This window comes from Pinus tabuliformis, chromosome 2_2, assembly GCF_031772625.1.
Source record: "Pinus tabuliformis cultivar Carrire ecotype Pingquan chromosome 2_2, CPIR1, whole genome shotgun sequence".
Lineage (NCBI taxonomy): Eukaryota > Viridiplantae > Streptophyta > Pinopsida > Pinales > Pinaceae > Pinus > Pinus tabuliformis.
In genome coordinates this window covers 1206719135-1206791223 of record NC_142300.1, presented here as the reverse complement: position 1 = coordinate 1206791223, position 72089 = coordinate 1206719135, and positions in this window count along the sequence as shown.

Genomic DNA, 72089 nt, shown 5'->3' with positions numbered 1-72089 from the left:
AGTTCTAACTCGCGAGATTTAGTTCTTTTAATTGTTGTTTCATTTACTGCTGTTCTATTTCCTTTTGCTACTTCATTTTACTTGCTGCCATTCCATTTACTTGCAATTGCTGCTTTGGTGTGAGAGAAGGTCTAAAGCCGTAGTGAGTCAGCAAGTCGCTGCTTAGCTCCCAGATCTTTGGTCCATACTCTATTTTCCTTTCCGTCAATTTCTAGAGGAATGAGTTATTGCTACTGTATCCTCGATTGATGGTTGTTTGAATGAATGATTTAGTTTAGAACATTTCAGTTTCTTGTTGTTCCAATTAGATTTCTTTTTGAAGCATTCATTTACTTTTGGGTTTTAAGCACTATACTGCAAAACATTACTCTTGAGTAAATAGCCGCCTCAGACTGAGTACACTCTTGGAATAAAAAGTCATCCCTGGGTTGATAATTAATGTGAAGGTAATTAGAGGTGAAAACCAATGCTGTTCCTTATAGTATTTGCCCTACCAATTCTTCTTGTCTTCAAAACCTGTTTCTATTGGAGATAAATAAATGAATCTATTTTCATTTCCAATTTGAATCATTCGAATCCGACATCAAACGAAAAAGCTACGCTTGAAATATCAACTGTTGGTCTAAGCCGGGTAATCGACAATGACTCTATTATGCAGGTTGTTCTAACTAAAATTGACATATCATATCATTGAATATTTAAAACCTGTTTCTAATGGAAATAAAGCTTCGAATTAGCTCTCATTTGGCTTTGGAATCACTCAATTTCGACGAAAAACAAAGAAGTTGTGATTAAAACACTGCAGGTTAGTATGATTGGCCACTGCTCTCCCGCAGGTAACAAATAAACTTTACTTTGTTATTTTATCCAAGGATTTGTTCTACAGAGTAACTACTTGTTAGTTTTTTACATAATTCTTAGATTAGGGGAGCCTGCGCACCTCCCTTTCTCCATGATTTAATGTTTTATTGCAGGTAGATACTCGTTTTTTGCAGGTCTTGGGAAAATAAAAAAGGTCAATTTATGGACGAGTGATTTTTGAAAGAAATTTTAAATGAAACAAAGGAATTTCATCCAACTCATTACCCAACGGATTCATAATAGAAGAAATGAAGAATTGATTTCCATTTGAAAATTCATGTCTTGTCACTGTTGCCAAAACATTTTTCAAATAGATCATTTTTTTGACATAACATCATAGCTGTTGTAACTCAATTTATTTATTTACATACTGCTTTTTGTTGTTTTTTTTCTAATTTCTCTTATATTTTGTGTTTCAGGTGTTGCTTCATTCAAAGTGCAACTCATCCTCAGCATCAATGCACTGAACAGCTAATTTATTTTTTGCGTGTTTGCATTTTATGGTTGTGTATTTTGCTGTTCCTTTTCTGAAGGGACAGCATTTGTGTGCATTTTTGTCGTTCCGGCTGTTCCTTTTTCAAAAGGACATCATTTTCGTTTTGCTATTTATTTTCTAAAGGAATAGCACTTTTTGGTTCAGCCATTCATTTTGCTGTTCCTTTTTCACAGTTCATTTTGTTGTTCCTTTTCGAAATGGAACAGCTGCTGTTCCTTTTCGAAATGGATTAGCACTTTTTCACTTTCACATTTTGCTGTTCCTTTTCGAAATGGAACAGCTGATGTTCCATTTCAAAATGGACAGCACTTTTGCACTTTCACATTTTGCTGTTGCTTTTCGAAATGGAACAGCGCTTTTGCACTTTCACGTTTTGTTGTTCCTTTTCGAAATGGAACAGCACTTTTTCACTTTCACATTTTGTTGTTCCTTTTCGAAATGGAACAGCTGCTATTCCTTTTCGAAATGGAACAGCACTTTTGCACTTTCACGTTTTGCTGTTCCTTTTCGAAATGGAACAACACTTTTGCACTTTCACGTTTTGCTGTTCCTTTTCAAAATGGAACAGCACTTTTGCACTTTCACGTTTTGCTGTTCCTTTTCGAAATGGAACATCAATTTTTCACTTTCACATTTTGTTGTTCCTTTTCGAAATGGAACAGCACTTTTGCACTTTCACGTTTTGCTGTTCCTTTTCAAAATGGAACAGCACTTTTGCACTTTCACGTTTTGTTGTTCCTTTTCGAAATGGAACAACACTTTTTGCACTTTCACGTTTTGTTGCTCCTTTTCGAAATGGAACAGCTGTTGTTCCTTTTCGAAATGGAACATTACTTTTGCACTTTCACGTTTTGCTGTTCCTTTTCGAAATGGAACAGTTGCTCTTCCTTATCGAAATGGAACAACACTTTTGCACTTTCACGTTTTGCTGTTCCTTTTCGAAATGGAACAGCACTTTTGCACTTTCACATTTTGCTGTTCCTTTTCGAAATGGAACAGCTGCTGTTCCTTTTCGAAATGGAACAGCACTTTTGCACTTTCATGTTTTTGCTGTTCCTTTTCGAAATGGAACAGCACTTTTGCACTTTCATGTTTTTGTTGTTCCTTTTCGAAATGGAACAACACTTTTGCACTTTCACATTTTGCTGTTCCTTTTCGAAATGGAACAGCTGTTGTTCCTTTTCGAAATGGAACATCACTTTTGCACTTTCACGTTTTGTTGTTCCTTTTCGAAATGGAACAGCACTTTTGCACTTTCACGTTTTGCTGTTCCTTTTCGAAATGGAACAGCGCTTTTTGTACCTTCAAGTTTTGCTGTTCCTTTTCGAAATGGAACAGCACTTTTGCACTTTCACATTTTGCTGTTCCTTTTCGAAATGGAACAACTGCTCTTCCTTTTCGAAATGGAACAACACTTTTGCACTTTCATGTTTTTGCTGTTCCTTTTCGAAATGGGACGACACTTGCATTTGTTGTTCATTTTTCAAAGGAACGGCACTTGCGTTTTTGCTGTTTCTTTTTCCAAAGGAACGGCATTTCCATTTTCACGCTTTTTTGTGTGTATTTTTGTTTTTTTTTTTGTGCATTTTCTTTGTTGTTTCCTACACGGAACACCACTTTTTGAGTGTTTTTGCTGTTCATTCAAAAAAACGACACTTTGGGAGTATTTTTGAGAGCAACCATTTTCTTCCTCTTGTGATATTATTCCTAATTCATCTCAACCACATTTTACCGATTCCCTTTTATGGCATGAAGTACACTACTTTTATCAGGACAAGAATTATGAGTTCTTTTGAAGCAAAGTTAATATCATTCACGTTATAATCTTTAACCGGACAGCTCCTTGATGATAGATTTTTTTCAGAAGGGACACAATTATTTATATATCACTTTACTGCATTGTTTTCTGTTGAACATGATATTGATTGACCATCTTAAAACCATGCTGGTTCCACCCTTCCTGGTTATAATCTTCTCTGTCTGTAATAAACGAGATTATGGGTATATTTTTTTTCTATTGACATGTTCAACTTCTTCCACCATCCCTGCTCTTAAGGAGTACTGAGCCTCCCTCTTTTTATCATCAAAATGTGTAATAATAACAAAATTTTGTTCGCAGATGGAGGATAGGGGGTCTCATTACGAGCCAGCCTACCATGTTCATAAGGCTGTAACAAAGTGACATTCCCATTATGGCCACCACACCAGGGTTATGATCCATTGGATAGCCAAATTATCCTTGGAATAGGAGGTCTCATCACGAGCCGGCCTGATCACTCTTGCTACATCCTAGTGAATGGCAGTGTGGTTATCTGGTTACCATGCCAGCACATTGATCTCTTCTGTAGAACAACACTGAAACTCTCTAGTTATAAATTGAGGATTCTGGCTCATATGGGTTAAAAAGCAACCCTACCGGGGCTATGGACGCCTGCTGGCAGCAGCAGCTCTGCTTATGGTATTGAAGTCATATCTTATCGCCAATTATTATTATAATACCCTTTTCTTATTTTTCTTTTTATCAGAGAAGTTATTTCCTTAACCTTTTCCCTGTTTTGAACCTTTATGCATGAGAAATTGTTTTATGATCAATCACATCATTTTCAGCTAGAATACCATCAGCAAAGCATCTTTTTAGCATATTGTTGTCCTTTTTCGTTTTGTATAAACTATCATTAATCCAAAGCGTCCTATCTCTTATTCATAACTATCTTTACACACTTTGCTCTCAACATAACCATAATTTTCACCGTCCTATCATTGATAAGTGTACCCTGCTTCACTTACTGATATATTGTTCATTCCATTGCCTTGCCGTCCGCACCACCCCTCTCATATGCTTTATGGTTATGAAACCCATTTTCCAATTGGAGGGGGGGAATGTATGCATTATGGAATTGCATGCGATATGATTACTACGCTCTGCCATAACTTGTTGATTTGACAAAAGTTTTTCTGACTGAAAGTTTTGCATGCATCTTATCTATTTCTATTCAAAACTAACACTATGGATTCAAGAACATTGTATGCAAAATAGTGCTTTGTTTACAAGCAAACAAAAAGTATGGACAGAATTTTATTCACAGCATGACCACACTATTGCAACTAACAGACGCGGCTCGAGCAACTTGCGAACATGAACAACTCTTCAGACATTATGTGCTTACCTGGATTCCACCTTTTGCATCACTTTCAGCACCAACTTTGCCTACATCAGCTTCAACAACTGTCAATACATATATGTCATTCCACATTTTTCTTTTGGAGGTAAAACTTGAGGTAAAATAGCATAATTTTCTGGTTTATTACGAATTTAGGAGAATTTACTGAACATCCATTTTGAGCATTATTTACCATCCTTCATTTCATAATTTTTACCACTTCCCATTTTCAGCAGCATATCATTTCCGAGTATGGGGGAGTGTTCCTTCATTTCTTTCTTATGACCATGTCATTCATATTCTTTATCATCCATTGCTCTTCTTATTCATTCTCAACACCTCTCTTATTTCATGTTGTTTTCCACCAAGCGTAGAATTCAACAGCTGGTAGCAACCACCTCTCTTTGTTTTCTAGCATCGCATGAGGACATGCTAATTTTTCAGAGAGGGGGAGGAATTGCTATGCATGATGGATGTTTTCTATTTTCTTTCTCCTTTAAGGCATACAATTTCAGTATAGAAATTGATTTCCCTAATATTTTTAAAACTATGAACTCCATTCTTGTGATCTCTAGGAAACACAGACATACTATTAAAATACACATACCTAGATAAATTCAAGATATATTGGTTCATAAAATTTCGGAAATCATGCACTCTCACCTACAACCATTTTGTTTATATCTCATGATCCATGCATCAAAACGATCTGATTTTTGGATCATAGAAGCCTTCATATATTACAAATCTACTTGCAACATTTCAACAAAATCTGGTTTGTAGTTTTGACAAAATGGTTAATGAAGTTTGTTGTTATCTACATCACATTTTGTTGCAACTTCATAGTTGACTGTCAATGTAAAAATTGTTATGCCTTCATCAAGATTCCTAAAATTGAATATTCATTAATTGAGAAAGAATTCATTTGTTCTATCCATTTCATGCGCTGAGATGAACATATTTATTTTATTGCTTGGTTAACACACGGGTTTTTGTCTTTGGGTTGCATGAGGACATGCAATATATTCAGTTTTCATTGCATGAGGACATGCAACATATTGAGTGTGGGGTTATGTTGGGTCGTTAATATGTCATTATTATTATCACTTTTCAACACTTATCCCACCCATTTCCACTATTTTTCATCATATCATTTGTTATAATTTATCATTTAAATCCATTTTATAAATGATTTATGCTCTCATGGAAGAATATTATTTATTTTCCTTTATTTCTAATAAATTGATGATTATGCATTATTTTATCAATGATAGTTCTAATAAGTTGGTTATAACATTATTCACCATTTTTAGCCTCCAAGGTAACTTCCATATTGAAGATTTGATTTTTAAATCTACCAACTCAGAAATTCGCTGGTTTAAGGAGTGACAGTTTTGCGGTTGAGATTCTGAGCAAATGAAAACGATTTTGAGAAATCCGGAACATGGGTTTTGTCCAGAACGGGCCCAATTAACTTTTGAAAAGAACGGTTTGCCCAAATTCGGCTTGTACAGAGAGAAACGTAGGGTTCTTTGAGCACGATTTTCTCAGATTTGCTGTTGCGGCCGTCCTCCAAATCTCAGCTGCAAACCCAAATTCGTCTTGCTTTTGTTGAGAGATGAAAGGAAATATATTTTCTTGTTGATCATCTAGTTAGAATCAACCCAAATTTGTAAAAGAAATCATGTTGTAATTATCTATGTTATAACTGCTCTCTGATCTTTCTCTATTTAAATGAAACCAAGGATCAGAGAGAGGGAGACTTCAGGATGACTTTGGGGATTCGAATGATGGCGAATTGATGATTTGAATTAGAGATTCAGAAGCAAGGATTCATGATAGGATAGGAGGAAGGAAGGATTGTTTTATGTTGTAAGTCTCAAAGCTTCAACTATTGTAATGATTTCACTATTTAATGATTAATACATGATTTGGGCGTTGCTGTTCACTCTTTTCCTTCTGAAGTAACCCAGCAGCGTCCGCTGGCGGCTAAGGGCCCAGCCTCTGGTGGAGTACGCTGCTGCTGTTGTGTATCATATCTTTACACTTGTTTTTGTATCATTATAATTTGGTTTCTGTGTGGATTGTTTATATAGTTTGGTAATCTGACGTATTTGTCATATGCTGTTCCATGCTCTGTTACGACTAATTCATTGATGGTTTCATTCAGGAAGCTTATGTAAGTGACTCTATGTTGCGTAATGAATCTTTTCGGAGTTGATTACATGTTCACTATTTAAACCAACTATTTCTGTTACAGAGCCTTCATATTGAATATTGTTGTATTGGATTTATCTGAATTCTTATTTATGAGAATCCGGAAGTAATATCATTCTATCTGGAACATAATCATATTCTCTTGAATCATCAGATTACGATAGTAAGTGTGTTGTGTATATATGATAAATGTTGTTCCATAATTCATTTGTAAATATCTTCTCGTAAAGTAAGGTTCATTGGAATTGCTTTTGCCCATTGTTATTTGATTGCGGAATGAGAGTTCAGTTCTAACTCGCGAGATTTAGTTCTTTTAATTGCTGTTTCATTTACTGCTGTTCTATTTCCTTTTGCTACTTCATTTTACTTGCTGCCATTCCATTTACTTGCAATTGCTGCTTTGGTGTGAGAGAAGGTCTAAAGCCGTAGTGAGTCAGCAAGTCGCTGCTTAGCTCCCAGATCTTTGGTCCATACTCTATTTTCCTTTCCGTCAATTTCTAGAGGAATGAGTTATTGCTACTGTATCCTCGATTGATGGTTGTTTGGATGAATGATTTAGTTTAGAACATTTCAGTTTCTTGTTGTTCCAATTAGATTTCTTTTTCAAACATTCATTTACTTTTGGGTTTTAAGCACTATACTGCAAAACATTACTCTTGAGTAAATAGCCGCCTCAGACTGAGTACACTCTTGGAATAAAAAGTCGTCCCTGGGTTGATAATTAATGTGAAGGTAATTAGAGGTGAAAAAGACCCTTTTTATCGCTCCACATTTTGGCGCCGTTGCCGGGGAGAGTGTAGCCATTTCTAAACAGTAGTGTGAATCTGATGAGTGCCTACTAGGGAAGAGTTGGATCTTAAAAACGGAAGGTAAGAACCTGCGTACGGAGCATGTAAAAGCCCTGCTCCCCCGTCCGCTTTCCAGCAGGACTGTTAAAGAACCTAGAGTAGAAATAGATGTTTGAATTTTTGTGTGAATGATTAGATAGAAATTTTTTAAAAATGAATCACATGATCTCACGCAAGTGGTGATGTAAGCACCACCCATTTCACTAACCGATTGACAGGAACATTTGAAGAAGGATCCTTGAAGAAACACATGAAGAACATCTTATATTATGGTAAGAAATGGCTCACGTTTCTACTTTTGAATTTCCTATCAAAGATCTAGGAGAAGTGACACAAATGCACATAATTCCCCCATCTTTACCAAATTTTCATGGTTTAGCAAATGAAGATCCAAATACATTTTTATTTGAGTTCGAAATACTTTGTAGAGGATATGATTATTGTACTAATGATCAAAGATTGAAAGTGTTTCCTCTTACTCTAAAAGGAGCAGCTCTCCGATGGTTCATGAGCCTAGGTGGGAATTGCATCCAATCATGGGAGGACATGAAGAACATATTCTTGAAGAAGTACCAAGACTATTGTAAAGCCAATGAAGATATTTTCTATATGATACAAGGGGAAGACGAAAGTTTGGAGGACTATGTAAATCGATTTCAATACAACCTTCAAAAATCAAAATATAAGCATTTGGAGAAAGAGATCTTAAAAACACTCCTTCTTAAAGGAATCAAAGAGGAATGTTTAGAAATCTTAAATCTGATAGGAAAAGGTGATGTTTTTCAGTTATCATATGATGATGTTTGTGAATTGTGCATAAGGTATTCAAGAGGAATCTCCAAGGCTGGTAAGAATTCTAGAGATGTTTTTTCTTTGTTTTCCAAATCTGCTACAAGAATAGGAGACATAAGAGCTGAAATCAATGTTTTATTTGAAAATTTTAAAGTCAATTTTATTAGCTCTCTAAATGAGAAATTGGATGTTTTGCAGGTTCATAAAAATCAAGAATTGGATGAAGTGTTTTACCCTCAGAACCGAAAGGAGCATCTCATAGATACTCACTCTTCCTTATCTAGGATGGAAGTGGCATATCAAAGAGATGGGAAAGCTGCAACAAGGCCTATAGGTATGGTTCAAAACACTTTTTCTCCATTGTCATACTTGCATAATCCATTATGGAATGCTAATGTGTTAGGACAGCCATGTCAATTTCAATATAACCACCTATCTTGTTTACAAGTTGGGCATGGTTAATCTTATGATGGCATGACTACTCTCCCTCATCTTGTAGCACAAGCACATTCTCCATATTCTCCACCAGCTCTTTCACAACACTTTGCTTGCCCATCAAAACCATTCACACAACCCAATCAACCACATCATCAAAATGCTCCATTCCATACACATTTTCCTGCTCAATTAATTCCACACCCTCACCATAATAAACCAGTACAACATGCTTACAATGTTGAACTGGCAAATTTACCCACCCTTCCCACCCATTTTATCTCACATGTGTTATTAGAGAAAATCTACAATGAGATTCAGAATGTTTCAAATGCAAAAATTGTAGAAGCTATGGAAGAAAATGAGGTTTCTTTTACTATGCATTAACAAGCTGTTTTAAAAGCTCAAGAACTTCATGATATGATGGCTATGCGAAATCAAGAAAATAAAGGATACATTGAAGATTGGTTTCACTCCATCATTTGTTTGCAACATCACTCCATGCTTCAACAATTTTTGATACCATTTTTTGAAGGGAAGTTGGCTTCTCATACCCTAATATCCATTAACATGCATTTTTCAAATTTGGGTATGTGCATACGTGAAGCCGTATTTTGAAAATGGCTTCACTGGAAGTACTCATATACGTAGTCATATTCATCCTTCAATCAAAGTAGGTTAGTGAAAAAAATAAAATAAAATAAAATAAAGACATAAATAAGTGCATTTTGTTCTTTTGTAAAACTAGTTGTTTTTGTTGCAACATGCTATCGAAATCAACATCGGTGATAATTTTTTTTTAATAATTTGTGTATGCAGATGATTTACAATGGAAATAATAAGTTCTACAAACACTCATTTTCATTTTTATCACCAATTTGAAAAAATGCTTGAATTTCATTTTTTTGGCTTGCGGGCTTGATGAACTTTCTGGAAAAACAGTCGGGACAGTCATGTTTTGAGGGACCAAAAGTGAATATTTCTAAAACTTGTTTCTACCCCAAATAGCCCTTGATGTCTACTTTCTAACCCAATTTGAATCACTCAATTTGGATTTGAAACGAAAAAGTTAGAACCAAAACATTGACAGAGTGTCTAGCGGACAGCTCAGGAACAGAGTTGGGACAGTCAGTTTTTGGAGGCCTAAATGACCATATTTTTAAAACCTGTTTCTACCCTAAGTAGCCCTTGATGTATACTTTCTAACCCAATTTGAATCACTCAATTTGGATTTGAAACGAAAACGTTAGAGCCAAAACATTGACCGGATGTCTAGCGGGCAGCTCAGGAACAGAGTTGGGACAGTCAGTTTTTGGATGCCTAAATGAATGAATTTTTAAAACCTGTTTCTATGGTAGATTCCCCTATGAATCTAGTTTACAATGCAATTGGAATCACTCATTTTCGATATCGTATGGGGAAGTTATGATCAAAATACTGACTGTCTATCGTAAATCAGCACTCTGAACACTATGTCTTTCTGGCTGTTCCTTACAGTATTTGACCTACCAATTCTTCTTGTCTTCAAAACCTGTTTCTATTGGAGATAAATAAATGAATCTATTTTCATTTCCAATTTGAATCATTCGAATCCGACATCAAACGAAAAAGTTACGCTTGAAATATCAACTGTTGGTCTAAGCCGGGTAATCGACAATGACTCTATTATGCAGGTTGTTCTAACTAAAATTGACATATCATATCATTGAATCTTTAAAACCTGTTTCTAATGGAGATAAAGCTTCGAATTATCTCTCATTTGGCTTTGGAATCACTCAATTTCGACGAAAAACAAAGAAGTTGTGATTAAAACACTGCAGGTTAGTATGATTGGCCACTGCTCTCCCGCAGGTAACAAATAAACTTTACTTTGTTATTTTCTCTAAGGATTTGTTCTACAGAGTAACTACTTGTTAGTTTTTTACATAATTCTTGGATTAGGGGAGCCCGCGCACCTCTCTTTCTCCATGATTTAATGTTTTATTGCAGGTAGATACTCGTTTTTTGTAGGTCTTGGGAAAATAAAGAAGGTCAATTTATGGACGAGTGATTTTTGAAAGAACTTTTAAATGAAACAAAGGAATTTCATCCAACTCATTACCCAACGGATTCATAATAGAAGAAATGAAGAATTGATTTCCATTTGAAAATTCATGTCTTGTCACTGTTGCCAAAACATTTTTCAAATAGATCATTTTTTTGACATAACATCATAGCTGTTGTAACTCAATTTATTTATTTACATACTGCTTTTTGTTGTTTTTTTTCTAATTTCTCTTATATTTTGTGTTTCAGGTGTTGCTTCATTCAAAGTGCAACTCATCCTCAGCATCAATGCACTGAACAGCTAATTCATTTTTTGCGTGTTTGCATTTTATGGTTGTGTATTTTGCTGTTCCTTTTCTGAAGGGACAGCGTTTGTGTGCATTTTTGTCATTCCGGCTGTTCCTTTTTCAAAGGGACATCATTTTCGTTTTGCTATTTATTTTCTAAAGGAATAGCACTTTTTGGTTCAGCCATTCATTTTGCTGTTCCTTTTTCACGGTTCATTTTGCTGTTCCTTTTCGAAATGGAACAGCTGTTGCTCATTTTCGAAATGGAACAGCACTTTTTCACTTTCACATTTTGCTGTTCCTTTTCGAAATGGAACAGCTGTTGTTCCTTTTCGAAATGGAACAGCACTTTTGCACTTTCACGTTTTGCTGTTGCTTTTCGAAATGGAACAACACTTTTGCACTTTCACGTTTCGCTGTTCCTTTTCGAAATGGAACAGCACTTTTTCACTTTCACATTTTGCTATTCCTTTTCGAAATGGAACAGCTGTTGTTCCTTTTCGAAATGGAACAGCACTTTTGCACTTTCACGTTTTGCTGTTCCTTTTCGAAATGGAACAGCACTTTTGCACTTTCACGTTTTGCTGTTCCTTTTCGAAATGGAACAGCACTTTTGCACTTTCACGTTTTGTTGTTCCTTTTCGAAATGGAACAGCACTTTTGCACTTTCACATTTTGATGTTCCTTTTCGAAATGGAACAGCACTTTTTGCACTTTCACGTTTTGCTGTTCCTTTTCGAAATGGAACAGCTGCTGTTCCTTTTCGAAATGGAACAGCACTTTTGCACTTTCACGTTTTGCTGTTCCTTTTCGAAATGGAACAGCACTTTTGCACTTTCACGTTTTGCTGTTCCTTTTCGAAATGGAACAGCGCTTTTGCACTTTCACATTTTGTTGTTCTTTTTCGAAATGGAACAGCTGCTGTTCCTTTTCGAAATGGAACAGCACTTTTGCACTTTCATGTTTTTGCTGTTCCTTTTCGAAATGGAACAGCACTTTTGGACTTTCATGTTTTTGCTGTTCCTTTTCGAAATGGAACAACACTTTTAAACTTTCACATTTTGCTGTTCCTTTTCGAAATGGAACAGCTGCTGTTCCTTTTCGAAATGGAACAGCACTTTTGCACTTTCACGTTTTGCTATTCCTTTTCAAAATGGAACAGCACTTTTGCACTTTCACGTTTTGTTGTTCCTTTTCGAAATGGAACAGCGCTTTTGTACTTTCACGTTTTGCTGTTCCTTTTCGAAATGAAACAGCACTTTTGCACTTTCACATTTTGTTGTTCCTTTTCGAAATGGAACAAATGCTCTTCCTTTTCGAAATGGAACAACACTTTTGCACTTTCATGTTTTTGTTGTTCCTTTTCGAAATGGAACGACACTTGCATTTGTTGTTCCTTTTTCAAAGGAACGGCACTTGCGTTTTTGCTGTTCCTTTTTCCAAAGGAACGGCATTTCCATTTTCACGTTTTTTTGTGTGTATTTTTGTTTTTATTGGTGTGCATTTTATTTGCTGTTTCCTACACGGAACACCACTTTTTGAGTGTTTTTGCTGTTCATTCAAAAAAGCAACACTTTGGGAGTATTTTTGAGAGCAACCCTTTTCTTCCTCTTGTGATATTATTCCTTATTCATCTCAACCACATTTTACGGATTCCCTTTTATGGCATGAAGTACACTACTTTTATCAGGACAAGAATTATGGGTTCTTTTGAAGTAAAGTTAATATCATTCACGTTATAATCTTTAACCGGACAGCTCCTTGATGATAGATTTTTTTCAGAAGGGACACAATTATTTATATATCACTTTACTGCATTGTTTTCTGTTGAACATGATATTGATTGACCATCTTAATACCATGCTGGTTCCACCCTTCCTGGTTATAATCTTCTCTGTCTGTAATAAACGAGATTATGGGTATATTTTTTTTCTATTGACATGTTCAACTTCTTCCACCATCCCTGCTCTTAAGGAGTACTGAGCCTCCCTCTTTTTATCATCAAAATGTGTAATAATAACAAAATTTTGTCCGCAGATGGAGGATAGGGGGTCTCATTACTAGCCAGCCTACCATGTTCATAAGGCTGTAACAAAGTGACATTCCCATTATGGCCACCACACCAGGGTTATGATCCATTGGATAGCCAAATTATCCTTGGAATAGGAGGTCTCATCACGAGCCGTCCTGATCACTCTTGCTACATCCTAGTGAATGGCAGTGTGGTTATCTGGTTACCATGCCAGCACATTGATCTCTTCTGTAGAACAACACTGAAACTCTCTAGTTATAAATTGAGGATTCTAGCTCATATGGGTTAAAAAGCAACTCTGCCGGGGCTATGGACGCCTGCTGGCAGCAGTGGCTCTATTTATGGTATTGAAGTTATATCTTATCGTCAATTATTATTATAATACCCTTTTCTTATTTTTCTTTTTATCAGAGAAGTTATTTCCTTAACCTTTTCCCTGTTTTGAACCTTTATGCATGAGAAAGTGTTTTATGATCAATCACATCATTTTCAGCTAGAATACCATCAGCAAAGCATCTTTTTAGCATATTGTTGTCCTTTTTCGTTTTGTATAAACTATCATCAATCCAAAGCGTCCTATCTCTTATTCATAACTATCTTTACACACTTTGCTCTCAACATAACCATAATTTTCACCGTCCTATCATTGATAAGTGTACCCTGCTTCACTTACTGATATATTGTTCATTCCATTGCCTTGCCGTCCGCACCACCCCTCTCATATGCTTTATGGTTATGAAACCCATTTTCCAATTGGAGGGGGGGAATGTATGCATTATGGAATTGCATGCGATATGATTACTACGCTCTGCCATAACTTGTTGATTTGACAAAAGTTTTTCTGACTGAAAGTTTTGCATGCATCTTATCTATTTCTATTCAAAACTAACACTATGGATTCAATAACATTGTATGCAAAATAGTGCTTTGTTTACAGGCAAACAAAAAGTATGGGCAGAATTCTATTCACAGCATGACCACACTATTGCAACTAACAGACGCGGCTCGAGCAACTTGCAAACATGAACAACTCTTCAGACATTATGTGCTTACCTGGATTCCACCTTTTGCATCACTTTCAGCACCAACTTTGCCTACATCAGCTTCAACAACTATCAATACATATATGTCATTCCACATTTTTCTTTTGGAGGAAAAATTTGAGGTAAAATAGCATAAGTTTCTGGTTTATTACGAATTTAGGAGAATTTACTGAACATCCATTTTGAGCATTATTTACCATCCTTCATTTCATAATTTTTACCACTTCCCATTTTTCAGCAGCATATCATTTCCGAGTATGGGGGAGTGTTCCTTCATTTCTTTCTTATGACCATGTCATTCATATTCTTTATCATCCATTGCTCTTCTTATTCATTCTCAACACCTCCCTTATTTCATGTTGTTTTCACCAAGCGTAAAATTCAACAGCTGGTAGCAACCACCTCTCTTTGTTTTCTAGCATCGCATGAGAACATGCTAATTTTTCAGAGAGGGGGAGGAATTGCTATGCATGATGGATGTTTTCTATTTTCTTTCTCCTTTAAGGCATACAATTTCAGTATAGAAATTGATTTCCCTAATATTTTTAAAACTATGAACTCCATTATTGTGATCTCTAGGAAACACAGACATACTATTAAAATACACATACCTAGATAAATTCAAGATATATTGGTTCATAAAATTTCGGAAATCATGCACTCTCACCTACAACCATTTTGTTTATATCTCATGATCCATGCATCAAAACGATCTGATTTTTGGATCATAGAAGCCTTCATATATTACAAATCTACTTGCAACATTTCAACAAAATCTGGTTTGTAGTTTTGACTAAATGGTTAATGAAGTTTGTTGTTATCTACATCACATTTTGTTGCAACTTCATAGTTGATTGTCAATGTAAAAATTGTTATGCCTTCATCAAGATTCCTAAAATTGAATATTCATTAATTGAGGAAGAATTCATTTGTTCTATCCATTTCATGCGCTGAGATGAACATATTTATTTTATTACTTGGTTAACACATGGGTTTTTGTCTTTGGGTTGCATGAGGACATGCAATATATTCAGTTTTGTTGCATGAGGACATGCAACATATTGAGTGTGGGGGTATGTTGGGTCGTTAATATGCCATTATTATTATCACTTTTCAACACTTATCCCACCCATTTCCACTATTCTTCATCATATCATTTGTTATAATTTATCATTTAAATCCATTTTATAAATGATTTATGCTCTCATGGATGAATATTATTTATTTTCCTTTATTTCTAATAAATTGATGATTATGCATTATTTTATCAATGATAGTTCTAATAAGTTGGTTATAACATTATTCACCATTTTTAGCCTCCAAAGTAACTTCCATATTGAAGATTTGATTTTTAAATCTGCCAACTCAGAAATTCGTTGGTTTAAGGAGTGACAGTTTTGCGGTTGAGATTCTGAGCAAATGAAGATGAATTTGAGAAATCCGGAACATGGGTTTTGTCCAGAACGGGCCCAATTAACTTCCCGAGGAACGCTTTCCCCAAATTCGGCTTGTACAGAGAGAAACATAGGGTTCTTTGAGCACAATTTTCTCAGATTTGCTGTTGCGGCCGTCCTCCAAATCTCAGCTGCAAACCCAAATTCGTCTTGCTTTTGTTGAGAGATGAAAGGAAATATATTTCATTGTTGATCATCTGGTTAGAATCAACCCAAATTTGTAAAAGAAATCATGTTGTAATTATCTATGTTATAACTGCTCTCTGATCTTTCTCTATTTAAATGAAACCAAGGATCAGAGAGGGGGAGACTTCAGGATGACTTTGGGGATTCGAATGATGGCGAATTGATGATTTGAATTAGAGATACAGAAGCAAGGATTCATGATAGGACAGGAGGAAGGAAGGATTGTTTTATGTTGTAAGTCTCAAAGCTTCAACTATTGTAATGATTTCACTATTTAATGATTAATACAAGATTTGGGCGTTGCTGTTCACTCTTTTCCTTCTGAAGTAACCCAGCAGCGTCCGCTGGCGGCTAAGGGCCCAGCCTCTGGTGGAGTACGCTGCTGCTATTGTGTATCATATCTTTACACTTGTTTTTGTATCATTATAATTTGGTTTCTGTGTGGATTGTTTATATAGTTTGGTAATCTGACGTATTTGTCATATGCTGTTCCATGCTCTGTTACGACTAATTCATTGATGGTTTCATTCAGGAAGCTTATGTAAGTGACTCTATGTTGCGTAATGAATCTTTTCGGAGTTGATTACATGTTCACTATTTAAACCAATTGTTTCTGTTACAGAGCCTTCATATTGAATATTGTTGTATTGGATTTATCTGAATTCTTATTTATGAGAATCCGGAAGTAATATCATTCTATCTGGAACATAATCATATTCTCTTGAATCATCAGATTACGATAGTAAGTGTGTTGTGTATATATGATAAATGTTGTTCCATAATTCATTTGTAAATATCTTCTCGTAAAGTAAGTTTCATTGGAATTGCTTTTGCCCATTGTTATATGATTGCGGAATGAGAGTTCAGCTCTAACTCGCGAGAGTTAGTTCTTTTAATTGCTGTTTCATTTACTGCTGTTCTATTTCCTTTTGCTACTTCATTTTACTTGCTGCCATTCCATTTACTTGCAATTGCTGCTTTGGTGTGAGAGAAGGTCTAAAGCCGTAGTGAGTCAGCAAGTCGCTGCTTAGCTCCCAAATCTTTGGTCCATACTCTATTTTCCTTTCCGTCAATTTCTAGAGTAATGAGTTATTGCTACTGTATCCTCGATTGATGGTTGTTTGAATGAATGATTTAGTTTAGAACATTTCAGTTTCTTGTTGTTCCAATTAGATTTCTTTTTCAAGCATTCATTTACTTTTGGGTTTTAAGCACTATACTGCAAAAAAATTACTCTTGAGTAAATAGCCCCCTCAGACTGAGTACACTCTTGGAATAAAAAGTCGTCCCTGGGTTGATAATTAATGTGAAGGTAATTAGAGGTGAAAAAGACCCTTTTTATCGCTCCACATTTTGGCGCCGTTGCCGGGGAGAGTGTAGCCATTTCTAAAGAGTAGTGTGAATCTGATGAGTGCCTACTAGGGAAGAGTTGGATCTTAAAAACGGAAGGTAAGAACCTGCGTACGGAGCATGTAAAAGCCCTGCTCCCCCATCCGCTTTCCAGCAGGACTGTTAAAGAACCTAGAGTAGAAATAGATGTTTGAATTTTTGTGTGAATGATTAGATAGAAATTTTTTAAAAATGAATCACATGATCTCACGCAAGTGGTGATGTAAGCACCACCCATTTCACTAACCGATTGACAGGAACATTTGAAGAAGGAGCCTTGAAGAAACACATGAAGAACATCTTATATTATGGTAAGAAATGGCTCACGTTTCTACTTTTGAATTTCCTATCAAAGATCTAGGAGAAGTGACACAAATGCACATAATTCCCCCATCTTTACCAAATTTTCATGGTTTAGCAAATGAAGATCGAGATACATTTTTATTTGAGTTCGAAATACTTTGTAGAGGATATGATTATTGTACTAATGATCAAAGATTGAAAGTGTTTCCTCTTACTCTAAAAGGAGCAGCTCTCCGATGGTTCATAAGCCTAGGTGGGAATTGCATCCAATCATGGGAGGACATGAAGAACATATTCTTGAAGAAGTACTAAGACTATTGTAAAGCCAATGAAGATATTTTCTATATGATACAAGGGGAAGACGAAAGTTTGGAGGACTATGTAGATCGATTTCAATACAACCTTCAAAAATCAAAATATAAGCATTTGGAGAAAGAGATCTTAAAAACACTCCTTCTTAAAGGAATCAAAGAGGAATGTTTAGAAATCTTAAATCTGATAGGAAAAGGTGATGTTTTTCAGTTATCATATGATGATGTTTGTGAATTGTGCATAAGGTATTCAAGAGGAATCTCCAAGGCTGGTAAGAATTCTAGAGATGTTTTTTCTTTGTTTTCCAAATCTGCTACAAGAATAGGAGACATAAGAGCTGAAATCAATGTTTTATTTGAAAATTTTAAAGTCGATTTTATTAGCTCTCTAAATGAGAAATTGGATGTTTTGCAGGTTCATAAAAATCAAGAATTGGATGAAGTGTTTTACCCTCAGGACCGAAAGGAGCATCTCATAGATACTCACTCTTCCTTATCTAGGATGGAAGTGGCATATCAAAGAGATGGGAAAGCTGCAACAAGGCCTATAGGTATGGTTCAAAACACTTTTTCTCCCTTGTCATACTTGCATAATCCATTATGGAATGCTAATGTGTTAGGGCAGCCATGTCAATTTCAATATAACCACCTATCTTGTTTACAAGTTGGGCATGGTTCATCTTATGATGGCATGACTACTCTCCCTCATCTTGTAGCACAAGCACATTCTCCATATTCTCCACCAGCTCTTTCACAACACCTTGCTTGCCCATCAAAACCATTCACACAACCCAATCAACCACATCATCAAAATGCTCCATTCCATACACATTTTCCTGCTCAATTAATTCCACACCCTCACCATAATAAACCAGTACAACATGCTTACAATGTTGAACTGGCAAATTTACCCACCCTTCCCACCCATTCTATCTCACATGTGTTATTAGAGAAAATCTACAATGAGATTCAGAATGTTTCAAATGCAAAAATTGTAGAAGCTATGGAAGAAAATGAGGTTTCTTTTACTATGCACCAACAAGCTGTTTTAAAAGCTCAAGAACTTCATGATATGATGGCTATGCGAAATCAAGAAAATAAAGGATACATTGAAGATTGGTTTCACTCCATCATTTGTTTGCAACATCACTCCATGCTTCAACAATTTTTGATACCATTTTTTGAAGGGAAGTTGGCTTCTCATACCCTAATATCCATTAACATGCATTTTTCAAATTTGGGTATGTGCATACGTGAAGCCGTATTTCGAAAATGGCTTCACTGGAAGTACTCATATACGTAGTCGTATTCATCCTTCAATCAAAGTAGGTTAGTGAAAAAAATAAAATAAAATAAAATAAAGACATAAATAAGTGCATTTTGTTCTTTTGTAAAACTAGTTGTTTTTGTTGCAACATGCTATCGAAATCAACATCGGTGATAATTTTTTTTAATAATTTGTGTATGCAGATGATTTACAATGGAAATAATAAGTTCTACAAACACTCATTTTCATTTTTATCACCAATTTGAAAAAATGCTTGAATTTCATTTTTTTGGCTTGCGGGTTTGATGAACTTTCTGGAAAAACAGTCGGGACATTCATGTTTTGAGGGACCAAAAGTGAATATTTCTAAAACCTGTTTCTACCCCAAATAGCCCTTGATGTCTACTTTCTAACCCAATTTGAATCACTCAATTTGGATTTGAAACGAAAAAGTTAGAACCAAAACATTGACAGAGTGTCTAGTGGACAGCTCAGGAACAGAGTTGGGACAGTCCGTTTTTGGAGGCCTAAATGACCATAGTTTTAAAACCTGTTTCTACCCTAAGTAGCCCTTGATGTATACTTTCTAACCCAATTTGAATCACTCAATTTGGATTTGAAACGAAAAAGTTAGAGCCAAAACATTGACCGGATGTCTAGCGGGCAGCTCAGGAACAGAGTTGGGACAGTCAGTTTTTGGAGGCCTAAATGAATGAATTTTTAAAACCTGTTTCTATGGTAGATTCCCCTATGAATCTAGTTTACAATGCAATTGGAATCACTCATTTTCGATATCGTATGGGGAAGTTATGATCAAAATACTGACTGTCTATCGTAAATCAGCACTCTTAACACTATGTCTTTCTGGCTGTTCCTTACAGTATTTGACCTACCAATTCTTCTTGTCTTAAAAACCTGTTTCTATTGGAGATAAATAAATGAATCTATTTTCATTTCCAATTTGAATCATTCGAATCCGACATGAAACGAAAAAACTACGCTTGAAATATCAACTGTTAGTCTAAGCCGGGTAATCGACAATGACTCTATTATGCAGGTTGTTCTAACTAAAATTGACATATCATATCATTGAATCTTTAAAACCTGTTTCTAATGGAGATAACGCTTCGAATTAGCTCTCATTTGGCTTTGGAATCACTCAATTTTAACGAAAAACAAAGAAGTTGTGATTAAAACACTGCAGGTTAGTATGATTGGCCACTGCTCTCCCGCAGGTAACAAATAAACTTTACTTTGTTATTTTCTCCAAGGATTTGTTCTACAGAGTAACTACTTGTTAGTTTTTTACATAATTCTTGGATTAGGGGAGCCCGCGCACCTCTCTTTCTCCATGATTTAATGTTTTATTGCAGGTAGATACTCGTTTTTTGCAGGTCTTGGGAAAATAAAGAAGGTCAATTTATGAACGAGTGATTTTTGAAATAAATTTTAAATGAAACAAAGGAATTTCATCCAACTCATTACCCAACGGATTCATAATAGAAGAAATGAAGAATTGATTTCCATTTGAAAATTCATGTCTTGTCACTGTTGCCAAAACATTTTTCAAATAGATCATTTTTTTGACATAACATCATAGTTGTTGTAACTCAATTTATTTATTTACATACTGCTTTTTGTTGTTTTTTTTCTAATTTCTCTTATATTTTGTGTTTCAGGTGTTGCTTCATTCAAAGTGCAACTCATCCTCAGCATCAATGCAGTGAACAGCTAATTCATTTTTTGCGTGTTTGCATTTTATGGTTGTATATTTTGCTGTTCCTTTTCTGAAGGGACAGCATTTGTGTGCATTTTTGTCGTTCCGACTGTTCCTTTTTCAAAGGGACATCATTTTCGTTTTGCTATTTATTTTCTAAAGGAATAGCACTTTTTGGTTCAGCCATTCATTTTGCTGTTCTTTTTTCACAGTTCATTTTGCTGTTCCTTTTCGAAATGGAACAGCTGCTGTTCCTTTTCGAAATGGAACAGCACTTTTTCACTTTCACATTTTGCTGTTCCTTTTCGAAATGGAACAGCTGCTGTTCCTTTTCGAAATGGAACAGCACTTTTGCACTTTCACGTTTTGCTGTTGCTTTTCGAAATGAAACAGCACTTTTGCACTTTCACGTTTTGTTGTTCCTTTTCGAAATGGAACAGCACTTTTTCACTTTCACATTTTGTTGTTCCTTTTCGAAATGGAACAGCTGCTGTTCCTTTTCGAAATGGAACAGCTGCTGTTCCTTTTCGAAATGGAACAGCACTTTTGCACTTTCACGTTTTGCTGTTCCTTTTCGAAATGGAACAACACTTTTGCACTTTCACGTTTTGCTGTTCCTTTTCGAAATGGAACAGCGCTTTTGCACTTTCACATTTTGCTGTTCCTTTTCGAAATGGAACAGCACTTTTTGCACTTTCACGTTTTGCTGTTCCTTTTCGAAATGGAACAGCTGCTGTTCCTTTTCGAAATGGAACAGCACTTTTGCACTTTCACGTTTTGCTGTTCCTTTTCGAAATGGAACAGCTGCTGTTCCTTTTCGAAATGGAACAGCACTTTTGCACTTTCACATTTTGTTGTTCCTTTTCGAAATGGAACAGCACTTTTGCACTTTCACATTTTGCTGTTCCTTTTCGAAATGGAACAGCTGCTGTTCCTTTTCGAAATGGAACAGCTGCTGTTCCTTTTCGAAATGGAACAGCACTTTTGCACTTTCATGTTTTTGCTGTTCCTTTTCGAAATGGAACAGCACTTTTGCACTTTCATGTTTTTGCTGTTCCTTTTCGAAATGGAACAACACTTTTGCACTTTCACATTTTGCTGTTCCTTTTCGAAATGGAACAGCACTTTTGCACGTTCACGTTTTGCTGTTCCTTTTCGAAATGGAACAGCGCTTTTGTACTTTCACGTTTTGTTGTTCCTTTTCGAAATGGAACAGCACTTTTGCACTTTCACATTTTGTTGTTCCTTTTCGAAATAGAAGAACTGCTCTTCCTTTTCGAAATGGAACAACACTTTTGCACTTTCATGTTTTTGTTATTCCTTTTCGAAATGGAACGACACTTGCATTTGTTGTTCCTTTTTCAAAGGAACGGCACTTGCGTTTTTGCTCTTCCTTTTTCCAAAGGAACGACATTTCCATTTTCACGCTTTTTTGTGTGTATTTTTGTTTTTATTGGTGTGCATTTTATTTGCTGTTTCCTACACGGAACACCACTTTTTGAGTGTTTTTGCTGTTCATTCAAAAAAGCAACACTTTGGGAGTATTTTTGAGAGCAACCCTTTTCTTCCTCTTGTGATATTATTCCTAATTCATCTCAACCACATTTTACGGATTCCCTTTTATGGCATGAAGTACACTACTTTTATCAGGACAAGAATTATGGGTTCTTTTGAAGTAAAGTTAATATCATTCACGTTATAATCTTTAACCGGACAGCTCCTTGATGATAGATTTTTTTCAGAAGGGACACAATTATTTATATATCACTTTACTGCATTGTTTTCTGTTGAACATGATATTGATTGACCATCTTAATACCATGCTGGTTCCACCCTTCCTGGTTATAATCTTCTCTGTCTGTAATAAACGAGATTATGGGTATATTTTTTTTCTATTGACATGTTCAACTTCTTCCACCATCCCTGCTCTTAAGGAGTACTGAGCCTCCCTCTTTTTATCATCAAAATGTGTAATAATAACAAAATTTTGTTCGCAGATGGAGGATAGGGGGTCTCATTACGAGCCAGCCTACCATGTTCATAAGGCTGTAACAAAGTGACATTCCCATTATGGCCACCACACCAGAGTTATGATCCATTGGATAGCCAAATTATCCTTGGAACAGGAGGTCTCATCACGAGCCGGCCTGATCACTCTTGCTACATCCTAGTGAATGGCAGTGTGGTTATCTGGTTACCATGCCAGCACATTGATCTCTTCTGTAGAACAACACTGAAACTCTCTAGTTATAAATTGAGGATTCTGGCTCATATGGGTTAAAAAGCAACCCTGCCGGGGCTATGGACGCCTGCTGGCAGCAGCGGCTCTATTTATGGTATTGAAGTTATATCTTATCGTCAATTATTATTATAATACCCTTTTCTTATTTTTCTTTTTATCAGAGAAGTTATTTCCTTAACCTTTTCCCTGTTTTGAACCTTTATACATGAGAAAGTGTTTTATGATCAATCACATCATTTTCAGCTAGAATACCATCAGCAAAGTATCTTTTTAGCATATTGTTGTCCTTTTTCGTTTTGTATAAACTATCATCAATCCAAAGCGTCCTATCTCTTATTCATAACTATCTTTACACACTTTGCTCTCAACATAACCATAATTTTCACCGTCCTATCATTGATAAGTGTACCCTGCTTCACTTACTGATATATTGTTCATTCCACTGCCTTGCCGTCCGCACCACCCCTCTCATATGCTTTATGGTTATGAAACCCATTTTCCAATTGGAGGGGGGGAATGTATGCATTATGGAATTGCATGCGATATGATTACTACGCTCTGCCATAACTTGTTGATTTGACAAAAGTTTTTCTGACTGAAAGTTTTGCATGCATCTTATCTATTTCTATTCAAAACTAACACTATGGATTCAAGAACATTGTATGCAAAATAGTGCTTTGTTTACAGGCAAACAAAAAGTATGGGCAGAATTCTATTCACAGCATGACCACACTATTGCAACTAACAGACGCGGCTCGAGCAACTTGCGAACATGAACAACTCTTCAGACATTATGTGCTTACCTGGATTCCACCTTTTGCATCACTTTCAGCACCAACTTTGCCTACATCAGCTTCAACAACTGCCAATACATATATGTCATTCCACATTTTTCTTTTGGAGGTAAAACTTGAGGTAAAATAGCATAATTTTCTGGTTTATTACGAATTTAGGAGAATTTACTGAACATCCATTTTGAGCATTATTTACCATCCTTCATTTCATAATTTTTACCACTTCCCATTTTTCAGCAGCATATCATTTCCGAGTATGGGGGAGTGTTCCTTCATTTCTTTCTTATGACCATGTCATTCATATTCTTTATCATCCATTGCTCTTCTTATTCATTCTCAACACCTCCCTTATTTCATGTTGTTTTCCACCAAGCGTAGAATTCAACAGCTGGTAGCAACCACCTCTCTTTGTTTTCTAGCATCGCATGAGGACATGCTAATTTTTCAGAGAGGGGGAGGAATTGCTATGAATGATGGATGTTTTCTATTTTCTTTCTCCTTTAAGGCATACAATTTCAGTATAGAAATTGATTTCCCTAATATTTTTAAAACTATGAACTCCATTATTGTGATCTCTAGGAAACACAGACATACTATTAAAATACACATACCTAGATAAATTCAAGATATATTGGTTCATAAAATTTCGGAAATCATGCACTCTCACCTACAACCATTTTGTTTATATCTCATGATCCATGCATCAAAACGATCTGATTTTTGGATCATAGAAGCCTTTATATATTACAAATCTACTTGCAACATTTCAACAAAATCTGGTTTGTAGTTTTGACTAAATGGTTAATGAAGTTTGTTGTTATCTACATCACATTTTGTTGCAACTTCATAGTTGACTGTCAATGTAAAAATTGTTATGTCTTGATCAAGATTCCTAAAATTGAATATTCATTAATTGAGGAAGAATTCATTTGTTCTATCCATTTCATGCGCTGAGATGAACATATTTATTTTATTGGTTGGTTAACACATGGATTTTTGTCTTTGGGTTGCATGAGGACATGCAATATATTCAGTTTTCGTTGCATGAGGACATGCAACATATTGAGTGTGGGGGTATGTTGGGTCGTTAATATGCCATTATTATTATCACTTTTCAACACTTATCCCACCCATTTCCACTATTCTTCATCATATCATTTGTTATAATTTATCATTTAAATCCATTTTATAAATGATTTATGCTCTCATGGATGAATATTATTTATTTTCCTTTATTTCTAATAAATTGATGATTATGCATTATTTTATCAATGATAGTTCTAATAAGTTGGTTATAACATTATTCACCATTTTTAGCCTCCAAGGTAACTTCGATATTGAAGATTTGATTTTTAAATCTGCCAACTCAGAAATTCGCTGGTTTAAAGAGTGACAGTTTTGCGGTTGAGATTCTGAGCAAATGAAGACGAATTTGAGAAATCCGGAACATGGGTTTTGTCCAGAACGGGCCCAATTAACTTTTGAAAAGAACGGTTTGCCCAAATTCGGCTTGTACAGAGAGAAACGTAGGGTTCTTTGAGCACGATTTTCTCAGATTTGCTGTTGCGGCCGTCCTCCAAATCTCAGCTGCAAACCCAAATTCGTCTTGCTTTTGTTGAGAGATGAAAGGAAATATATTTTCTTGTTGATCATCTAGTTAGAATCAACCCAAATTTGTAAAAGAAATCATGTTGTAATTATCTATGTTATAACTGCTCTCTGATCTTTCTCTATTTAAATGAAACCAAGGATCAGAGAGAGGGAGACTTCAGGATGACTTTGGGGATTCGAATGATGGCGAATTGATGATTTGAATTAGAGATTCAGAAGCAAGGATTCATGATAGGATAGGAGGAAGGAAGGATTGTTTTATGTTGTAAGTCTCAAAGCTTCAACTATTGTAATGATTTCACTATTTAATGATTTCACTATTGCAATGATTTCACTATTTAATGATTTCACTATTTCACTATTCAAAAAGAGTCAAGGGATCTCTACTTGAATGGTTCATGAGGCACAATACTTGCTAAGGTTTTGCAAATGGGGTAGCAAGCTAAGTGGGCTTGATTGTGGGGAAAAACTCCACAGTTAAGCGCGCTTGAGCCAGAGGAGTTCTGGGATGGGTGACCTCCTGGGAAGTCCTGGTTACCGGGTGCAAGCCCCGGAAGTGATGATTGATGCTATGTGATTCGTTCTCCACATTTCACTAGTTTCAATCCCACTTCTTCACCCCTGTGAGCATCACCCGATGCAATGAGTGCTAAGTGAACTATTCAAAAATCATGAGAAATTAGTCAGTTACAACTACCTCTCATGGAAATGGTCATACGTTTGAATGACTTACTTAACGCAGTTGAATCCCAAAAAATGATATCTAATATAATGCACTGCGTAAATCCCCCATACTTAAATTCAAAAAGAGTCAAGGGATCTCTACTTGAATGGTTCATGAGGCACAATACTTGCTAAGGTTTTGCAAATGGGGTAGCAAGCTAAGTGGGCTTGATTGTGGGGAAAAACTCCACAGTTAAGCGCGCTTGAGCCAGAGGAGTTCTGGGATGGGTGACCTCCTGGGAAGTCCTGGTTACCGGGTGCAAGCCCCGGAAGTGATGATTGATGCTATGTGATTCGTTCTCCACATTTCACTAGTTTCAATCCCACTTCTTCACCCCTGTGAGCATCACCCGATGCAATGAGTGCTAAGTGAACTATTCAAAAATCATGAGAAATTAGTCAGTTACGACTACCTCTCATGGAAATGGTCATACGTTTGAATGACTTACTTAACGCAGTTGAATCCCAAAAAATGATATCTAAAAAATGATATCTAATATAATGCACTGCGTAAATCCCCCATACTTAGATTAATACATGATTTGGGCGTTGATGTTCACTCTTTTCCTTCTGAAGTAACCCAGCAGCGTCCGCTGGCGGCTAAGGGCCCAGCCTCTGGTGGAGTACGCTGCTGCTGTTGTGTATCATATCTTTACACTTGTTTTTGTATCATTATAATTTGGTTTCTGTGTGGATTGTTTATATAGTTTGGTAATCTGACGTATTTGTCATATGCTGTTCCATGCTCTGTTACGACTAATTCATTGATGGTTTCATTCAGGAAGCTTATGTAAGTGACTCTATGTTGCGTAATGAATCTTTTCGGAGTTGATTACATGTTCACTATTTAAACCAACTGTTTCTGTTACAGAGCCTTCATATTGAATATTGTTGTATTGGATTTATCTGAATTCTTATTTATGAGAATCCGGAAGTAATATCATTCTATCTGGAACATAATCATATTCTCTTGAATCATCAGATTACGATAGTAAGTGTGTTGTGTATATATGATAAATGTTGTTCCATAATTCATTTGTAAATATCTTCTCGTAAAGTAAGGTTCATTGGAATTGCTTTTGCCGATTGTTATTTGATTGCGGAATGAGAGTTCAGTTCTAACTCGCGAGATTTAGTTCTTTTAATTGCTGTTTCATTTACTGTTGTTCTATTTCCTTTTGCTACTTCATTTTACTTGCTGCCATTCCATTTACTTGCAATTGCTGCTTTGGTGTGAGAGAAGGTCTAAAGCTGTAGTGAGTCAGCAAGTCGCTGCTTAGCTCCCAGATCTTTGGTCCATACTCTATTTTCCTTTCCGTCAATTTCTAGAGGAATGAGTTATTGCTACTGTATCCTCGATTGATGGTTGTTTGAATGAATGATTTAGTTTAGAACATTTCAGTTTCTTGTTGTTCCAATTAGATTTCTTTTTCAAGCATTCATTTACTTTTGGGTTTTAAGCACTATACTGCAAAACATTACTCTTGAGTAAATAGCCGCCTCAGACTGAGTACACTCTTGGAATAAAAAGTCGTCCCTGGGTTGATAATTAATGTGAAGGTAATTAGAGGTGAAAAAGACCCTTTTTATCGCTCCACATTGATGATATCAAGAAATCTTGACAGATGACCATGAGCTCATGGCTTGCTAGATACATATTGATATCTTTTTGATGGATACATGGATGATTACTTAAGTTTCATATTGTTGGTTGGCCAAGAGAAGGGTTATTGCAGGTCACATGAAGACATATCTACTTGAAGACATGGATATTCGAAGACATGGCTTAATTAGTCACATAATGATGATGAGTTCTTACCTTATGATGATAGGTTGATACTCACATATGTTGATTATCATGGTTGATGCTTATCAGATGTGGGATGTTCCCTAGTAATGATACATGATTGATATCTTGAAGGTTCTTATGGAAAGATCATGCAGTTCTTGATAATAATGATCATGGATGATGTCTATGGTATTTTCACATACATATGATATGAATGATTTGGTGCTACCACTTGGAGATATGACATTTTCTTAGTTGATTCATGGAAGGTTATGGAAACGAAGCAAGTTGATCTTGATGAGATCAAAAGGATGAGTTGATATCTATATGCAGACATACTTTGTCACAAGTTGATGATATTTACACTGTCATATCTTGGGAACTAATGATGGACATATACAGGTTGTTGGTCTGGATGTTGTTGACAGATGCTTATGGAGCAGATCATACATGGTGTATGATAGTTGCTGAAGACTATCATGGTCTTGTTTAGATATTTGGTCTCTGTTATAAATGTCATGTACGTAAAGATCATATCAAAAACCATGATGCAATAATTTGTCTCTGTCTGTTGTAGTCTTTTGATGAGTCCCTTTTGGTCATATGATGTAATTTGTAACCCCTCTATGCATGGGAAGGATGATGTAATAATTTCTATATTTCAGTCATGTATAAACAATTGATATATCCCCACTTGTTTGGGTGGATGAGTCAAGTTTGGTATATCCCCACTTGGTTGGAAGAATGGATGTATGTATGAGTCATTGATGATAGGAAGGTCAAACTCACATAGTTGAGTTATAGAGTCATGTTTTCTTCTTGAAAATATTTGCATACTCTGCATGTGCTCAGGGGGAGCATGGATGATACATTATATCTCAGCATGAACAAAGGGGGAGTTTTATCAAAGATTTCAGCATGTGCTTAGGGGGAGCATGATCAATGTTTATATTCAGCTGTTTAGTTATGGAAGTCTTCTTTTTGGTCAGCCCTTTGCCCTTGATATCAAAGGGGTAGAATATCTTGGTCCGCACTTTGCCCTTGATGTCAAAGGGGGAAATTATTTTGGTGTTGCTTGTTATCTCTAACAGTTTCTACAACTTGCAGTACTCAACACCAACATGGTTGCCATCAAGTCCAAAGGGGGAGATTGTTGGCATTATGATGCATGTGTTGTACTTGATGGCAACCCACTTGTAGCAGAACATCTCACTTGTATATGGTAACTAGATGAATCTACAGAAGAGATATCAGATGTGACATAATGCATAACAACAGTGTTTACAGATATGATGAAATGTAGGATAGTTTCAAGGAATCAGTTCAGAAGGCAACTTACTCAGATGAAAGATCACAGTATAGTAGGTAAACAACAAATAATTACAGTTCAGACTACAAAGAATGAAGAAAGAGAGGTATACACAGGTTCACCTTGACCAAGTTGTGTATACACGCAGGTTAACAGAACAAAAGGAGCATATAACGTACACACGCACTTTCATAGAAGGAAAAGCGCATATACCTTGGAAAACTAAGTTTTTGGTCTGAAGTATTTGGTCCATGGTATTTTGATCTGTGTTATTGGTCCATGGTAATTGGTCTGAGGTATTGACCCTAGGTATTTGATCCAACGTATTGGTCCTAAGTGGTTTTGGTCCATGGTATTGAGAAAGGTCTAAAACTATATGAGGAGAAGATCATTAGGCCAAGACACACAAATATTGAATATTTCATAAAGGGAGAGATCCAGTATGCAGGTTATGGGTTTATGATGCTTTGCTTGATCTGAACCAAGGATGAACCTTAGCGGTTGATAGAGGACAAGATATAACGACGGATCGGGATCTTAAGGCTTGGAATGAATTATCCTTATAGGTTTTGATCATGTATATTGACAATGTGTTGTTCTATAAATAGCTGGATGTATACACTAGCTGACTTTGGTAAAAGCGCGTATACACACAAGTTCGACACATCTAAGTAACGTATACCTTATAAACTATGATGTTTGAAGTTATAGTTGGTTCTGGTTGTTGATGCAAAGTTCTGGGTTTTTCTTTATGTTCTGGTGACTGCATTCTGGTGACGGTGTTCAGATTGATTGAGTGTGATTTGCTTCAGTGATGATGGATGAGATCTAATGGTGGAGCAGGATCATAATGACTTATCATTATGTGATCTGATGGACTAGATCTAATTGCTAACACATGTTTTATCCTTTATATGTGATGATCTAGGTATGTCTGAAGTCGGAAAGAGCAACTAAGTTATAAGTATTTGCAGACATATACTCTGGTTCGCTTTGATGAAGTTGCGTATACACGCTGGTTCGGCTTTTCCAAGTTGCGTATACACTTTAATGCATGGTTTTGAGGTTACAGTTGATTCTGAATGATGATGCAGTGTTCTGAGTTCAGATCTGTGTACTATTTACAGTGATCTGTCTGTTCTAGCTGATTGATTGAATTTGATTAAGTTTGAATGAATGGTTGATTTAGTTGTGATAGAGGTTCAGTAAGTGTCTGATTCAGTTGTGTAAGAGATTCATGGGTTGTCATTGATTGATTGAGTTTGGTTGATTCAGAAAGTAATGATTGAGTTCAGTGATTGCAGTGGTGATTGATTTTGAGCTTCAATGTTGTTGATGGGTCCAGTATGAAAATTGGATGAAACGTGGCCTTCAGATTATGATGTTGTGTTCCAGGAGTATCCAGTATGAAAATTTATGAAACGTGGTACCTGGAAGAAGAGAGAAGGTTGTAGCCTTCTGTAGGTCAGTGCCTATGTGCAAGTAAACATATCATCTAGTACAAGAGCTAGGGGGTTGTAGCTCCCTTCTAGTAGAAGCTGGAGAACGAGAGAAGCTTGTAGCCTTCTGCAGGTAGAAGCCTGCGTACTAGTATGAGTCTGCACCAGTACAATGTTGTAAACAGATTTTCTTGTTATTAAAAGAAGACAGAGATGACATCAACAGGTGGTTTTTACCCACATTAGGTTTCCACCTTACATCTTGATGTTCATGTGTGTTGCTTATGTGTGATCATTCTTTCTATTATTAACTACACATGGTTACTGTTTAATGTTTAATAAAGTACAGATGCTCAAATTAAAAATCAACATATGATGAATTAATTGAATCATTAGTTTGTTGGATATACTCTTGTTTCCTTAAACACAGTCGTGTGCACACGCAGGTTACCTTCATTGAAGTAGTGTATATGAAATTGAGTATGAAAAGAAAAAGATTATTAACTTGACTAATACTAATTCACCCCCTTCTCAGTATTATTTCCAACAGGAAGCAGTAGATTCAGAGGATGGAAAACTTTGGAAAGAGGCCATGGTTGATGAAATGGCATCTTTGCACAAAAATGAGGCTTGGGATCTGGTGGAGTTGTCAGCTGGAAGGAAACCCATTGGCAACAAATGGGTGTTAAAGAAGAAGACAAATGTAGAAGGAAAGGTGGAGAAATACAAAGCTCGAGTGGTAGCAAAAGGTTATTCCCAGGTGCCGAGAATTGATTTTGGTGATATTTTTTCTCCTGTTGTCAAGGTGGCTTCTATTAGATTACTTTTATCTGTCGTTGTTGCTTTTGATTTTGAGGTAGAATAGATGGATGTGAAGACAACATTTCTTCATGGGGATTTGGAAGAGGAGATCTACATGAAGCAACCTGAAGGCTTTGCAGTGAAGGGTAAGAAAGAACTATTATGTAAGTTAAAAAAAGTCTCTGTATGGGTTAAAACAGTCACCAAGGATGTGGTATCAGAAATTTGATACATTTATACGGGGACTTGGCTTCACCAGAAGCAAAGTAGATCACTGTGTGTAATTTAAATTAATTGGTGACCATGTTATTTATCTGGTCTTGTATGTGGATGATATGTTGCTGGTTGGAAATGACAAAGAAATTATCTAGGATTTGAAGACCCAAATGTCCTCCAAATTTGATATGAAAGATCTTGGTGCTGCAAACTATATTTTGGGCATGGAAATTAAAAGAGATCAGGAAAAGAGGAAGATTTGGTTAAACCAGAGGAAGTATCTCGAGAAAATACTGCAGAGGTTTAATACACAGGATAGTAAATCGATGAAGGTTCCTATTCCTATAGGTGTGAAGTTATCTGCTAAACTATGTCCCAAGACACTAGAAGAGGAAGAGGACATGTCCCGTGTTCCATATGCAAGTGCAGTCGGTAGCCTGATGTATGCGATGGTCTATACTAGACCATACATTGCACATGTAGTGGGAGTATTGAGCAGGTTTATGTCAAAACTAGGGAAGGAGCACTGGACAACAGTGAAGCAAGTTTTCAAGTATTTGTGTGGAACTAGTGAATATGGTTTGTGCTACCAAGGAAGACCATGATTGGACAGAGTTTGGATATCCATGGCTTTTTTGATGCAGACTGGGTTGGAGATATGGATCAGAGAAGATATACAAGTGGTTATGTGTTTCACCTATTTGGAGGTGCAGTCAGTTGGATGAGTAAGAAACAATTTGTAGTGGCAATATCAACTAAAGAGGCAGAATACATGGCAACCACTCATGCAAGCAAGGGATCAGTTTGGTTGTAGAGATTGTGTTCAAGTATGGGGTTAGTACAGGGAGCTATAAGGATAGACTGTGACAGCCAAAGTGCAATTTTCTTAGCAAAGAACCCTGCTTACCATTCAAAGACAAAGCACGTTGATGTTTAGTATCTCTTTGTGAGGGATGATGAGCCTCATCATTGGGTAATTACATGGTTCTTAATTCACCTCCTAGCTTATTAAAACCAACTTTTCCCATAACTTATTACATGTTTTTCATTCTATTTTGTTTATGAGATGAGTAAGAGTTGGATATTATGCCTAGTGGACTAATATGCCTTGAAAGCATGATTAAAGGAGAAAATCAAGGAATTAGACTAAGGTTAAAACTCGAATGGGACACAGGAGAGGGATTGTAGGAGGAAAATCCTCCTCAATCACTTGTCGCCCATTCAAATATTCCTCCATGTATCACACTAGCTCGGAGTGTAAGCAGCCAAGTCAAGAGGATTAGAAGGCAGTTGAGCAAGTGAGAGACAAAGAGCTAGTTTATCTCGAGTTTGGGAGCTGAGCCTCCCTAATTTTAAGGAAGTTGTAGGGAAATTTAGTTGTATAAGTAGAGGCTTAGAGCCTCATTAGGATTCGATTTTTTTTGTAAAACTCTAAGTTATTTTCGAGCTCCAAACTTGTGGAAGTTTTACTGATGTAATTTTATGTTTTGGAAATAAGAATGAGTTTTGTTTTGAGAAGTTAACTCAGAGGGTTGAAGCTCTTGGGTTAGGACTCAACCCTAGCAGCCAAGGCTCCTCTTTCTTGTATATGTATGTTTAGATTAGTCTCATAGCTTCATTGTTAGTTTGTCTTTAGATGTATTTTCATTCAAGGAGTGTAGATTGGATTGATTGTTTATTGGTTTGCTTCCATTTGTGCCTTACTTCAATAGCAGGTTAGCAGGGAATAAAGGAGCACCACAAGGCTATCAATAGGTGTCTTGGCCTCATTTCCTCCCCTTGGGATCATGATTTGAGGAAGGGACCCTTATGCAGCCCCAAAAACACAGATTTCTATTTCTTGCATGAGCTTTAGATTTTACTGTATTTAAGTTAACATTTGATCAGTTTTGCAAAGTAGGATTTCATTGCCATCTCTTCTATCTTCATTCTTCCAGTAGATCTCATCCATTCTTTCATTCCTTTCAGGAACTTTCCTCATGAGTAATGTAGGTAGTTAGTTCATTAATTATTCTTTTCTAGTTTATGAGAATGCTTCTTGTTCACATAGATTTTTGGAAATTATACATGTTTTATGCAAAGCAGGTTCTTCAGGAGTAGACAAAGACTTCATATCCAGCAACTACCTTCCACTTCATCCACCATAGTCATTCCTTGTTCTCACCATTGCCTTCACTAGTTTTCTTCATTTTACATAGAAATTATTCCAAGCACATTGAGTGAATCCAACCATATTCTATCCTTGTTGTTGACTTCTGAGTGATCTTAGACCTTTTCTCACTTCATTCCACCCATATACCACCTTCCCTAAGCCTTCCATCACCTCCAACACCTCCCATTTTTCTCTCAGCTGTATCCTGTAGGTTTACAGGGAATCCTATAGGTTTTCCTATAATGGCCTGTTATGAGGCCGAATTGAGGGAAAACTTCTAGGAAGACACCAAAGGTCACCGAAGGATCTCCCACACCATCCAGCCATCTCCTAACCCTTCCATCTATCCTCCAACATCCTTAATTCACCTACCACATCACCAAAAGAAATTAGTTTGCATACTTGATTTTGCATGAAAAGACAAAAAGACAAAAGCAGATTGATTTTAGTCCCTTTACTTGCACATTAGTGATGTTTGATGCTTTTTACTTCCATGCTTAGATAGTAGCATTTGCTTCATGTTAATTTACAATTATTGAAAAGAATATTTTCTTGGCAATTAATTAGGAAATGGTGTGATTTAGCCTTGAATTTCGGTCTTTTTATTATTGCACTAGCGTAGCTCTCCCTTAGAGTAGACTTCCCTTTCTTCCATAAAGAAACCAAGCTTCTTCTGACTCCATAGAAGTCTAGCTTGAAAACCCCAGTGGTCTCTCGCCAAATGAACAATGACAAAAGGCAGAACCATCACTTTTACTTGTGTATACAACACTGTCACCTCCAAGTTTGTACGAACCCCGGGTTGAAAAAGTAAAGGTGGTAGCCTAGGATTTGCAGCATTCTTGCTACAATACTGGTGCTCGTCACTTTTTGGTGCCATTTCTGGGGAGGTGTCTGAGTAATATGTGATTACTGCTTCTTTCTTCTATTTTTTGTCTCTAATATTCTGCCATTAGTTTATTTATGCAAAAGTAATTTAGTTGCTTCCTTTTTCAATCTACATTTTCTGCTTCCCTTTCCATTTTGCAAGCAAGATTTCAATTCAACAAGTAGTTTTTTCATTCAATCAGTAGTTTTCATTTAATCAGCAATTTAAATTCTGCAAAGTACTTTCCAAGTTTGAAAAAAACACAAAACCAAACCAAAAACATTTCCTTTCATGCCTCGTAGGAATAGGGATAACTTAGGGAAATTTTTTGGCAAATACCCCCACTGCATAAAAAAACCAACCTTCCCTCTTCTTCGATGGCTATGAACTGGAGGAACCCTTAGGTGAGTAACTTGACATATTTGAAGGATCTATAGGGGAAGAAGAAGAAGAAGAACCCATTCCTACTTAACCAATGGCTAAAAACAGAAATGACAGAGGGAATAGACAGAGAGTTGAGGGTGCCTTCCCCATCTGGGAAACCAATGGGGACACTAAGATGAAAAATATAAGCCTACCTCATTTCCATGGCTTGACCAAAGAAGATCCCGACACTTTCCTATTTGAGTTTGTTGTTATATGCCGAACCTATGACTATACAGATGATGAGCAGAAGTTAAAACTATTTCCATCTACCCTCAAGGATGTAGCATTGCGCTGGTTCATGGGTTTACGTGGGGACAGAATCACAACTTGGGCTCAGATGCAGCAAGCCTTTAACAACAAGTATCAAGACTACTGTAGATCAAAGGATACTAAAGACGAAATTTTTAGGATGACCATAGGCAATGATGAATCCCTAGAGGATTATGAAGAAAGATTCTAGCTTAGTTACAAAAGGGCCAAGTGCACACTTGACCCTGAGTCACTAAAGATGGTCCTGCTTAGGGGAGTAAGGTAATATCTTCTGGATACCCTACACTTGTTAGCAGGAGGAGATATCTTCCAATTACCCTATGAGGATATCAAGACTGTCTTTAGAAACTATTCTAGGGAAGCCAGGAAAAAGGGTAGGGGTAGTCATCCTATGGTCAGTACATCCTCTTCCAACTCATCCATCAAGGGTGAAATGGGAAACATGCTGGAAGATTTCAAGAGTGAGATGTTGCAAACCCTTGCATTACAAATGGACACTATACACATTAAGAGAAAGCATGAGAAAGCAGAGAGAGCCTTGGCCATTTTCTGTCCTAGATGCACCAGGAGGCACCCTAGGAACGAATTTCCATTGAATTCTATTGAAATTTGCTCAGTCTGTTAAGAACACCATTCCACAGAGAAGTTCCCTTCTTTTCCTGGCCTTAAAGTTGTATATCAAGGAGCTGAAGGGGTCACTAAGCAACTCTGCTACATAAACCAAAGAAGACCTCATGGACCTAGACCATACCAGTAGGGCATGCAAGGGTCATCCCATGCATATTACAACCCCAACCAAACCACATTCATACCTTCTTGGGGACCCCCTGCTCATCCTTCGTGGTTTGCACCTCCTTCTTGGTCCTTTGCATCTCAGTATCACTCCCAGCCAGCCAACCAATCATTTCAACTGTATGCTCTGCCACAACCTCAGTGGAATGCACCACCCAAGGGGTGGAGACCCCAATACAACAATGTTCCAGCTTTATTGCCTCCACCACCTGCCCAACCACAGCTATTACACTCTGCTCCACCCAAGCAACCCTAGATTCCTGCCCATCCAAATCCGAACCCGAACAACAGATAGGCTCAGCAAGTATACAGTGGAGAGACAATATATCCAGCTTATGCTATGGAAATCGAGGAGATTAACCTGAGATCTAGGAGAGTTCTCCCGGATAACCAACCTCCACCTCCACCTAGGGAGGTTGAGGAAGAAAGAGAGGAAAGCATTCTTAAAGTAAATCCACCCTTTCCTCAGAGATTAACCCAACCACTCGAGCCTACCTCAGAAGAGAGTGAACTTCTAGAAGAATTGAAAAATCTATGTGTAAAGATTCCACTTATCTAAGCAATAAAATATGTTCCTATTTACAATAAGTTGATTAAGGATAAGTGCTTCAAGCATTCGAGAAGGCAAAGAAGAGATGCCCCTACCATTAATGTCATTGGACAACTATCCGACTTAATGATGGGGCAAGTAATCTATCCAAAGTATTTGGACACTGGAATCCCTGTAGTAGATGTGCACATCAATGGAACCATTGTCCCACACACTTTGATAGATCTTGGGGCTGCCATTAATTTGATGACCAAGGACACCATGCTCAAGCTCAACCTCCAAGGTTCATTGAGGAAGACCACAACAGTTCTTCAACTTGCAGACCGCTCCACAGTGACCCCTGAGGGGATTGTGGAGGATGTGATGGTCTTCATTGACTCTTGTGAGTACCCTGCAGATTTTCTAGTTCTCCAGCCTAAGGCTAAGCTTACTAGTTACCCTCTCATCTTTGGGAGACACTGGTTGGCCACTGCCGATGCTTACATCAGCTGCAAAGCTAGGAATATGACCATCAAGAATGGGCATATGTCCAAGCAATTAGTCTTATACCCTCCTTTTCAGCCATCTCTAGAGCATGATTTACCTTTATGGTTGGAGGAGGGGGAAGAAGATGAAGTTTATTCCGCCCAAATTTATACTTTAGAAACAGCCATGGGAGGAGGACAACAGGATGAAGATGATTTGATTGAACACCTACTCCGAAGTCCAACTCCCAGTACATTGCCCTTAGAAGATGTAGTAAAGGAAACCCAGGACAATCATCCAATTGAACTATGCTTGGCCGATTCCACCCTCCATGTCAAAACCATAGAATTTGGCCCTCAGAGAACCTAAAAATCAATCCATCTTTATCTGTTCTCCAAGAAGAGAAGCTGTGCAACATGCTAAAGGAACATCTAGATGCCTTCACTTGGATTTACAAAGAAATGAAGGGAGTGCACCCCTCAGTGTGTACTCACCACATATACATCAAAGAAGGTTGCAAGCCAGTCCGGCAACCCCAAAGGAGGATGAATCCAGCTCTTAAAGATATAGTCAAAGAAGAACTGCAAAAACTGCTTGATGTAGGATTCATTTACCCTATCTCTGATAGTGAGTGGGTCTCTCCTTTGGTGTTAGTTCCAAAGAAAAATGGTAAGTGGAGGATTTGTGTCGACTACAGGGAGTTGAACAAAGCCACAAAGAAGCACCATTTTCCTCTACCTTTCATTGACCAAGTGCTAGATGACCTGGCAAGGAAAAAGTTTTTCTCTTTCCTAAATGGATTCAACGGGTACATCCAAATCCAGATCAGCCCAGAAGACAAGGATAAAACCACCTTCACTTGTCCTTAGGGTACTTTTGCCTATAGGGTCCTTCCTTTTGGCCTATGCAATGCTCCTACGACTTTCTAAAGAGCAGTCCTGAGTATTTTTGTCGAGTTAGTCCATGATGTGGTAGAAATTTATATGGATGATTTTACACCTTATGGCTGTGATTTTCAAGAGGCTCTATCCAACCTAGGCAAAGTACTACACATATGCATTAAAATGAACCTATATCTTAGTCCCCAAAAATGTGAATTCTTGATGACTACAGGGACTGTGCTAGATCATTCAATATCTCAGCAAGGACTATAGGTGGACCCAAATAAAATAGCTATCATCCAAAGGGTCCCACCTCCTCAAAAGAAGAGAGATGTCAAAAGTCTCCTAGGGTTAGTTGGATACCACCGAAGGTTCATAAAGGACTTCAACAAGTTGGCCTCTCCTTGATTTGGTTTGTTGACCAAGGACTCTGAGTTTATATTGTCAAAAAGTTGTCAAGAGGCCTTAGACACCCTAAAGAACAAGTTAACCACTGCACTGATTCTCTGAGGCCCAAATTGGGCCCTCCCTTTTCATATTCATGCTGATGCCTCACACAAATCCATAGGAGCAGCCCTAGGTTAGATAGATGAAAATTTTCCTTATGTTATCTACTTTATCAGTAAGAATCTGTCAAAGGTTGAACTGAACTACACAGTGACCGAAAAGGAACTCCTGGTTGTTGTGCATTCATTGAACAAATTTCAGCATTATAATACAGGCTATCAAACATTTGTACATACTGACCATGCTGTAATCAAATATTTAATGAATAAACTAGATGTGAATGCTCAGATTATAAGATGGTTACTTTTATTACAGCAGTTTGATCTAACTATTGTTGATAAGCCTGGTAAGGAAAATGTTGTTGCAGACTTTTTGTCCAGATTAAATTTGCATGTAGGTGAAGAAGGAATGGTTGATGACTAGTTACCGAATGAGAACTGATTTTCTATTTCAGTTCTCTCTCCATGGTTTGATGATATAGCAAACTATTTGGCATCTGCACAGTTCCCACCGAACTTGTCCTCCAAAGAGAAAAGAAAGATAGTAATCAACAGCGCCCCCTTCACTTGGATTGGGGGAAATATCTTCAAACTTGGCCCAGATCAAATCTTGAGAAAGTGTGTCAGGGAGGAGGAATTCTTTGACATCCTTCTGACCTGTCATGATGGGCCTTGTGGTGATCACTTTGCAGTAAATAGGACAACATTCAAAGTGTTACAAGCATGCTATTATTGGCCCACTCTTCATCAGGATGTGAAAATATATACTAGTCAGTGTGATTGGTGCCAAAGGATGGGACGGCCTACTCCAAGAGATGAAATGCCTATGCAACCTCGAGTGACTTTTGAGCCATTTGACAAGTGGGGCATGGACTTCATTGGACCTATTGACCCTCCTTCCAAAAAAAAAGTATATCATTGTGTGCACGGACTACCTGACTAAGCGGGTTGAAACCAAGGTAATTAAAGCAGAAACAGAGGAGAAGTTAGTTGAGTTCCTAAGGGAGAATGTATTTTACAAATTTGGGTACCTTAGAGAGCTGGTCACAGACCAAGGCAGCGAATTTACCTCCAACATGATTGAAGACTTGCTCATCCTGTTAGAAAATTATATATTACGGAGCAATGGAACACATAAAATATTGCAGAAATATAAACACAGAAAACGCACAAAACAAGAGAGACACAGATATACGTGGTTCACCCAGTTTGGTCTACGTCCACCCCGAACAGCCAGTCCTTCCTTTCTATTATCCAGCAAAATGAAGAGACACAACCTATAGCAAATCCGCTATAATATGCTCTGTTTTCTCTCACAGTCTCACCTCTCTGTTTCTCGCTCACCAAATACACATCTATCTCTCAGCCTCAAATACAATACCCTCATACAAAGAGAGGGGTTGCCTTCTAGGGAAAAAAACCCTAAACTAAACATAAGTTCTATCGTCAGATCATCTGCCTAACGAACAGCCCAGATTGACTAGAAATTACTATACTTTTACAAGGCAATTTTACATTTGTTTTTAGCTTCGGGGGCGCTGCCCCCGAGCCCCCGCCGGGGGACCGCTGGCCCCCGGACCCCCCAACCGGGGGGATCGGCCCCCCCGGACCCCCATGGGGGGGACAAGTCCCCCCCGCGTGGAGGGGTGTACAAACTTCCTGGGGTATACATCCGGCTGAAACAAAGACCTCTGAACAATCATGCTCCACACACAACACATCCAGCACAAGATCAAGCATAGAACCTCCACTCCCTATCATCCACAAGCTATTGGACAAGTGGAGGTAACCAATAGAGTGCTGGAGGGCATCTTGACCAAAGTGGTAAGCAGCAATAGGAAGGATTGGGAAGATAGACTAGCCGAGGCCACCTGGGCCTATAATACCACCTAGACGACCACCACTGGATTCACACCCTATGAGCTGGTCTATGGGAAAAAGGCCATGTTCTCCATTAAATTTGAGTATAACACATTAAGGATGGCAACCCAACTAGGTCTAGACCTCGACAGTGCGCAAAAAGAGAGATTTCTCCAGTTGAATGGTTTAGATGAATTCAGAATGCAAGCCGTCCTACACACAGAAGTAATTCAACTTCAGAGGAAAATCTAGCATGATAAAAACATCAAGGAAAAGCAATTTCAAGAAGGTGATTGGACTTTTTTATATGATTCTAGGTATAAAGACTTCAAGGGCAAGTTCAGGACAAGATGGCTAGGACATTATGTTGTAGAAAGATGCCATGATAATGGTTTAGTACAGATCAGAACCATAGATGAAGAGGTCATTCCTTAACTTGTTAATGGACACCGATTGAAAATTTACAAGAGACCATTTTCAAAACAAGAGTTCATTGATGGTATCAATAAAACAGTGATGGTAGTGGAGCAAGTTTCAGCTCCTACTTCATCAAATCACTGAGAGAAAGAGAAAAAAAAAAAAGGAAAAAGAATAAGTATCTACAAGAGGAAGAAGAAAGGAAAGACATCGGTGAAGAAAGCAATGGTAAAGAGGAGGCAAAAGACAAGGAGGAGTCACCTAGGGTGTCTCTGTTATGAAACCAGCTCAAGAAAAAGATATAAAAGATAGATCAACGCCTTAGAATTCAGCCTCTTCAAGGGGGCAACCTCCTTTACATTACATAAATGAACAATTCTTGGATGATTCAAATGAAAAAACCTCCTTTCTATATATAGGAGTATAAGGAGTCACAATATAACCCAGCTGACCTTACAATAATAATATAAAGCCACAAAAATAACAATAGAGGGATTCTATGGGGCACAGTAATAACAATATGGGGATAATAGGGGCACAGCAATATTAATAAGGGGTACAACTACAATAGTAATGGGGTAATCACTAGTATTATAGGGACCCAACATGCCCCTCTCCTTCAAAAAAGTGTTGTCCTCAATGCTTGAGAAGTTCTGGATGCTTCTGTATAAAATTCTCATCCTCCCATGTGGAATCTTCAATGGATAAGTTCTTCCACTTGATAAGATACTCCAAAATTGATCGATTTCGTAGCTATCGAGTTCTTGTTTCTGTGACTGCTTCCGGTTCCAATATAATTTCTCCTTCCTCGTCAAGTTCTGGCAATATTTTTTGAACTGGGAGCTTGTTGCTTATAACCTTCTTTAAACATGAAACATGGAAAACTGGGTGCAATCGAGAAGCTGCAAGACGCTCCAATTTGTATGCCATAGTACCAATCTTCTGCAACACCTTGTATGGACCATAATACTTTGGTGATAATTTATTATCCTTCTTAGCCTGCTTGAGGGACATTTGCTTATATGGTTGTAGCCGTAGGAATACCCAATCACCTACATCAAAACTTCTTTCGCTACGATGTTGATCTGCCTGTTGTTTCATTCTATTCTGTGCCAACAGGAGGTTATCCTTTAAGAGTTGGAGGACTTGTTGTTGATGTTCGATGTGATGTTCCACTGCTTGAACCTTAGAATTTTCTCTTAAATATGATGTGATGGATGGTGGCTGATACCCATAAAGTGCCATAAATGGGGTCATTTTTGTTGCTGTATGGAAGGAAGTGTTATACCACCATTCAGCCAGAGGCAACCATTTGACCCATTGTGTCTATTTATCAGATACAAAGCAACGAAGATATCCTTCCAAACATTTGTTTACTATCTTAGTTTTCCCATCAGATTGAGGATGACAAGATGAGCTATGAGCTAACTAAGTACCAAGACAAGAAAATAATTCTGTCCAAAAATTTCCAGTGAAAATGGGATCTCTATCACTTACAATAATCTTTGGGTTTCCATGTAGCTTTTGAATTGTTTCCATAAATGCAGTAGAAACTGTACTGGCTTTAAATGGATGTGATAATGCACAAAAGTGTGCATACTTGGTAAGTCTGTCAACTACCACCATGATGACACTCTTTCCCTCAGACTTGGGTAAACCTATGATAAAATCCATTGAAACCTCCTCCCAACGTTGGCTTGGAATGGATAAAGGTTGTAATAGACCCGGTGTCTTAATTGTTTCAACTTTATTTTGTTGGCAAACCAAACATTCTGCCACAAACTTTTGAATATCTGATTTAAGGCCATCCCAAAAAAATTCCTTCTTAACCCTATGGTAAGTTTTTAAAAATCCTGAGTGCCCTCCTAAGGGAGAAGTGTGCAATTCCATAAGAATCTTTTGTTTTAGCTGGGAATTCTTACAGAGGTATAAGCAATCTTTGTACCATAACGAATCATTTTGCCAGCTAAATGTATCAGACATACCGGAATCTTGTTGTAACTTTCGAATAAGTGCCCACACTTCTTCGTCATTCTTCCATTCCTCCCCTGCTTTGTTTATCCAATCTGGTTGGATAATAGAAATGGCGCACAACAATGCTTCCACATCCTCATCCTTTCTTGAGAGCGCATCTGCCACCACATTTTGCTTCCGTTTTTTGTAGATGATTTCAAAGTCATAACCCAACATCTTTGTGACCCACTTTTGTTTCTCTTCAGAGGATAATCTTTGTTTTAAAAAGTATTTAAGGCTATCATGATCCGTTTTTACCTTGAAGTGTCTTCCCATTAGGTAGGGTCACCATTTCTTAAGTGCATGGAGTATTGCCAACATTTCCTTCTCATAAATAGCTTTGTGTAAAAACTTTCCCTTGATTGGATGACTTTCAAAAGCAATGGGTCTTTCATCTTGCATTAAAACAGCACCAATTCCATTTCCTGAAGCATCACATTCCACAATAAAGGTTTTTGTGAAGTCTGGTGTAGCTAAGACTGGTGCTTGGCACATTACCTCTTTAAGATGTTCGAATGTCTTTGTTGCTTCTGGAGTCCATGAAAATGCATCTTTCTTCAATAATGTTGTTAGAGGTGCTGCTATTCTCCCATAATTCTTAACAAACTTGCGATAATACCCTGTCAACCCGAGAAATCCTCACAGATGCTTTACGGATGTGGGAATTTTCCATTCCTTAATGGCTTTAATTTTGCTAGGGTCTACCTTAACTCCTTCATAAGATACAATATGACCCAAATATTCCACCTCTTGTACTCCAAAGAAACATTTGGATCTTTTTGCATATAATTGTTTCTCCTCCAATAGTTGTAGCACCCTGTCAACATGTTCAACATGATCCTTCCAAGACTTGCTGTAGATTAGTATATCATCAAAAAATACTAACACAAATTTTCTAAGGAATGGTTTGAAAATTGAATTCATCAAACCTTGAAATGTTGAAGGTGCATTGGTAAGGCCAAAAGGCATGACCAAAAATTCATAATGACCCTCATGAGTTCTAAATGTTGTTTTCGGAATGTCTTCAGTCTTCATTCTGATTTGATGATATCCTGAACGAAGATCCAACTTGGTGAAGTAAATCGATCCATGCAATTCATCCAGTAATTCATCAATGACATGAATGGGAAACTTATCTTTAATAGTGAGCTTGTTGAGCTCACTATAATCCAGACACATGCGCCATGATCCATCCTTCTTGTGCACCAATACTACTAGAGAAGAGAAAGAACTTTGACTTGGTTGAATTATGCCAGCCTCTAGAATTTCTGCAACCATACATTCAATTTCACTCTTTTGGGCATATGGATATCTGTACGGCCTGATGTTTGGAGGAACACTTCCTGGAATTAGATGAATAGCATGATCATGATCACGAATAGGTGGGAGACCTTTGGGAGTCTCAAATACCTTAGAATGATTGTCCAAGACTTTTTGGAGATCTGGAGAAATAGATGATTCCAATGTGGAAACATCTAGCGAACATAATTGTGTAATTACACCTCTTTGTTCCTTTTTTAGAAGCTTTGTCATACCGTTAGAGCTGATTATCTTTTCCGGTTTCCCTGCAATACCCCTTAATTCAACTTCCTTTCCTTCCATAGAAAATTTCATGAAAAGCTCTTGAAAATTAAAAGCTATTGTACCCAAGGATTGTAGCCATTGGACTCCTAGTACAACATCAGCACCTCCCATTGGAATGGAAAGCATTGGGCTAGTCAATACATATTCTCCCATGGATAGCTTGATATTATGGCACTTTCCCGAGCAATTTATTATTCCTCCATTTGCAACCATCACTTGACACTCTGGTGCTGGATATAAGAAGCAATTCAATTGTTTTGCTACCTTACAATGAATAAAATTGTGGGTACTTCCTGAATCAATCAACACTATTACCTTTTTCTTCTTGATTTGTCCTTCTATCTTGATGGTTTGAGGAGTGGTAATTCCCGCCAATGCATTACAAGATATGGTCGGATTCATTTCTTCTTTATCTAGGCTTTGTTCATGTTGAGTCCCAAACTTGCATCTTCCCTATACACCTTTTTAGCATTTTTTTCCAGTTACCTGAACCACCAAGCTGTCAAATCATTGCATATCAGTTTAAAAAGAGCATATAAAATGGTTTCCTAACTATGTCTTGTGACTGCTGTTTGATCTAGATTTTTGCTCAGTCAGCTGCGGAATCTTGTCACTTTCCGCAGCCTTTTTGTTGAAGTCTATGTTACAGGTGTCTACTGGAGAATTCGGCCACATGGGCAAGCTGCAAATGATGTGGACATGGAACGTGTCCCCTTGGTTCAGCTGAATCACTCACAAAAGGCCATGGTCAAGGACAGTCAAAGCGGTGGTCAACCTAAGAGTTTTGCGGTGGCAGGACTCTGTTTTTCACCACGTGAAGACTTGCGTGGCAAATTCCTCAATCTCAGGAGGTGTGCTAACACCTGTGGACTACTCCGTGAACCAAATCTAATAGCCACCACTCCTTGGATTTAATTGTCACGGCTACCATATTGCTAGATTTCCAGACGTGGTTATTCACGTGTCTGTTTAGCAGCGCAGAATTTAGGAAGTAGTTGTATCATCCTCAGTTATAAATAATGCGTTATCATACGCATATTAGCTAGCTTTTGTATATGTAATTTTGACTGTTTTATGAGCCCACTGTGCCGTGACTCTATCTTTATATTATGACTACATTTTAATACATGAGAAGACAGTGTTCTTAAGTTCAATTTGTGACTGATTGCTGATTGGTCGAGGTTGCAGAGAGCCCCTGTACACCAAGGTTCTGTAATTACTATATAGTTTCTTGCTTTCTTCCTTTATGTTACTGATGCCATAATCGTTTGCTTGTATATATTACACTGTTTTTGGTATTCATGATAGTTGTTGTCCATAGTTTCTTTTATGCTTTCTAATGACTGTTAACTGATCAGTGTTTTTCTTTCAAGTTCTTATAAATAGCCCGGGCAATTGCACATAGCTTTTTAATGACTAATGACATGAGATTATCTTGTCCTTCTGTTGATTTATTTTCTTGGTTCTAATTCCAGCACTATTATTTCTTTCAGTTTTGTTTGCTCATTTACTTTTATGCAATTTAGAAGAGCCCCAAGGGATAGCTCAATTGGTCGAGTTCCCATTACTAAGTACTTTCCTAGTTGGGAGGTCACGGGGTCAAATCTCCTCGACGCCCTCGGGGTTAGGCCTGTTAAAATTAGCTGACGAGTAGATCCCTTCGGGTGGATCTTCCCCGACATTTCCCATGGATGTAGCGACCACTCAGTGATCGTGAACCACAACTTAAAAAAAAAAAAATAGATATCAGATTACTCAATTTGTTTATGATTACCTCCTATAGCCAGAGTGAGTCGAATGTTTAGGGGTCAGAATATGAGTTGATTTAATATGATTTAGTTTATTTTTCTGCAAGTTAGTGATTAGATTACTCATGTCATTTTCAGTTACCTCCTATAGCTAGAGCGAGTCGAATGGTGAGGGATTGAAGTATGAATGCGTAGTTTGATCTTAGTTTCATTTTATGCAATTTAGATATCAGCTTACTCAATTTGTTTATGATTACCTCCTATAGCCAGAGCGAGTCGAATGGTGAGGGGTCAGAATATGAGTTGATGTAATATGATTTAGTTTACTTTGCTTACAGTTTTTTGAATTGCTTTGAGTTCAGTTTTTTCTCTTTTTATACAGCAGCAAGGATACTGGGTTTCATAGTCACTAGCTCACTGTTTGGTACATTTTTATTTTCTCTTAGGAATTGATTTCATCATTGCAAGTTTTAAAACCTTTTTGAGAACTTTGAAGTTTGGAAATCATTGTAGAGGTCACCATTGCCTTGAACACTTATATCCATACTTGACTTTTAATTTTGCCATCTCACATTAGGGAATCAACAAAAGATAAACCCAAAAACAAACCAAAAAATCAAAAACAACAAAGAAGTAAGAAATCGGTTATCTTGCATATATAGTGCACTTCACTTCAGCAGTTTACGACTCCCGGATTGACAATTTATATAGCAATTTAGGACACACTAAATTGACCAAACAGTTCCTGGAGTATATCCTCTTCTTTTGACCTTTCTTGCTCATTTTCTTCTTCCTCTTCACAATCTATGTAGAATAATTTCTTCTCAGCACACTTATGACCTTTAGTGTATTTGATATCACAACTGTAACAAAGCCCTTTTGCACTTTTTTCTTCCAATTGTTGTGGTGTGAACCTTATAGGTTGTGGAAGACTAGGGGCAACAACACTTCCATCTTTATAGTTGTGAGTGGTGTGCTTTCTGGTTGCCATAATTTTGCTTTCCATTTTTCTTGCTAACCTGAATGCCTTCTCTAATGAATCAGGTTCCCAAAGGCGAACATCATGTTGGATATTATCCTTTAAAGTCCCTATGAACACATCAATCCTATGCTCCTCTGGAATATTTTTTACCCTTATGTTCAATTTTTGGAACTCCTCAATGTGCTCCATTATTGAACCCTTTTGTTTGAGACTTATCAATTGGCTAAAAAAAGTGTTTCTTTTTGTATCCTCATAATGTAGTGTCAATTCTTCCGTAAAAATTGCCCAAGTGATAATTTGTTTACGAGAGCAAAGCCATTGATACCATACAAACTGATTTGGTTCCAAATATAAAGTTGCAATACGTACCTGCTCTGATCCCAATTGGATTCTCCAAGGAAGAGTTATGTCAAATCTCCCACAGTGACCTGATTATAGACTAGTTCAGTAGAGCAACCTTGTACGATGTTCCATGTGTCCCTGTTTCGACCTTTGGCTATGAAAAATATATACAAGAAACTAAAGTCCGTCCTCTTTCTGTAGCTTTTTACGAAATTTCAATCCGATGCTCAGAGAGAAAGTTATGACAATTTTCCCCAGGTCAACTGTTTGGAATGTAATTCAGGAGTCTGAAAAAAGACCAACTTCCTCAGATCATATCTCCACAAATATAATGCGAAAAGCTCTGAAATTTGGACTCGAGATTCAGCACGACGTCTTCTCAAATGGGTTTTTTTTTTTTAGCTTCTGAAACGTCGTAGAAAAAAAGTTCTAGCAAAAATGCCACGATGACCTGTTTGGAGCAGCGAAAACCCTAGAATCCAAAACTCTGATACCAAATGTTATGAAACCAACTCAAGAAAAAGATAGAAAAGATAGATCAACGCCTTAGAATTCAACCTCTTCGAGGGGGCAACCTCCTTTACATTACATAAATGAACAATTCTTGGATGATTCAAATGACAAAACCTCCTTTCTATATATAGGAGTATAAGGAGTCACAATATAACCCAAACGACCTAACAATAATAATATAAAGCCACAAAAATAACAATAGAGGGATTCTATGGGGCACAGTAATAACAATATGGGGATAATAGGGGCACAACAATATTAATAGGGGGTACAACTACAATAGTAATGGGGTAATCACTAATATTATAGGGACCCAACAGTCTCCAGAACCCATTGAGAGAGAGGTAGCAGCTGCCCTCACTGCTCTTAGCACCTCCATCAAGCAAAAAGGAAAAAGACAGAAGCAGACCCCCTTATATTTCATGACAAGGAAAAGCACAAGAATAAGTCAGGGGAAACCCCAAACACCAACCAAAATTCCCATTGTGATTGAGGACTCACCTAAACAACAGGATAAAATGCCTCCTCCTAAGTTTCCTATCACTTATGTGAGAAGGCCTATGACTAGATCCACCTCCTCTAAGGGAAAAGAAATCCTACAGGATATACAGCAGGATCTATAGGAAGCTGAAGCAATCCTACAGGATACTCTGTTGAACCTACAAGAGACACAAAAATTGGAAAAGAAGGGAGGCCAACAACAAGAAAATAAAGAAGAGGATCCAGAGTTAAAATAACCTAGCCCCCAACCTAACCTTGACTCCTAGTATAGGTTTATTGAAGGAGGCAGGGTCATTCCTCAAAAATTTGTTATTCCACTATTCTTCAAGCTTGAGAAAGAGAGAGCCAGAACTCATCGATGGATGTAGATTGCCAAATCCAAGGGGGTGGAAGACATTGGACACATGGAGGAGAAGCTCGAGGAGATGGGCAGAGAGATAAGTAGCTTGAGAGACAGAGAGGCCATAATGAAAAATCAACTAGAAACAAAAAATGCATGGTTGAGAGGATAATTGTAGGAAAGAGAGAATCAATTGGCATGTATGGCCAGTCTCTCTCTGGAAGCAATCCAGTGTAGTATTCTAGCTAAATCCTATTCCCTATACCTCAAGGAATAGTGGATATAGTTCCAGATCAAGACCCTAGCACAGAGAGGCACCATGCCATTTCAGGACTACAAGTAGTTCATTGATATTTGTGATCAGAGCACACTAGAAGATAGGGCCAAGATGTCTACGTTTTATTTGTATAACATGGACTTAACAGACATGAATGTATGGGACCCTAATGCCAAGCTAGGAGATTTATAATTGATGGCTTTGGCATCATGGATGAAACATGAGGAATCAAGGGCTGCAGAGATGAAGAAGATATTGGAAAGAGAACAAATTGAACCTCTTATGATCAAAGTTGAACAGTCAGATCCCATTTCCCTCATCAATACCCATAATTTGATTGCAAATGATCCTTAACTTGCACCCAGGTATCTCGCTGCCCAAGAACAAGAAATTTCACATTTTGAGGACATGTTCAGGTTGTTAGGGGATGATAACATACATGCTTTCCTGAGGAGATGGAACACATTGCCATACAGCTTAAAGATAAGAGAGTACCACTCTCCTCAAAGATTGAGAGAAGCACTGAACAAGACACCCATGTACAAGCAATCTATGCAAAGGATGAAAGTCAATTGGATTGGCTTGAAACTCAATCCACCACTACTCTTAAGAATGCTAGAAGGAAGGAAGGAAGAAGAAGAAAAGAGGCAGTGGGAGGAGGTAGAAAAGAAAGCAGGCTTCTATGAACAAGAACAAGAAACCACAACAAAGGCATGGGATGTCAGGGAAGCCACTAGAGCTATGAAGGATATGGATATTGATTGAGTTGCTCAGAGGATGAGCAACACTTTCAGTAGGGGGCTGATGATGAGCCTCATCATTGGGTAATTATATGGGCCTTAATTCACCTCTTAGCTTAGTCAAACCAACTTTTCTCACAACATATTACATGTTTTTATTATATTTTGTTTATGAGATGAGTTAGAGTTGGATATTATGCCTACTGGACTAATACGCATTGAATGCAGGATTGAAGGAGAAAATCAAGGAATATTTGCAAAGACTAAAGTTAAAACTCGAATGGGACAAGGGAGAGGCATTGTAGGAGGTAAATCATCCTCATTTACTTCTCCCGCATTCGAATATTCCTCCATTTATCACACCGGCTCGAAGTGCAAGCAGCCAAGTCATGAGGATCAGAAGGCAGCCGAGCAAGTGAGAGACAAAGAGCTAGTTTATCTCATGTTTCGGAGCCGAGCCTCCCTAATTTTAAGGAATTCATTGGGGACTTCAGTTGTATAAGTAGAGAGACCTAGAGCCTCATTAGGATTCACAATTTTTTTGTAAAACTCTAAGTTATTTTCAAGCTTCAGACTTGTAGAAGTTTTATTGATGTAATTTCATGTTTTGGTAATAAGAATGAGTTTTGTTTTGAGCCAGCACTGATTTAACTCAGAAGGATGAAGCTCTTGGGTTAGGGCCCAACCCTAGTAGCCAAGCCTCATCTTTCTTGTATATGTATGTTTATATTAGTCTCATAGATTCATTGTTAGTTTGTCTTTAGATGTATTCTCATTGCAAGTAGTGTAGATTGTATTGGTTGTTTATTAGTTTGCTTCCATTTGTGCTTTACTTCGAGAGTAGGTTAGCAGGGATAAAAGGAGCACCACAAGGCTGTCAGTAGGTGTCTTGGCCTCATTTCCTCTGATCCAGGTGGATATTGGTGGCCACCCACCAAGTCCACTTGGACCCCCACCATTGTTTCTTTCATCTTTTCAATTTCCTTAATTGTAGCATAGTTTACTATTTTTAGCAGTTTTTTGGGTCTTGAACTTTCAAAGCCGTTTTGAGGCCCTAAACGACATTTTTTGGGAAAAATAGGGGCAACATGGGTTCGTGGACCAATTTTTCCCTTTTTAAAGTTGTAGTTCTCAGATAGATCTTTCTAACGAGATATCATGTGCATCAAATGGAGATCGTATGCCAAAGTTATGACCCCGGGAAGTTGATGTACCAATTTACCCAAATGGGGCCCACAGTTTGGCGTTTCATATTCTAGGGCTAGGTTTTTGGATGTTTAGGGTTTTCCATTATTTCTCAACAATAAATAGGCCTTCGAGCCTCATTGTAACACAGTTCAGAGGCATGTAGCTGCCACATCTCTTCTCAGAGATAAGCTACCATCACCCTAGCTAGTTTATTTCCATTTCTGTTTGTAAGCATATTTCAGTGTTTTACATTAATGAAATGAAGTATTATTTCCATTGCATCTCTGTGTTTATGGTTATCTCTGTAATTTTTTGCATTCTTTTTTAAATCCGGATCAGTGGTATCAGAGCGATCTACTTTTCCTCTGTTTTTCTTTGCATGTCCCCAACGAGGGCGGGATATAAGGAGTTAGGGCTTGAACTGGTCGAACCTTTGCAAGACCAGCCTCGCAAATCTTGATAGCCTCCCATGGCGGATGAAAAGAAAGACTAGGGGGCAGGAGATCCTATCAAAATCTTGCTTGAAGAAGCCCTCGAGCGACAAAGGAACACAATTATGGACAGCTTTGCCCAAATCCTTCAGTGGCTACCCATGGGCGACGCATCAGCTTCCAACAACTACTCTAGAAACACCACACTGTTTAAGGTACAAGTTAATTTTGAAATCCCCATATTCTAGGGTCAGATAAACGCAGATGCCATCGATAAATGGTTAAATATGCTAGAGGGTTATTTTTCTGTTCATGATTTTTCCATTCGGGAAAAGATTATTTTCACTCTTCTCAAAGCATCCTCCCACATCAAGGACTGGTGGGAAACCTATTGCGAGCATAAGGATGAAAGTACAGGTTCACTATTTTCAGCCGCACCCACTTGGAATTCATTCCGGGATGCCATCAAGGAGTAGTACTACCCTGTCAGAAGCTATGAGGATCAATACATAAACTGGACCACGTTGCAGCAGGGAAAGGACCAAGACGTGCCGAAGTTTACCAATAATTTCTATACCCTTCGCACAAAGTTGGGTATCAAGGATTTGGAGCAGCATTTGGTACTCAAATACCGCGGCTGCCTTCACAAGTACATCCAGGAAGAAATAGAATTCCTAAACATCTCCTCTCTCGGCACAGCGTACCGATATGTCGTGAAGGTCGAGAAAAAGTTTAAACAGAAGAAGTGAGACTTTGGATCTGTGAATCTGAAGCAAGGTAAAGGTGCCCCCAAACTGCAGAACAAAGGACAAAGCCAAGGCGAGGCGGCCCAAGACAACCTGCCAAAGCTGCAAGCAAAGAACAGTGCCATGAATCTGAAAAAGGACACGGGAAAGTGGTGTGAGTTCCATAAGAGCTCCACTCACAACACAAGTGAGTGTCGGGCCAAGCAATCACTGGTGGATGAGCTAAAGGTTTCAGAATCAGATGCATGTTCCGACTTTGAGTCAGAAACCGACAAGGGGAATGACAAAGGGAAGCAGATTATCGATGCAGAGCCCAACACCACCATTACCACCACGAAGATCCAGAAGGAGGAACACGAAGATCCAGAGGAGGAGGAGCATCTCTTCCACTCCCAGATGTGGGTAAAGGGCTCCCTGCTACAATTCATTGTCGATAGTGGGAGCCAAAAGAACCTCATTTCGGCAGAGGTTGTGAAGCATCTAGGCTTACCGACCACAGCACATCCACAATCGTACACCATCAGGTGGCTTCACCAAGGATGGGATCTTCGCGTGAGCTAGTAGTGTCACCTTCTGGTGGGCCCCAGTATTGCAGCAATAATGCTGCAACTCCTGGAACTCCCTTCTTTAATTTTATCAACCCGGTAGTTCGTAACAAACATGGAAGCGATGGTGCTATATGCACAAGTACTAGCTCTTGCCGCGGCTATCCCTTGATCAGCTGGCACAAGTCCACTAAGAGCTTAAGCCAACTTCTATGAGCTCTTAGAAGAATCTTTTAACTAATGGATGAAATCTAACTCGAAGGAGGCTAATCTACTTGCAGAAAGAAACTAAAAAGCTAAATGGAAATGCAAACCCTAGCAAACCCTAGTTTTACCAACTAGCCCTACTGATGCAAGAAAAAGGATGAAAGCTACTGGAAAAGATGCCATTGATTCTTTGGAAGGTTAAGTGCATGTGTCTAAGCTACTTCTGAAGTGAAATCTGAAAAGAAACACCTTTCTGTATTTTTGAGTAAGTTGGCAGAATTATTATGCATGTGCTTTCACTGTTTTTGACTGTGCAGAGGTGGATTGGCGAAAGGAAATTCTTGCATGAGGTTGGGAAGGTTAGAAGAGGGCCTAAGGGGTCCCTAGCACCCTTCGAGAGAGTTTCACAGTGATCGGATCTCAAGAAACCACTTTTGTGAGCTTCTACAAGAAGTCTGCAGGGGTTCTACGGGATGTACTGTAGCTTCTACAGGATGTTTCTACAGGAAGAGCCGAGAGAGGATTTTTGAGGGTTTATGGAGGAAAAACCGGTGGGAAAGTGGAAATGGAGGTTGGATGAGGCTGTGAAGAGGTCTAGGACCTAGTACATGAGGCTGAGGAGTGATTAAGGCGATTGGGTTTGGTTCAAGGATGGAGGGAGCAAGGATGCACAAGAATGTAGAAATTAGGGCAAAGTGGGAAAATGTGGCAAATGAAAGGCAAGGATCTGAGTTAGAGGATGAATCAGGTTGCATTGATGGGATAAGGGTAGGAGAGGAGGTATCATAGGTGTTCTGCACGTTATTTTCCAAAACTAATCAACAAAGACTAAGAAAACCAAAGATCTAGCTATTTTGACCTAATTTGACCTAGAAACCATAAGCATGATGAACAGAAGTTTATTGGCAGCAAATCATGTAAAACAAATGTGGAAACCAAGCAAGAATGGATCTAAGCATGCAATCACAACTGGTACTAACTTTTGCAACTAAGAATCTAACACTATAAATTGCATGAAGAAGCAAGAACAGTGTTTTTATGGTAGCAAGTATGCCTTGGTCTCAGCTCATGGTCCCAAGGAGGGAGAGGTGAGATCAAGTGCTGCTTGATGGCCTTTTCTGAAGATCTTTTCCTTTACCAAACTGTCAAATCAACCTGAAGCATGAAAATCTATTTTAATCATCAAAAACGACCTAAGTAACAAAGCAATATTTTAATCTAAATAACAGATTTTAGTCTAAGAATGCAGCAAAGACACATAAAAGGGCATGAAGGAGGTACTGGGCACTTGGGTTGGGCCCAACCCCAAAAGCTACAACCTCCTAAGGAAGATTAGAGCTGGTGTAAATATTTATCCATCTTTATTGAGCAAGAAATAATAGTTACATCAAAAACTGTCCACAAGAAAAAGCTTGAAAATGTGCTGAAATGCAGAGCTAACCTACTACCTAAAGAATGACTAAAAAATGACTAAAATCAAACTTCCAACTAGCTAATTGAGCTTAGGCCCTAGGCCTTCTTATTTATACAAATTGAGGACCCCAACAGCCCTCCTAAACTTTAGGAACTCGGCTGCCAAAACTTGCAGTTAACAGCAACTTTACTAGCACTTGCTCAGCTGCCCTTGTGATAATCGATGTGGTGTTCCTTGAACTCTGAGCTAGTGGTGGATAATTCGAGGTAAGAGCTCATAAATGAAGGGGACACCTTCCTAAAAATCCTCTCCACGAATTTGGCTGCTAAGTGCTCATTTAAACCTTTGATTTTGTCTCAAAATTGACTAAAAATCTACATAAAGCACACATTAGACTTGTTGGCATAATGACTAACCCAATTCACTCTATTAGCATAAATATAATCAAAAACATGCAATAAACTAATGATAATGGTGGATTAATTCAAATTAGGAGGCTGAATGAGCCCATATAATTACTCATTTTTGGGGCTCATCACCTTCCATACAACATCAAGCCCTTCACGGATGAGGTATTGTGTGACATTGCTCCCCTTGAATTTGGTGATGTATTATTAGGACAACCATACTTGTGGAAACGAAATGTTGTGTATGAATCAAGGTCCTGTGCTGTTATTGTTACTTTGGGAAATAAGTTGTACAGGATACTAGAGGTAGCACTGTCTACTGCCATCTCTTTGGTTACTGCAAAACAATGCAGTAAGGTCATTTCCAAAACCGGGAAATTTGTTTTCCTGATGATATGCCCTCAAGGAAAGAATAAGATGGTGGCCATGACCTCTAGACAGGGCCCCTCCGCATGACAACTACAAATGGACAAGGTCGTGGAGGAGTACGAGGACCTCCTCACCTCCCCCGCAGGGGTTCCTCTGCACTGTCAGGTCAAGCACTCCATCGATCTAACCCCAGGTGTGCTGCTACCCAATGGACCAATCTATCGGCACTCTGTTCTGGAGAACAATGAAATCAAGAGGTAGATTGGGGAGCTACTGCAGAAAGGTCATATCTGTCTGAGCTCATCGCCCTGTGGGAGCCTGATCGTGTTGGTACAGAAGATGGATGGGGCTTGGAGACTCTATATTGACTATCAAGCGCTAAACAAGATCACTGTCCATAATAGGTACCCGATCCCATTGATTGATGACCTCCTGGACCAATTGAAGGGGGCAAAATATTTTAGCAAGATTGATTTGAAGTCAGGATATCACCAGGTACCAATCGATCCCTCTGATGTGTGGAAGATTTCCTTCAAAGCCAAAGAGGGCCTTTTCTATGCTATCGGGGCAGTCCTTACTCAACACGGGCATCTAGTGGCATATCACAGTGCGACACTTTCAGACACAGTCCGAAAGTATTCCACTTATGAAAAAGAGATGTATTCCATTATGCAGGCCTGCCGATAATGGAAGCATTACATTTTGGGGAAGGAAACGGTCATCCACACAGACCACTGACCCCTATAGTTCATACAAACCCAAGGGAAATTGCAGAATGATCACCATCAAACGTGGTCCACATACTTGCAACAGTTCGATTTGAATAACAAGTATAAGAAGGGCAGTGCCAATAATGTTGCAGATTGCCTCAGTCGACCACTGATCATGGAGTTAACCACCGTGCTCAACTCTTGTGGCACGAGACTTCTGATTGGCCACTTCTCTACAAAAGTGACCCAGAATTCGGCCACAAATACCAGACACTCTTGGAGGGTTAGCATGTTCCAGATTTTCACCTCCACGATTCCCTGTTATGCCACCTGGGTCACCTTTGTGTTCCTTCAAGCGAGCGTGCCAAGATGATTTGGGAAGCACACTACAGTCGAGCTGCTGGGCATTTCGGGGTGGAGAAAATGGTGGCAGTACTACAAAAGTATTTCTATTGGCCTAATCTTCGATAGGATGTCGAGAAGTACATCAAATCTTGAACTGCCTGTACCATTGCCAAACCGACCATCAAGAAGCAAGGCCTCTATACCCCGTTGCCTACCCCTAGTCGACCTTGGGAATCCATCTCCATGGATTACATGTCCATCCTTCCTTCCACTAAGCATGGAAATGATTTTATTTTTGTGGTCGTCGACAGGTTCTCAAAGATGGCCATTATGGCGGCCTGCTAGAAGAATATCACAGCAGAAGCCACTGCTTAACTCTTCTTTGAACGAGTGTGGGTACACTTTGGGATCCCACAATCTATCATCTCAGATCGGGACAGTAGGTTCCTCAGTACATTTTGGTTCAATCTATAGTCGATGCTGGACACCAAACTCACTAAGTCCACAGCCTTCCATCCTCAAACTGATGGTCAGACAGAGGTTGTCAACAGGATGATTGTACACATTCTACGCATGTACAACTCAAAGAATCAATGCACATGGGATGAGAGCCTCCCCTATGTTCAGCACAGCCACAACCAGGCTCTCCACAGCTCGATTGGCCACATCCCTTTTCAAGTGGGCTTGGGATTCCAGCCACTATGTCCCATTGATGTGGCCATGCCATTTGCAGCTACTCACACAGATTCGGCTCATGTCCAGTCTGAAACAGATAAGGAAAATAGCTTCATTGAGCACATCCAACATATTCACCAGCAGGTCCATGACATTTTGGAGAAATCAAATGCCAAGTACAAGCAGCGACATGATCAACATTAGGTGCCACACAAGTTTCAAGTGGGCGACAAAGTCTAGTTGCATTTGCAAAAGGAACGCCTTACTGAAGCCTATCGGAAACTCAGACCACTCCAATATGGTCCTTACACCATTACCAAGGTTGTGGGAGACAATTCATTTGAGCTCAGCATTCCCCCATTCCTTGGCCTGCACCCAGTGTTCAATGTGGACCACCTTCAACCATACTTTCCACCATTACTAGACACATCCGACATTGCAGAACATCTCACACCCACATAGTTAAATCCAGATTGCATAGAACAAGCTGCAACTAATCAGATCATGGACACACAGATCAAGCACACTCACTAGCAGAATATCCAACTGTATCGAGTTGTTAAAGCAGGCCAACTCCTTCACCAAGGCAAGTGGCTCACCAGGGACCAAGTTCAGTAGAAGTTTCCTCATCTCATGGTGGAACTCAACACAATGGGGACCATTGCTTCCTAAGGGGGGTGGATATTGGTGGCCACCCGTCAAGTCCACTTGGACCCCCACCATTGTTTCTTTTAGCTTTTCAGTTTCCTTAATTGTAGCACAGCTTACTATTTTTAGCAACTTTTTGGGTCCTGAACTTTCGGAGCCATTTTGAGGTCCTAAACGACATTTTTTGGGAAAACTGGGAGAAACATGGGTCCATGGATTGATGTTTCTCTTCCCAAAGTTGTAGTTCTCAGATAGATCTTTCTAACGAGATATTGTGCATGTCAAACGAAGATCGTATGCCAAAGTTATGACCCTGGGAAGTTGATGTACCAATTTACCCAAACGAGGCCCACAGTTTGGCGTTTCATCTTCTAGGGTTAAGTTTTTGGATGTTTAGGGTTTTCCATTATTTCTCAACAATAAATAGGCCTTCAAACCTCATTGTAACACAGTTCAGAGGCATGTATCCACCACATCTCTTCCTAGAGATAAGCTACCATCGCCCTAGCTGGTTTATTTCCATTTCTGTTTGTAAGCATATTTCAATATTTTACACTCATTAAATGAAGTATTATTTCCGTTGCATCTCTGTGTTTATGGTTATATCTGTAATTTGTTGCATTCCTGTTTAAATCTGGATCATCCTCCCTTTGGGATCATGATTTGAGGAAGGGACCCTTATGCAGCTCCAAAAACACAGATTTCTATTTCTTGCATGAGATTTAAAGTTTACTGTATTTAAGTTAGAATTTTATCAGTTTTGAAAAGTATTATTTAATTTCCATCTCTTCTATCTTCATTCTTATAGTACATCTCATCCATGCTTTCATTCCTTTGAGCAACTTTCCTCATGCATAATGTAGGCAGTTAGTTCATTAATTCTGCTTTTCTAGCTTATGAGAATGCTTCTTGTTTACATGGCTTTTTGGAAATTATACATGTTTTGTGCAGAGTAATTGCTTCAAGAGTAGACAAAGACTTCATAGCCAACAACCACCTTCCACTTCATCCACCATAGTCATTCCTTGTTCTCACCATTGCCTTCACTAGTTTTCTTCATTTTACATAGAAATTTTTCCAAGCACATTGAGCGAATCCAACCATCTTATATCCTTGTTGTTGACGTTTGAGTGACCCTATACCTTTTCTCACTTCATTCCACCCATCTACCACCTTCCCTAAGCCTTCCATCACCTCCAACACCTCCCATTTTGCTCTCGTTGTATCCTATAGGTTTACAGGGAATCATGTAGGTTTCTAGTACATCCTGTAGGTTTTCCTATAATGGCCTTTTTTGAGGCCGAATTGAGGGAAAACCTCTAGGAAGCCACCAAAGGTCACCCAAGGGTATCCCACACCATCCAACCATATTATAACCCTTCCAACCATCCTCCAACATCCTTAATTCACCTGCCACATCACCAAAATAAATTAGTTTGCATACTTGATTTTGCATGAAAAGACAAAAAGACAAAAACAGATTTATTTTAGTCCCTTTACTTGCACATTAGTGATGTTTGATGCTTTTTACTTCCATGCTTAGATAGTAGCATTTGGTTCATGTTAATTTAGCATTATTGCAAAGCATAGTTGCTTGGCAGTTAATTAGGAAATGGTGTGATTTAGCCTTGAATTTGGTCTTTTTCATTATTGAAGTAGAGTAGCTCTCCCTTAGAGTAGACTTCCCTTTCTTCCATCAAGAAACCAAGCTTCTTTTGACTCCATAGAATTATGGCTTAAAAACCCCAGTGGTCTCTCACCAGCTGAAAAGTGACAAAAGGCAGGACCATCACTTTTACTTGTGTATACAACACTGTCACCTCCAAGTTTGTACGAACCCCGAGTTGATAAAGTAATGCTGGTAGCCCAGGATTTTCAGAATTCTTGCTGCAATACTTATGCTCATCAAGGGATATGATAGAAGACAAAAAAGTGTTGCTGGTAAAGGTGGACACTTTGAAGAATACTACAGATGCATTAACAAAATCTGTGAGCTATGATAATTTCTCTGGGTGTAGAGAAACAATGGGCATTGTAGGGCTAGATAAATGACTAAGCTCTCTTGTGGGAAGAAAACAACAAGTGGGAGAATGTTGGGTTGTGTTATATTCTTTCCACGACTAGCTTCCCTAGTTAAACCGGGGGGTTAGACGGGGGGCGGAGCCCCCCCTTTGTTGGGCCAATGTGTAGCGAGGGGGTCACAGGGGGTTTGAGGGGGGTAGTTAGCCCCCCTCTATGGGGTCTAGGGTAGCACCCCAGGGAAAATTTTTTTTTGGACCCTATATTGGGTGGGAGGACATACCTATGATTTTGTGCATGGTTTTCGCACATGGTTTTGGGCACAATGGTTTTCGTTCCATGGTAATTTGTAGATGTGATCAAGGGAACTACGGTTATGTTCTAATCCAGGGTTAATGGATTGGGGTTATGGATGCTTCATCATGTATATATATGTATTTTAACATTGAAAGGAAAATAATGAAAAATCAATCTGGTAGTCCCAGTTTTGGTATCCAGGGGATAATGTCTGTGTATATTTGTTTTATGTGTTATGCTCCCACTATTGTTTATTTTCTATGTTTTAGAATTTGTATGCAGGTAATTTCTATACGGGGTTAAAACCTACAATTGGTGCATTAGTCAAACCGAATGGAACAACAACAAACTCATATTGCACATACCTAGTCCTAAACACAGTCTTGAAGATATCCTCTTCCTTAATGCGTACCTAATGGTATCCTGATCTCAAGTCGATCTTAGAGAACATTGTTTCTCCCTTTAACTGATCAAACAAATCATTAATCCTCGGCAAACAGTACATGTTCTTGATTGTTACCTTGTTCATTTGCCTATAGTCAATGCACAGTCTAATAGTACCATCTTTCTTCTTTACAAACAACATTGGTGCATCCCAAGGTGATACATTGGGTCTGATGTATCCTTTGTCCAGCATTTCCTTTAAGTGTAACTTCAACTCTACCAACTCAAGTGTGCTCGTCCTATAAGGTGCTTTCGATGCTGGAGCTGCCCCTAGCACCAACTCAATAGAAAATTCTACCTCCCTGTGAGGTGGAAACTATTAAATGTCCTCAGGAAATACATCCCAAAACTGTTGCAATACTAGATACCTGGTTAATGCATCAACATCCTCAACCTCCTTACCCTTATCACTATAAATCTATACTACAAACATCACACAACCTTTTCTACAACTATGCTTATCCTACGTAGCAGTAACCATCCTCACTGATGTCGGCTTCTTATTTCCCTGCAAAGTCCTCTTTTCACCAATATCATCCACACACTCAATGGCCTTGTCAAAGCAATCCACTTTGGTTTTGTGAAGTTATAGCCAATCCATACCCAAAAACATACTATATGATCCCAATGGCAATACATTCAAATGTGTTGCTATAGGCATACCATTTAACTCGAATGCACAAGCTCTTACCCAATGGTGAACTCACTTCTTTGTACCTGTAGCCAACTGCACCAATCATGATTTTGCATGCACTTCTTTTCTCAAACCACACTTATCCACTAGGTCAGGGTTAATATAACTATAGTTATATCTAGGATCAATTAAAATAGAAACAACTTTATCACAAAGCTTACCATCCATCTCAATAATTGATTCCTGATGATCTGCCTGCATGTTGTCCATGGCTTCATAGATCCGAGGAATGCTTTGACCAACATCACCAACTGTATGCACCTCTTGAGCACTGTAGATATGGGGTCTACCACTACTCTGATACTACAGACAATCCCTCTTTCGAAGATCCTTACCACATATCCAACACTGCAATGGATCCCTACCACCGCCTCTAGCCTGCTGCTCTCCATGTCCGTTCTTAGTTGTATTAAATCTTTTGTAAGGAACTGCATTTTCTTTCTCACTTGCATCTTGAGGTCTTCCTCTCTTTGGTGGCCATTTTCCTTTAGCTTTTTCATTTATTTTCAATTCATGTTTAGGCTCAACTTTATGCTTCGACTGCTCATAACAATGCTTCAACTTTCGGACGGCTTCCTCTAATGATCTAGGCTCATCGAACTCAAATGGGTCTTTGTATGCAACTGGAAATCCACTGATCAATCTCTGAACCTTGGCTTTCTCCTCCTTTAGGTAAGGCACATATCTCAATAGCTCTAAGAACCTGCTAGTATACTCATCATTTGTCATAGAACCCATCTACAACTCATAAAACTCCTTAGCTCTATCATCATAATATCTTTCCGATAAATACTTCTTCTTGAAGAACCTTTCAAATGCATGCCAAGTCAAATCATCTTCATCAATACCTTTAAAATTCTTCACATGTTCCCACCAAATATTCGCTTTACCTTTAAGACTAAAAGTGGTTATTCTTAATTTCATGTTTTTTGAGTAATCATGCAATCTAAAGAATTTCCTCATACCAAGAAACCAAGCCTTTGCATCTTGCAATTTCTTCATTTCCCCATCAAAGGTAGGTGGCTTCACTTTCTTAAACTCATATGGAAAGTATCCCTTATCACTCCTCCTGTAAGGATGATAATGATGAAGATCATGATGCATATTAGAACCAGAACTAGAATAATACATGTTTCCAGTTCCTCTCCTATCCGTAGTGTCCAACATCTTGCCTGTCTCTACTATGAGACCTACTGCCATATGCCCCATTAGTCTTGTCCTCCTATCCATGGCTGATATGAAATGGTCCCTGTCGTTGAAAATCTAACAAACTCTGAAGTATTATCGCATTCACCTCTGCTTGTTTCTCTTGTTCCTGCATGATTTTTTCATTGTCTGCTTTGCAACTCCTTATATCTTCCTTCAAGCTTCTCAATGTAATGGCCAAATCAAAAGGATTCCCACCACCATATTGCTCTTGTGATTCATAGGAAGAGTCTTTGTAATTAACCATCTTGCTAGCCATTGATGTTTCTTCCTACCATGCATTGTAGGAATTTACAGGGTAAGTTCCTCAGATAGAACACAAAGGGACACCGATCACAAATAGATCACAAATAAATATACTAGTATTCTTGACGTGGTTAAAACCCTCAAGGGGGGAAACAGTCTACGGCCTGAGCCAACGCGGCCACTTCAAGAAATTTATTAATAAAAGAAATAAAATTTACATAAGCTTCTCTCATGAACGATTACCCTACAAATGACCCTCCATGCTCTTTAAATAGAGATCATGGACCAATCGGGTGTTAAGCCACGGATCAAGTGTTGGTAATACCAAGGAGAGAATGAACCGTTAGATCACTTCATGTCTAAAACATATCGTGACCGTCGGATTGTAAGTTACAAATGTGTACAGTAAAGAAACACACTTTACCTAACTCTATAGTAGACCAAGTTATACTTAACTATTTCCTATGTGTCAGAATATCCTAACATCCCCCCTTAAAAAAAACTTGGGATAGGATTGAAGGATGTACAAATATGACACAATAGGAGAAGGAAGGAGGCATTAGAGCCTATCCCCCTTAGTGACAACTTCCTGAACTCCAACCATAAATCGAAGTTTTGTAAACTTCGCCTCTTTGAGAGCCTTTGTAAAGATGTTTACAACTTGATCATTGGTTGAACAATATTGCACTTCAAGAACATGGTCATGAATGAGCTTTCTAATGAAGTGCATGTGTAGTTCAATGTGTTTGTTGTGTTGATGTTGGACTGGATCTTTGCATAGTTGAATGGCACTTTGATTATCACACCAAAGTGTAGTCGGATGCTACTGTTGAAAGCCAAAATCTGATAGGATATGATGAAGCCACAAGGATTCCTTACTAGCTTCTACGTGCCACGATACTCTGCTTCTGCTGAAGAAAGAGAAATGGCAGTTTGTTTCTTGCAAGCCCATGTAATAGGTCCAGAACCAAGAGTGAAATCATAACTTGCAATAGACTTCCAATCATCAGGGTCACCAGCCCAATCAGAATCAATGAAACCAACCAATAGAGGAGATGCTTCTGCATTGTAATGAATCCCAAACTGAACTGTACCTTGAACATAATGAAGTATTCTTTTAGCTGCTTTCCAATTACTTTCATGTGGTTTTTGGATAAACCAACCAATAAGGCCAATAGCAAAGGAAAGGTCAGGACGAGTATGGGTCAGATACAAATGTTTTCCTACAAGTTGATGGTATAAGGTAACATCAACTTCAGGAGAAGTACAAGTGACTGAAATTTTGACTCCAGACAGAAAGGGAGAAAGGGTTGGCTCATGGTCTTCCATGTGAAAGTGGCGTAGAAGATCATAGGCATACTTGGACTGGGAAAGGGAAATACCTTCCTTGGATTGCAAGACTTGAAGACCAAGAAAATAATGCAAGTGTCCTAAGTCAATCATTTCAAACTTCCTTTTAAGGCTAGACTTCACATGGTTTATAAGGTTGGGATCATTACCAGTGAGGATAAGATCATCAACATAAAGAACAAGAATGATAAGAGACTTACCCACTTTCTTGGTGTAGACAGTATTTTCAGAATGACACCTAGAAAAGCTAGTATCTAAAAGAAAGCTATCCATTTTGGGATAACAAGCCCGAGGGGCTTGCTTGAGACCATAAAGGGATTTCTTAAGCCGAAACACAAGGTTGGAGTCTGTTTGTATAAATCCAGTAGGTTGTTCCATATAGATTTCTTCATGCAAGTCCCCATACAAGAAGGCAGATTTAACATCCATCTGATGGACTTCCCATTTGAAAGAGGCAGCAAGGGAAAGAACAAGGCGGATAGAGTTCATTATGGCAATAGGGGAGAATGCTTCAGTATAGTCAATGCCTTCAACTTGTGAAAATCTCTTAGCAACAAGACGAGCTTTATGTTTATCAACTTTTCCATCTGGTCCAAACTTGGTTCTGTAAACCCATTTACATCTAACAAGTTTTCTTCCCTTTGGAAGAAGAACAAGATCCCATGTATCATTTTCCAATAATGAACAATATTCGTCATTCATAGCTGCGTCCCAATCTAGATGGTCTAAAGCTTCTGCAAAGGTGTCAGGATCATAATTCACTGAAGTTTGAGCCAGTAAAGAAGAGGCTCTATCAAACTGAGAATGTGTACATCGTTGATCTGTAGGATCACCTGCAAGAGCACCTGCTACATCCCAAGTAGCACGGACCTATTTTGGAAGCTGAGGAGCTGAAGGGGGATCCTGAGAAGGTGGGGAAGGATTTTCATCCTCACTGTCATCATCTGAAGAAGAAATATTTTCAGAAGTCGAAGGGATAGAGAGGTGGCACATCTGCCAAACTAGGCTCGTAGGCCGACACATTTTCAGCAAACTTTACATCTCTTTTAATGATAAAATTTTTTGACTTAAGTGGAATAATTCTATATCCTTTGACATCTTCAGAATATCCAACAAAAATACATTTTTCACTCTTAGGTTCTAAAGCTTAATGTTTCTCATCTGGAATATGAGCCCATGCTTCACTTCCAAAAACACGAAAGTGACTTACATCTGCTTTAATTGAGCTCCATGCTCCTTCTGGAGTGATATTATTTAAAACCTTAGTATGAGTTCTGTTATCACTTAGATTTTCCTTAGAAGTTATTTAAAAGAAGGAAAGTGTCCAAGGTAATTACAAACCAATCTTTTAAGTGCAGATCCTAGCCGATCTACACTCAAAGAGGGCTCTCTCTTTATAATTTAGCATTGTTTTGATGTGATATTAGGCTAGTTATTAATGCTCAAGGAATTTGTTTTGATTTGTTTGGTGGAATTAAGGGAACAGATGGGCAGAGCAGATATTTAAGCCATTGGGCTATGGAGTCAAGTAGGAAAGGTTTATCAGGATTTGATTAATCACTGAGGTAAGAGTTCACAAGGCAAGCTAGCACAGCAAGGACAAATCTAAAAGTCTTAATGGATGAAAATATTAACCAAGGCCAAGGGCAATGAAGAATCCTTAACAGGGATTAAGATGAAGAAGGGAGGTTTGGAAAATAGCAAGGGCAATTAAGGATCCTATACTAGGGACCAATAGAGGGAATGAATTATAGAAGTAAGGGAGCAACTAAAAATTCCCAAACTTAAGCAACATAGTAGAAAACATCAAATAAGCAAACAATTAAAACAGAGAGCACTTAAGCTAATTCTGGTGATATTACTCCTTGTTTGCTTTTAAGAATTATAAGAAACACATATGATATTTCATAACATAAAGGACAACAATAATCAAACTTAGAGAAGTGATACTTATTTGTTTCCCACAATGCACATGAATTGAGTGAAATGTCCTCAGCTTTATTTAATCCAATAAATCAGTCCAGCCTTGATTACAATAGCTCCTTTAGCTCAAAACAAAAAGTCTACAGAAATGCTTTTTAATCCACCCTAATTACTTCAATTTGTGAAGTATTTATACAAAAATTAATACAAAATATCTCATAACTATATGAGATTTATTCTAGGAAACAAAAGTTATCTTCCACACGAAGATAGAGATAGATGGAAAACAGATTGTTTGTTGTCCCTTTATTTGTGAATGTGCTAGATACTAGAACTCGGATTTGGATCTTGCAGTTGCCTTGGTATTCATGTGCTAGACTTCACTCTTATCTTCACCTACTGATACTCTTTACCTGTGTTGTTCCATCCTTTCATCCTGTATTACCAGAATTTACCATGGTAAACATCTTTTACTTTACAGATTTACTATAGTAACCTTATAGTAAATCAGTCAAACTAGTCCACCATTCGTTATCCAGTAATTTCATCTTGATCATCTACCTATAAACTTCATCAGCTTCTGTGTACTTAGCAAAATTGGTTTTGCTGGTGAATAAATGTTTTACTTCATGTTCTATGTAAAATAGATTCTCCAAGCCATCATAAAGTACCTTTCCTGTAGGTAATGCTTTTACTCCTGAGGAACTTGCTTGGCTCTTGGCCTGTTTATTTAATCTCTCAATATAGTCTTCCTGTGTCATTAACTTGTCATGTATAACCAGTGGGCTAGGAAGGCCTTTCTCTCTCAAAATTCCATATTTCAACATGAAGCTATCTATGTCTGCCTGAATACTCTGACACCTTTTCTCTAAATTAAGCATTAAGTTCCTTTTAGTAAGAACTTTCTTTATTTCAATAATAGTAGTTGTTCTATCCTCAATCTCTAACTCGTCTAGCTGGTACCTGTTCCTACTGTTCAAAAAATCAATCAACTGATTTTCCTCTTCAGGTTTATCTCCCAGTTCTTCTTTAGTCTTCTGTATAGCTTCCATAGCTACTTTAATTAATTCAGTCTGTTCAAAAATTACCTAGATAGAAGGCCAAATATCATTGATGGAATCAATGATATTGGCCCACAATATATTTTTCATGTCTCCCAATGGTTTTTCTAATGTCAAATCCTTCTCCAGGACTCTGATTCTTTCCTCCATCCTTTGGTTTTTTCTTTCTTCTTCTTTATTTTGAATTTGTGCAAGCTCATAGTTTGTTTCCAAACTTGTCATTTGTTCTCTGAGCTTTTTCAATTCTGTGGCATGGATACTCATTTGTTCCATGGCTTTAATCAATTCATCTGTTTTTTCTGCTGATGTCCTTGCACTGGTTGACGTACTTGTGGTTGAAATAGTCCCTACTACTAGCAATGTTGTCACTAGTGGAAGTGTTGGTGCCAAGGAAGTTGCCAAAGTAGAGGGTACTGCTATAGAAACTGTAGGTATGAAAGTCTGAGCGGTGGCCAGCTCACTCTGCTTAGACTGTATTTCTTTCTCCAATTCTTTCTCAGTTTCTTTTAACTGATCATTTAACTTAAGGACTAAGTCCATAAGTTCTTCCCCTTTTTGCTTCTCTATAACTTCTGCAGTTTGAGGATGGTGGAGAGGAGGGATCTTGAGCTGCGTGCAGCTATATCATCATTTTTCTTTTTAATCAACTGCTCAACTTCTTTGACATACTTGGGATCATGTCCCAACTCTATCACCAAGTCTTCTAAAGTTTTTATCCTGGTGTCTTTAGCCTGAGAGGAGGCCTTTTTTAGTTGAAGTTGTGTAGAGTTATTGTTCAATGAGTTATGCAATTGATGTGTTGTGATGGCCTTATTAGTCAATGTAGAATATACCATCTCACCAGTTTGTTTGTGCAGTTCTATTTGGTCAATAGGATGCATATCCTTTGCCAAAACTTCAAGATCAGTCTTTAAATAATCAGCCATGGATCTTGGTTGTTGCACAGTTGGCTTGAGGAAGCTCATATGCATCTTTCCTTTATATCAAAGGCTAAAATCAGCCTGGTTTGGTTGTTTGGAGCCATTCTGAGATAGTGAGCATAGGTCTGAGCTTTCAATTTCTCATTCCTTGCTTTAATTTCTTTATATTTTTCTTTTATGTCCTGGCTTTGTCCTGAAGGAGCTCTGAATGAAGACACCTCTATGCTCTGTTGTATTTCCAATGCTTGTATCTATGAAGTAGATGGTGTTCCTCCTGTTGGAATGGTTTGCATGCTATCACTTCTTTCGGCCACTGTGTTGCCTGTTGTTTCCTCAGTGTACTCTTGTTCAAACAGGGGATTCAACCTTTGCCTTTTTGCATAGGTTTGGTCAATGGGTACAGTAGAAGGAGTAGCCTCCTCTCGGCTTCTCTTTGGATTTTCCCCTCATTTAGAGGAGTCTGCAAAATGGGAGGAGTGTTCATGTTTGGTTGTGTTTGATCTAACTTCTCCGAAATTTCTGGTTGCTCTGAATCTTCTACCTGTTCTGATGAATTTTGTTGCTCTGATGGCTATGTGTTATGTTCCTATGACTGCTGTTGTGATGAAGTTTCTCCAGACACCTGTACAAATGAATCTTCATCAAGCCTTCTTTCTAAATCCACCAATACATTGTCAACTGCAACTTGTGTGCTATCTTGATCTACCAGAGTGCCTTCCACCCATTCAGATTGATTGGCATATTGTTCAATTTCTGGGATCCTATGGTGGATATAAGGAGATAGCTTATTTTTCTACCTTCTGTTACAAATGAAGCTGTGGGGGTCATAGGTCCAGATGAAACTTTGTTTTAATCTCAATCTTTGGAGGATTTCATCTGCCTCCTTTCCTGCTTCTCTATTATTGCAAATAAATGGGCCTAGATGATCTTTTATTCTTAGCTGGGCCTTCTTCTTGGTTTTGAAAAAGTGAATATCATCAAAATTGATCATTTGCCTGTAGTACTCCAGAGAAAATAATCACATGGGGAGATATCTAGGTAATTTGTAAGGAGGCAGCTCACACCCATAAATTCTAATTTCAGTATGGTTTTGGTACAAGTACCAATCCCCTACTTTGTATTGTTTGGACAGCTGGAGAACCCTCTTAATGTCTACACTGATTCTGGGAGGGGGACTTCCTAATAACATTGTAGTCACTGGATGTACAAATAGGTCAATAAAATCTGTGTATGGATAGGGAGAAGAACTAGACCTGTGGAATAGAGAGGTCCAGAAGATGACAGATCTAGGATTCCCTCTAGTATCAAGTTTTTGGACAGAGAAGGGAAACTTATCAGTTTGGTAGTAGAGAAACAAATGATACAGGACTGATGAATATTTGAACACTCTTTCATTTTCTAATCTCATAAACTGATCATGCATTTTATCTGCAATGAATTTTGCATAATCAAACTTGACTGCAGGAGGTTGACCAGGGGTAAAAATAGACATGTAGGCAAAAATAATCTCATCTACATATTCATTAGTGGTAAAACCTAAAATGCATGATATCATTGTTGTGATATCTTTGCCCAGATCAGAAAAGATGACTGACACGTAAGGAGGGGGGTCTTTTGGCATGTACTTTTCTTCAACAATGAAAGTCTGGAGGATTTGGGTACTTCTGGAACTAGATAGCTTAGAGAATCTTTCAAGCAAATCAGCAATGGTAAGGGGGGTGAGGTCTTGACCAGGTTGTAACTGTAACATTTCATTTATGGATTCAGTAGTGATAGTAAACAGGACTTTCTGGTCTGGGGACATTACAGCTCTCATGATAGGGTCATAGTTTGCATGACAGTAGTGAATAATCTCCGGGAAAACATGAACACTGGGGAATTGATATTTGGGCAGGTTTGATTCCCAGAGGCCTATCTTATTTGCTTGGTTTAAATAGTTGTCTCGGTGTCTGCAATGCAATTTCAAAGGGGATTCTTCAAAGGTGAGGTCTTTTATCTGAAAATATTTGTCATCCAGGGGAAGATGGTCTAAATCTCTGTGGGGGGTGGTAACTGGCATGACATTTAAGGAAACTGGGGCATCCATCCTTGGTTCTTATGGATTCAAGGACTATAGCAAGGGGTTTCAGGGAACTATGGAAAACTGGGTCATCTCAGAGAGTCTCAAGACTGTCAAACAGCTTAATTGCACTAAATTACTTAATTTTTAAAGCAATTCAGCTCAGGTTCAGTATGAAAATAGGGTTTTTCAGTTGAAAACGGGGTAAATACCTGGTGTTGGTTGTATGAATGGATTAATGGCACTAGTGCAATGTTCGTAGGGAGAGCATGGTTTCGCAATGGTAATCTGGAGTTCAACGGCTTCTAGAGGTTGACGGTTGGAAGCAGGTTGACAGTTCGAATGTACTCTGCGTGTGCATGGAGAACAGAAGGTTCTTTTCTTGGTAAAAACAAAAATAATGAGTATTTTTGGTTTTATTTGCAAAGTTAATGATTTTGGCGGGTATAATGGAAAAGCGATAGTTGGTGCCAACTAACGGAGGTGATGTTTTGTCGTTTAGCGAGGGTGGTAAGCGGAGGCGGTAAGTGGAATCTATCGCACCGCTTTTGAGGGCTTGGCGGTATTGGGAGAGGTTCGCTCGATGCCATTCATCGGGTGACACGTAGCGGCGGGGTGAATAGTGAAACCGCTCACATTGGGCAGGTAAAGGTTGGCATCGGAGGCCGCCCGATATGAGCGTCAGCCGTTAGATTTGAAGGGGTCAGATCGTACGGTGATCGGGGCAATGATTTAATCAGGAGTTAACGGAGGGGCTCAATGGGATAATAATTATGGATTAGGGATATTTAATGACGTCGGGGATGATTTGATTGGAGGATGGTTATTAATTAATCACAATTTGATTAATTAATCCCTTTTAACACGGCAGAGGGTTATGGTTCTTAATTAATCGCAGATCGATTAATTAATCCATCTAATTATTTTATTATGGTTTATATTTCAAACCATCGAGGTGGGATATTAACATATGGAATTTTAATAATATATATGGGAAAGGGGTGTATTTTCGGGATTTAAATACATAAATAAAATTAGATGTTAATATGAAAATGGAAATGAAACGCGCTAAGTAAAATTCTTTTGAAATATATTGACATTTCCGCATTCAAACATCATAACTTAGTCTTAAGTGCACTTGTGGGTTTTATATGGGGGTAATTACTTTTCCTAGGAAAATAGTGATTTTACCTTAGGGAAAGGGGTTTTTAGGGAAAATGAATGAATGATGGAGGGGGTGAATGTTGATAAGGGGTTTTAGTACTTAGACCTTATAAGTTATTGGCCAAGGGTCTGGTCCCTCCAAAAGTTATAGAAATGCTCTGAGCCCCTTTAACATTAAGGCTTTAGGTACTTTGATTTTTATTTCTGGGAAATTAGTGAAATAATGGGTAAAATGAATGAGGAAATTTAACACTTGACTTTGTAAATGTTTCCTTGTTATCCATACTTTTAAAACAATATGATGATGAAAGTAAATGATATTATCTTAGCTAATCATTCATCAGAATTCTGCAACCATGCAACTACTTACCCATCTACTTATCCTACCATTTTTTTTACTCTTTATTAGGGTGCACTTAAGCTGGCAAACCCTTATCAAAACTTTTCTTTTCTTTTGCAATAAAAAATCTATCTAAGTCTATCCTTATTACATCCAAGGGCTCAGATTAAACTGTTGAGGTCCTTTTATTCACTCTACCTATCTACTTATCTGCCAAGATTAAACAGTTTGGTCAGATTTTATTCTCTACCCCTAAGCATGAAATTCAAAACATGGAATAACCAAGATTAAACTATTTGGTTACCATGGATTGTGGCATAAACAACAATTTGCACACAATCATTATTGTAGAAAAAGTAAAATAACAGTGGCATTTGGACTTGCACACTTTCATGGTCTTTTTTCTTTTTTCTTGGGGTTCATTTTCTTTCATTTCTTTTTTGACCTTTTCTTTATTATTTTTGTCCTTTGATTTTTCTTTTAGGAGAAACCCTCTTTACATTTTTTAATTTTTTTGAATTTCTTGAATATGGAAAACATTTGCAGAAAGAAAAGGTATGTACATATTACAGAGATAAACTAAGTCAATCATAAATTATGACACCTATTGGTATAGGAACATAACAAGTGCGATTTTTTACTATGTAATTTGCACAATTAATTGCTTCTGCCCAAAAATTAAGAC